Source organism: Triticum aestivum, chromosome 5A (assembly GCF_018294505.1).
Source record: "Triticum aestivum cultivar Chinese Spring chromosome 5A, IWGSC CS RefSeq v2.1, whole genome shotgun sequence".
In the NCBI taxonomy this organism is placed as follows: domain Eukaryota; kingdom Viridiplantae; phylum Streptophyta; class Magnoliopsida; order Poales; family Poaceae; genus Triticum; species Triticum aestivum.
The window spans coordinates 637,045,255-637,117,343 of NC_057806.1; the positions used below are offsets into that span (position 1 = coordinate 637,045,255).

The following is a 72,089-nucleotide window of genomic DNA, read 5'->3' on the forward strand; positions in this document are numbered from 1 at the left end:
CGGAGGTGGATCCTCAGTAGTGTATTGAAGTGGTGAGTAGTGGACTCGTGTGCGCAAAACATTTCAAGTTGGAGTATCGTAGGATAGTCTAGCCAAGAGTCAAAGCTAGCTTGCTGCAATAACTCCACCAACCCTTCTTGATACTATGCATGTATGTAGGATCTGATGTAAGTCTTGCTGAGTACCTTTGTACTCATGTTGCTATAATCTACATTTTTACAGAAGACGCTGCAACCCCTTCTGATGGGTTCTATGTAGACGTTGACATCAACGAGTAGGCTAAAGACCCAGGTGGTGAACCTGAGCTTGTGATGGACCACGTAGTATAGCTAGGCTTTCCAAGCCTCTTTTATTTTACTAGTTGTCTGTACCCAGACAATGTACTTCCGCTGTTGGTTTGTATGACTGTATGACTTGAATGTTGGGTCGTGAGACCCGTACCTTTGTGTATGTTATGTATGGCTCCCTGAGCCTTAAATAAAGTACTTGTGTCGTAGAGTCATGTTGTGATGCTTCGTTGTATTTGCACATATCGAGCATATTGTGTGTATGATTGAAATGCTTGGTATGTGTGGGATCTGACTATCTAGTTGTTTATCTTTAGTAGCCTCTCTTACCGGGAAATGTCTCCTAGTGTTACCGCTGAGCCATGGTAGCTTGCTACTGCTCTGGAACACTTAGGCTGGCCGGCATGTGTCCTTCTTCGTTCCTGTGTCTGTCCCTTCGGGGAAATGTCACGCTTTTGAGTACCGGAGTCCTGTTAGCCCACTACAGCCCGGTTTACCGGAGTCCTGCTAGCCCAGTGCTACAGCCCGGACCCACTTGCTGATGACCGACACGTTCGAAGCTGGGTCATGGATGCCTGTCCCTGTAAGTCTGTGCCACTTTGGGTTTACGACTAGTCATGTCAGCCCGGGCTCTTTATCATATGGATGCTAGCGACACTATCATATACGTGAGCCAAAAGGCGCAAACGGTCCCGGGAAAAGGTAAGACGACACCCGTGGGGATACCGTGCGTGAGGCCGCAAAGTGATATGAGGTGTTACCAGCTAGATCGATGTGACATCGAGTCGGGGTCCTGACAGAGGGCCCAGAGATACCTCTCCGACAATCAGAGTGACAAATCCTAATCTTGATCTATGCCAACTCAACAAGTACCATCGGAGACACCTGTAGAGCACCTTTATAATCACCCACTTATGTTGTGACGTTTGGTAGCACACAAAGTGTTCCTACGGTATTCAGGAGTTGCATAATCTCATAGTCATAAGAACATGTATAAGTCATGAAGAAAGTAATAGCAGTAAACAAATGATCAAGTGCTAAGCTAACAGAATGGGTTAAGTCAATCACATTATTCTCCTAATGATGTGATCCCATTTATCAAATAACAACTCATGTCTATCGTTAGGAAACTTAACCATCTTTGATCAATGAGCTAGTCAAGTAGAGGCATACTAGTGACACTATGTTTGTCTATGTATTCACACATGTATTATGTTTCCGGTTAATACAATTCTAGCATGAATAATAAACATTTATCATGAAATAAGGAAATAAATAATACCTTTATTATTGCCTCTAGGGCATATTTCCTTAACCAACAACTCGCCAATTTCTGGCGCCGTTGCCGGGGAGACATCATCAACATCTATCAGGTTCCTAATCACAAATCTCATCTCCTTGCAATTTATATTATTTGCCATTTGCCTCTCGTTTTCATCGCCCCCACTTCACAAAAATTTGTCGCCCTCTTTTTCGTTCGATTTTTCTTGTTAGATCTCTTATTTGCTTAAACTTGTCATCATGAGTGATTTTGGTATGGCAGAACAGATGATGGCCTAACTCCTAAAATTGGACGATCTGGCAATCTGGATGCTAAAACTTTTTTTTGGGGCAAGGGAATATTATGGGAAAAGAACATATCCAATAATTTTTCAATTATGTTGGAAATTTGACTCTTGATGATGCTCCTATACTTAAAAGAACTAAATCTTATGGGGAAGCTATTTAAACATTACTGCTAAAACTTGAAAATAAATTTATCCGTACCCATCCTACCTTGCAAAGATTGTTTTATGAGCTACCTATTATAAAGAATCACAAAGCTAAAAAGTTGGCTACCCTTGTTCTTATGAATGAATTTGATTACATAATACGGGAAGCTAGGGGAATTTTTGATTTTTATGGTATGAACCGTGAAAAAGTGGTGATAGATGAGATCCTTTATAATAGTGACTATATGTTGAGACACTTGCTTGGAAATAATCAATTTTTTATGAGAATCTTTAAAAGGAAATATCCGTTTTAGATATAATCCAACAAGTTTTCAATGATGTTAATCAATACTATTCTTGGATTGTTGCCGAAAATCAAAGGGGATATGATGATAAGCAACTTGAGAGTACTAAAGTTAATATGGATAATGTGTTTCAAGTTATTCTTGCAAAACCTCCTGACAAAGACACATCTAAGGAAAATAGAACAAAAGATGACAATACTTGAATCCATGCTTTATGCCTAGCTAGGGCGTAAAATGATAACGCTTGTTGGGAGGCAACCCAATGAATAAAATTTATTTTTGCCTTTTTCTTTATGTTCTTGAGTGTTTGCACAATTATGCCTCTATTATGATTGTGTTCTTTATATTTTAATTAGTGTTTGGGCCAAGCAAATCCTTTGGGATTATGTTTGGTGATAGTTGATTTGATCTTGTCGAAAAACAGAAACTTTTGTGTCCAGTAAAATAATTTTCAAAAATCACAGAAGTGACGAATGCTTTTGAATTTTTTACACAAGATTTATATACAAATTTCCTACATCATCCTAATGTTTCAGAATTTTTGGAGTTACAGAAGTATACGAAGTTATCATATTGCTACAGACTGTTCTGTTTTTTACAGATTCTGTTTTCTTTGCGTTGTGTGCTTATTTTGATGACTCTATGGGTTGTATCGGGGGTATGAGCCATAGAAAAGTTGGAATACAGTAGATATAATGCACAAATAAAATATGAATGGGTTTGCAACAGTACTTAGAGTAGTGATTTGCTTTGTTATACTAACGGATCTCACGAAGGTTTTGTTAAGTTTTGTGTGATTGAAGTTTTCAAGTTTTGGGTGAGATCACGATGAATGAAGGAATAAGGAGTAAGAAGAGCCTAAGCTTGGGGATGCCCCATGGCACCCAAAGTTATTATCCAAAGAGAAACAAGCAACTAAGCTTGGGGATGCCTTCGAGTGGCATCCCCTCTTTCTTCTAACGACCATCGGTATTTTACTTGGAACTATCTTTTTATTCGTCACATATCATGAGTTTTGCTTGGAGCGTCTTGTATTATATGAGTCTTTGCTTGTTTTGCTTTTTAGTTTGAGTCATCTATCCTTGCTGAACACACCTATTTGAGAGAGCCAAAATTATGCTATGATTTGTTAGAATTGCTCTATGTGCTTCACTTAAATTTTTTGAGCTATGAAATTGCTCTAGTACTTCGCTTATATCTTTTTGAGCACGGTGTGCTTTAATGTTTTCAAAGAAATGCTCTCATGCTTCACTTAGATTTATTTGAGAGTTAGTAATTTTTGAAGAAATTATGTCATGCTTCACTTATATTATTTTGAGAGACGAACATATTTATGCTCATGTTCTTCACTTAGATTTGTTTGAGCTATCAAAAGCAACATATGAAATTAGTCCCAAAGTGATATATTCAATAGGGATATAATAAAAACTTTGATGAAGATCATTGGGAAAAATAAACTTGATTCTTTGTAATAGCGATATGATGAGTGATATGTGAGTCATGTTGATGAGTAATTGTGCTTTAGTAAGAATATTGGTGTTAAGGTTTGTGATTCCCTATGCAAGCACGAAAGTCAATAGTTATGCAATGAAATTACATCCTACTTGTGGTGCATTATTCGGTGTTAGTTATGCATAATGCTTGCTTATGACATTTTTGTTTCTTGGTTGGATGCTTCTCAATCTTTTTGCTAGCCTTCACTTGTACTAAGTAGGAATACTACTTGTGCATCCAAAATCCTTAAAACTAGTTCGCCATATGAGTCCATTATTCCTAACTATATGCGGTATTTCCGTGCCGTTCTAAACAAATTTATATGTGCCATCTCTAATTTTCAAAATAAATTTCCTTTTTGTGTGCTTGTACCGCTCATGAAACGGTAGGGGGTGGCTGATATTTTTCCATGCTAGATGTGTTATTCTCAAGATGAGTGTTTATTCACTTGTCATTGCACGAGAGTACAGTAAAGGTATTAGGGATGCCCAGTCCCGAAATGAAAAATGAATTTACTTTATGTTGTCAAATAATAAATTCCTTGGAAAGTGTTGGTATGGACGACACCCGTGGATACGGCTAGCCATGGAATGTGAAATTATGGTGGAAAAAGGGATAAACTTTATTTTCTGTTTGGGAACCGCCTATGATATATCTAGCATGGAAAGTATTGAGAACTACTCGATCGTTTTTGTTGACAGGAAAAGCATGCCACCCAAAATGTTTTATCTCTATCTTTTTAGCTTTGAGCTCTGGCACCTCTACAAATCCCTACTTCCCTCTACGAAGGGCCTATCTATTCACCTTATGCAATTTTTATTTTTATTTGAGTCTCCATCTTCTCTTATAAAGCACCAACTAAGGGGCACTATGATCGTACTTGAGCATTGGATGTAGCTAATATGCGAGTGTGTTTCATGAATGGATCAATGATTGAGCATAATGGGCTAGGGTTAACTTGCTTTAGTATTGATATTTTGAAAGACATGGTTGCTTGTTGATATGCTTGAGTATTAAAATCTTCATGTCAAAACTAGACTATTGCTTTGAACCATTTAAAAGTCCAAATGTCCATGCTACAAAATAAAAGAATATGTGATGAACATGTTAGGCACCATTCCACAACAACAACAAAATTATTTTTATCATTTACCTACTCGAGGACGAGTAGGAATTAAGCTTGGGAATGTTGATGCGTCTCCAATGTATCTATAATTTTTGCTTGTTCCATGATGTTATATTACCATTCTTGGATGTTTTACAATCATTTTATAGCAACGTTATATTATTTTTTGGGACTAACCTATTGACAAAGTGCCTAGCGTCAGTTGCTGTTTTTTGCTTGCTTTTTAATTCACATAATATCCCTATCAAACGGAGTCCAAACGCAGCAAAAAGAATTTGGAGATTTTTTCTAGACCAGAAGACACCTATTGGGCCAATGAAGTACCAGAGGGGAGCTCCAAGGGGAGCATAACCCACCTGGGCGTCCATGGGGGCCCAAGGACACCCTGGTGGGTTGTGCCAACCTCGGCCGCCTCCCGCACCGCCTCTTCGCTCTATAAATACCCCGAAAATTCAAAAACCCTAGGGGAGTCGACGAAACACAATTCCAGCCACCGCAAGTTCCAGAACCACCAGATCCAATCTAGACACCATCACGGAGGGGTTCATCATCCTCATTTGTGCCTCTTCGATGATATGTTAGTAGTTCATTGTAGACCTAGAAGAAAACTATTGAATTTAGGTGGGACCTTCTTGAAAGAATTAAACGCAACTTTGAAGATTGGAACTCGACAAAGGTAATGAGTCAGGTATAACAATTAAGTTCGATTGTGTTAAATCTTTTATGGATACCGATGCTTTTCAAAAGTTTAGCACTAAATATGAACTTGACTCTGAGATAGTAGCTTCTTTTGTGAATCATTTGCTACTCATGTTGATCTCCCTAAGGAGAAATGGTTTAAATATCATCCCCCTATTAAATAAAAGTTTGAGGGGCCACTCATAGTTAAAGATGAAACTATCATTTATAATGTTGACCCAGTTGTGCCTACCGCTTATATTGAAAAAACACATCCCCATGTTAGAATAAAGGAACATGCTAAAGTCTCAACCGTGGTCAACAAAAGTAACATTAGAGCACCTAGACCTTCTGATCAAATTAATTTAGAATCTAGCATTTCTATGGTTAAATATCTCTTAGTCGATAATATTGATGGACATGTATGTTATTTCGTTGGTAAAGCTGCTAGAATTGCCAAACCAAATACTAAAGATAAGAACAAACCCATTGTTGGCATGTCTATTATCTTAGTTAAAATAGGAGATCATTGTTATCATGGCTTATGTGATTTGGGTGCTAGTGTGAGTGCTATCCCTTTTACCTTATATCAAGAAATTATGAATGATATTGCACCTGCTGAAATAGAAGATATAGATGTCACTATTAAACTTGCAAATATAGACACCATTGCACCACTTGGGATTGTTAGAGATGTTGAAGTCTTGTGTGGGGAAATAAAATACCCTACTGATTTCCTAGTTCTTGGTTCTCCACAAGATGATTTTTATCCCATGATATTTGGCAGACCTTTCTTTAACACTGTTAATGCTAAGATAGATTGCAACAAAGAAACTGTCAGTGTCAATTTTGGTGATGTGTCAATTTACTCATTACATTGATGAAAAATATTCACCGCGCCCTGTTATATCCATCGAAGTTAATGCATCACAATGTATTTAGTCAATTCATCCAATATAACCAAGTAGTGCCACACACTAGTGGTTTTATCAGTCTTCTCAAGTTGTTCAGCTTTAATGTTATAGATAACAAACTTCACAATTCATCATGAATAAACCATCATAAATTAGAGGTTTAATCAAAACCATATTCTCATAATAAAATGAACAACTATTGTTTAATACTTACAAGAATATCCATCGCATAATTCATAGGATAATGCACTACATAACTCCAAATCAAAATAACTATTATTTGAGTTCTAAGATAAACTAAAGACATCACTTCGACGGTCTCCGAGCAGCGATCCCATCACCATTCCCGACTTGTATCATGACTTAATTTCGTCTCTCCTTGTGAGCTTTTTGTAGTCCTTGTATCAGTTTGCAAAAACGGGAGCAACCAATCGGTATCAAATACTCATGGCATACAGAAATTTACATGTAGAATAACATTAACTTTGAATAACGATTATACCTTTACCGGAAGAACCATTCTTCTTCTCTACTTCTTGCAGTTACGCTTCTAGTGTCCCTTCTTCTTATAGTAGAAACATTCAATCTCTTTATTGGCTCCGCCCCTTGTTCCTCTTCTAAGGCTCAGTCTTACCGGCTTCAATAGATTTCTTCTTCTTGGACTTGCCTTTCTTCTTGAAATTGGCAGTCTTATTTACCATCAACATTGTTTTCTTCTTCTGCATTCCGGTTTCCACAATTTTGAGCATAGGAAACATTTTGCAATTTTCTCCATCTCATTCATGATGATAAAGCTACCGTAAGATGGGGCAGTGAAGCAAGCACAATATTTGTATCGAGTGTTGGAGGAATTCCAAATTCCAGAGAAGCCAGTCTGTCAACATAGCCAGTAAGCTTTAATATATGCTCACTCATTGAGGAACCCTCTTCCATCTTGCATTCAATCAAGGCCTTGGTTAATTCAAAACATTTAGTCCATGCCTGCTTCTTGTACAGAACTTCCACTGACTCAATTAATAAAATGAGTAGTAGATCGTTCAAAACGCTTTTGTAGTTCAGGATCCATGTAAGTTAATATGAGGCACTGGACTGAATCATAGGCATCACTACGAGCAGCATAAGCAGCAACTTCTTCAGGTGGTGCATCCTGTACAGGAGCATCACCTAGGGGCTAATCCAACATGTACTCCTTTTTAGCACTCCTGAGAACAAATCTCAAGTTCCGTATGCCAGGGGTATCACCATATGGCTCTTGTTCATCTTTTGATGTTCTGTGCTCCGCTCAGAACTTTTCTACTAGAATTTCAAGGCAACCGGGTGTTTCTGATGTGAAGTCCTACCTCACCCATTTTTCCCTAGTCATCTTGCGAGAGGAGAAAGAAAAGATGTGGTAGTGCTAATTTTCTAACTCTCTTACACCATCTGATAAGTTTGTATTGTATATTTTACAAGTCTATATTATATTTTTACAGAATTTGACGTCAAACATTTGATTTTACAGGGTGACCCCACATGTCAGGACCATGTGGCGTTGACTTGAGGATACACATTTTAGACAAGGGTAAGAACAAGTTTGGCGTTTGGACTTGAGGGTCTTTTATTGCGGGATTTTGGACATAAGATTACAAAAACAAAATTGCATTATTTATTCAGAGTACTCCCTCCGTTCACTTTTGTAAGACCGTTTAGACATTTAAGACAACGCTCAAAACAATTCAATTTCTGTTGTCTAAAACGTCTTAAAAAATGAACAGAGGGAGTAGCAAAAATTCATATTCAGATCTGTGAACGACTCACTGTTCCTGGTGTCATGTCCTTTGAAGCCATGTTGCTGCAGACGAGAGTCGTCGTCGATCTCCGATGAGCCGTGCGCCTGAAGTTGCCGAGGCACTTTCATGCCATGTATTGGAGAAATTTGACTATAGTGGGTTCTTCCTTCTTCTTTTCTTGATTTGTTTACAACCAGATGAGAACACAATGTCATCATGTTGGCTAGTATAGCACGGAAGCTAACTAGCTCACCAGGGCTTGAGCCATGGACTGTCCGCGGTGCTTAGAGTTTAGCACTACGAACTGCTCCACACACGACAAATTCTAGATGATTTGTGCACGACTAAAGAATCCAGCGGCTGTTGTTCGGCTTTGGACAAGGTTCCGCCGCTGGATGTAATCATCGTCTGCAAATCGTCCAAATATGTGTCGTCCACATAGCAGTGCTCTTAGCACTAAATATACCTCCAAGGGTTAGCCTTAAATGGTCTCATTTACAAACAAATCTAAACTATATTTGTGCTAGTGTTCTGAAATACTTCATTCGTTTCTAAATATAAGTCTTTTTAAAAATTTCAATATAAACTTCATACAGATGTATATAGACATAGTTTAAAGTATAGATTCACTCATTTTGCTTCGTACATAGTCCATATTGAAATCTCTAAAAAGATTTAGATTTAGGAACAGATGGAGTATTCTAATAAGAAACAAGGACAAATTATACATCCATCTATGTGGCCACAACACGCTTTTATCGTCAATCTATAGATTTTTTTTCTTTCAGTTTTGAATGCTTGGTTCAACATGAACTTGTGCCTAGTTCGGTCCTGCAAGGTTTGTTCTCAACCGATGATGCCAAAAAAAAAAACGCAAGCAAGCTTTGCTCCATTAAACCCTAGAAGTTCACTGGTTAACAAGTTGGAAGATATTCCCGCAAAAGGAAAAGAAAAAGGTTGGAAGTTCAAGCATTGGCAAAGACAGAAAACGGTGGTTCACCTAAACATGAACTTGCTGCCGTAATGATACATTTGTTGTGTTTCCTTACATAATTTAGTTTTCCCCCTTCATTACGTATTACCACAGAAATATGGTATGTGGCAACACACATGCCACAGAAATATGAAATAAATGAACTAAAAGATGAATGCACAAATGACGTTAGCAACGGACAAAGGTGTTCAATAAGAAAAGGTACAACTGGCATCCCCAGGATTAATTTACGTTAGCGAGGCAGTTTCCACTTGTCTATTCACCAGTCGGTTTGTACAACACACAACAATGGTGCAGCGCTTGACCTCTACAACAAGAAGAACTGTGAATAAAGGAGCTCGCGGATCTTGTAGTAGTCCTCGCACAACGGACCCTCGACCACAATCTGCTGAGAACCCGTGCTACCCTGCAATGCACAATCATGCATGTCACGGGCACACAAACGAGAATCATACATGAACTGAGGCGGCATAAATTGAAAGACAGTTTATCATGCTTGATCTATGGTAAGTTCCGGCGTAGCATTCCGTAGTTGAAAGACTGTGCCAACCAAAGTTTGGCAACCCAACAAAAAATGATTGGTTGAAATTGCTCTAAATGCATGGTAGTTATAGTTACCTTTTGGTTAGAATCGCCAATCTTGCGCACGGTGATGTACTCGCCGCACCGTAGAGCACCCCCAGCAAACTCAACCTGGAAGGAATTTCTTAGCATTAGATTTCGGTCTCAAGTACATAACCAGAGAACCCGTTTGATGCACATTCTAAAGCCAAAACCTGAAGGATAGGATGACTAAGGGATGCAATGTCATAAATTCAAAATAAAAAACAGAGACCTACCTGTAAACCTTTATTTGCTAGGAATTGCTTGAAATCAGCCAATTTCAGATCACCCACAAGAACTGACTTGTGGGCTGCTGGAGTTGATGAGGGGGGTAGCAAAGTGAGCTTCTCATCCACCTTTCCAACCCCTGAATCAACCCATGCAATTTCATGCTCACCCAACTGCAGAAAATGTTTGGTGTCAGAGCCAGTGCTTTCTTTCAACAAACTCAAAGCAAGTAAATGTGGTTGAAGACTAAGACCAGGTGGTTTTTTGGTGGTTACTGGCCAAGATTTTGCATGGAAGGCTCAGGGTTGATGAGCAAATTCAACTGGTTTAACATTAGTTATTCTTATGGCTGGTGACTAGTTGGGAAATGGAATGAATGGGCTGCCCGGTTGGAAGCAACAACACTTTTTTGGTAAATTTTTTGGTTTTTCATTTTGAACAGCAAAAGAAGTTCTACCATTTTCATTTTGTTTGCTAATTATGGAGATCTGAATGGGCATGAGTACTTTACGAGCTAAGTTATTCCAAGAGAGAACTAGAACCATTAGATTAGTGCTTTACTTATCTCAAATGTATATGATGGCATAATCTCTACATCAATATGACTTTAACATCAATAGAGAGATAAAAATAAACTAACACTAAGGGAATCAAATATAGCTCACACCTTCTTAGAAATGACATTGCTCATTAACTTCTCAGAAAGTTGTACCTGAAATTTCATAATAGCACAGAAATTACAAAATTAGCAAGTCTGTATATCATATGCATATATGATTGGTTGCAAGGTTACACTAGCCTCCCTAGCTTAAATAAATAATGGCATATAGAAAGTTCTTGTTGCTGACTAATTGTGAGCGTCGTGATGGTGCAATGACTTAGTAATTGGCAATGGCTATTATATTCACTAATATGAAGTATCATGATGGTGGGTGCATTGACTTCAGATGCAAGAAATACACCAGTATCTGAGGATGACCTTGCTTTCATGATGTCCTAAGTCGAGCTCTGCAACGAAAGAGTTTTTCAGTTAACAAACTAACCTTGTAAGCACATAAATCTGATGTTACATCAATCGTTTCTTCTATCTGAGGAGCATAAACATGCAAGTCAGAGTTTTTTGCACAATGCATTTTTAAATGTTCAGTAGCTTCTGCTGATCCGTGTACCAAAACCTGGAAAAAATTGAGAAGAGGTTTAGAATGTGCAACAGATTTCCGCATACAGAGAAAGTATTGGCCACAAGCACTGCAACTGCAGGAGGTCACTGATATCACACATGGTAAATCAAAACAAGAATAGCCAGAGTATCTACATAAAGTCTATGGTGGCACATCCACCTTCAAGTGGATAAATATGCAATGCTAGATTCACATGATCTAACTAGTTTTGGATTAAATAATGCAAGTGCTTCAGAACATGGGCTTGGAGAGAATTCAGAACTATCTTTAACCATGAAAAGGATAAAAGACATGGGCAAACAAAGAAGGGAGCAAGCAAGTCAAAACTGAAAAATCAAAGCCATGTATATTATAAGATACAATATTCCAACTAAAGACACGTACGAGTTTCAGTGGGGCCACATGAGCAATAACTGATTTTACAGAACGTCCATCGGACCGACCTTCAAAGTCCATATATGCCAATGAGCACTTTACTTGCACCTGGAAGATGGCAATATATGTAAACAGATGTGGAAGTTCAGTTTGGGTAAACATACAGCTATAACTTTGATATAGATGCAGAGACAAAAAGAAGAGACAGGAAAACTTACAGTCATCTCGTTGGAAATAACTTTTGACGGTGCTGAATCAAGAAGAAGGCGTGCTGAGCTCTCATCAAGTTTACCATCCATGCCATCTCCAGCACCCTGAAAGAAAACATGCCCTTAGTAATCTAGAGTACATGAAACTATATAAGACTATTTCCCCTTAAATATATAAAAAAAAATAGCACCCCCGAAGATGGCAAGGAAGTTTCCTGTGTTTTCCACTTGACAATTAAAGCTTCTTGAGTAGCCAAAAGGAACAGCAAGCACATAAGCGAACTTACGAGCATCATATTATTATCCATTTCATCTTGTTTCATCATATAATCATCAGGATTGATAACCTCGCCGAAGTCATCCCAGTCAGCAGTATTTTCAAAGAAAGGAAACATTGGAGCGATGCTGGTCACCGGAGAGACAAATCCATCAATTAGAATATCCACATTCCCGCCAACATGTGAGCCAGCTGATGGAAGCAGAAAATAAAGAAGCGCAGTTAGCTGCATACTCCCTCCGTCCAGAAATAACTGTCGTTCAAACTGATGTATCTAGCACTGAAATACGTCTAGATACATGCGTTTGAGCAACAGTAATTTCTGACCGGAGGTAGTACGACATATTACATTGGAATCAGATAGTAAAAGACTTTAAACACAGGATAAGTTTGGGGAAAACAGATAGAAGTGAAACAACAGATGTGTCACCATCAATTTGATTTTTCAGTATAGTAAACAAGAATGGAACAGAGATATTAAACTAAATCAAGTCAACATGCAAGATAAGGAGAAAAGGAACAGAAGTAGAACAGTCATAAAAAAAGTCACAGACAGTCTTTAGGAGAATTAGAACTGGTTATCAGGAGACACATAATATTTAAAACAGCCAATGTAAGTGCCGCAAAAATGTGTGGCCATCTTATACCATTGGATGATTTACGAGACGAGCTTGCATCAACAACCATGGGGTCAGAAGCCTTTGCATTTGATTCATGAGAAGCCTTTAGCTCCTTCTCCTTGCTGATGCTAGCCTTTAGCACTTCTTCCTTTTTTATCCGTTCTTGTTCCTCTTCATAAGCTTTCAGCTCATCACCAACTAAAGGAACTCGCTTGCTCATAGTGACTTTTACGGCTTTGGGGGGTGGATCCACTTGAAGCATGCGAGCAAGTGTCCCAAACTGGAAGGGGAATATTTTGTAATCAGATGTCTGTAAATACATGCATACAATGCGAGAATTCTGTACTGAACGAAGATGTTTCTCATCACTCTTTGCACTCAAATCTATGGGACATGAGACATGACACAGCTATAATGGTAAATTTTATGGAAATGGAGCTTTATACTTTCCACCAGTAATAAAAAGGTAAATTCAGCAATTATTAATTCACAAAAACACCTTCAGGCTTCGGCTCACGCTCTTTACCTATCGAAAGTTCCATTAAGTGTTCACAAGGCATCTAGTCATTTATATCTTCAAAGCTCCACAGTTCTTATAGCAATTTATTTAAGGTGGCAAGCCACTGAAAACATGTGAAGAGTGAAGAGAAGTGTGACCCATTTGAAGAGGCTGCACACATGGACGTACCTGACCCTTCTCAGTAAAAAGCACTAGATTTTTAGCTTCATTTGCCATCTCAACAAAAATGTCATGAGAAAAGCCAACCTCCAAACTTGACATGGATGCTAGAACCACCTGCAAAATGTTTGTTAAGTTCAAGATTCCAAAAGTATGGCAGACATATATATTGTTACTCCAACCTTTGGAGCATCTCCCAGTTTCTCTAGCTCTTCTTTGTTAATTATCAGTGAGACATGTCTGCGACAGCGGAAGGAGAATAGTTATTATTACCAATCAAACAAAAGAATTGTGTGTACAACTGTGCATAACCTAAGAAAGCTCTTTTGATGATTCTTAAACACAAAGTTCAATAGACGTAAAACATCTTAAAACTGAAGTGCAGCACAGTTAAGATGGCTGCGATAATAGTATTCTAAGAACAGAACAACCCAAAAGTGACAACAAATAAATGTGACTCTGCTAGGAGCAAGAGAGGGGAAGCATGTTCATGACATGGCAATCGTTATACCTTAATAAGAAGGCATTATCTCTAGTGTGTTCAAAAGACTTTGAGATAGAATCACTCATCCATTCAAGAAAACTCTTGACAAAATCAACAGTACTAGTAGAAACATTTGTCAGAAAGTAGATAGGATAGACCAAATGTCGTTGAGCCCAGTACTGCAACGTATCAAGATAAAAGTTTAGCACATCGTTAACATAACAGGGAAAAGGAGAAATAATAATACAATCAAGATGTCACCTGCTCCATTATTAAAAGAAGTTCTAGCACTCTACCAGCTGTATCAGCAGGCAGTAATACGCTACCACCACTTGATAGAACTTTCACCATTGAATCTGTATAAAAAAGTTGACACTTCAACCAAGAGGTTTTGACATACAATGCAAGTAAAATAACAATTTTAAGTTGTTCATCGTATCTGAACATGGCACTTCACTATGAATTAAAAGTAAAAAAAAAATATAATCCCAAATGTTGCAAATTCGGAAAATAAAATAATGTGTATCAGTGCATCTTCTTAATTTCTATGTGTAACTATAATAACAATTTGCACTTCATCATATCTAATGCAAGAGAATACTTATTGGTAGCTAGTCCAGGGATATTACCAATGAAATCTTGATCCTGCTGCCTTTTGTAGACCTGATTGTTCAAGGCATTGTAAGCATCAGTAATCAAAACAGCTGGCCGTATAAAAGATCCAAGGGTAGTACCATTCAAATGCCTGCAAAGAGCACATTAGTGTGTGTTTTAAGCAAAAGAGTGCCTAATCTGTACAGGACAGACACAATAAAGGATCTAACCTCTCTTTTCGGTGGTTAAAGTCAACAGCATAGACGACATCCTCTCCATCTTTTGTTATCTTCCATACTGTACCCCCCAAAAGATGGCCCGACACATGTGGCGCAATAACTATTCCTTCACCTTTATCTGCTGAGAAACGGTTATTGAGGGCATACAACTGAGCATACTAAAGTGGTGTACATCAACACGGTCTCACTGACCGTTAAGAAGGTGATTCTGTGAATATTTCAGTCTCACAACATTCTGGAATGCGGCATCAATATCATCCAAAGAAAACAAGTCAAAATCTGCAACTTGCTGCAAGAGAAAATAAAAATGGTAAGAGTCCTTGATAAACGATGAAGAGCGATAAGTGAAAATGCAGTCTGCAGCAAGGAGGATATTGACAACTGAATATGCATACGTAGTTACAAATTACAACAATGGACTGAGGAAGCTTACCCATCGAGATAGAAAATAATCATACATGGTTAAAAGGCCAAGTCTAAACACAGGTTCTGTTGCATATACTGGTGCAGATAATCCAAGATGTTTTATAGCATAGGGCAAAGCTCCTAGATGCATCATGTCAGGATGAGACAGAAGAACAGCATCTATTGTTGGCGCAACCCTGAAAGATACAAAACATGCCTATCTTCATAAGCAAAAGTATCAAATACGTTTGGACTAAACTAATCGTGTCAATGCTGTATATGCAGAAAAACAAAGTGACCCTTTACTCAATAGCATTGTATGGGGCTTTCAGGAAGAAACAAGTCAAAATCTGCGTAAAAATTCGAGCAACAGAAGCAATCTAACAACAACATTTTGCCATCTGTGGGCATATAAATTTAAAAGCCTAAAAGGAAAAATTGCATTTGACTGTGAATCTGTAGAAACAGTTGCATGTAGGTTCGTGTCACCAGCCCAGGGAAACGAACAAGACAGATTTCTCCGCTAATTTTTCCTTTTAGGTAAACAGCCTGAGAGTACAGGCACGAGGTTTGTCTATTGATGCTACTAATTAGCACAAGCTAAAGATGGGGATGCCTCGGCCTAGTTGGCCCAATTCGTCGAGCAGGTGGCGTGCGCCCGGCGAGGCAACCAAGCACGCCCACCAGCACACACGCGCGGCGGCGCGGAGGCAGCCAAATCGAAGGGGAAGCAAGCTCGCGGCGGGGACGGGGTGGTTGAGGGAGGTGGGGGTACCTACCTGGCGAGGGGCTGGAGGAGGGCGGGGTCGCAGTGGTCGGTCCAGCCGCAGTCGAGGAGGAAGCGGAAGCCGTCGACGGCGAGCAGATAGCAAAGGGGGCCTTCCCCGTACGCCCCGCTCAGCGGCATCACCTGCACGGACGTCCCCATCCCTTCGTCGTCGGTGGGCGGCGGCGGCGGCGACGGCGAGTGGAGCCGGAGGTTCGAGCGGGTTTGAGGTTGAAGGAAGCTGCTGGGCCGGGCTGGTATGAAAGTGAAACTTGGCCCGGGCTAGGCGATACGGGCCATATGGCTCGATTAGTTTGCTGCCTCTCAACTTGTACAGCTTCCAAATATTAGGTACTCCCCCGTTTCATAATTTTTTTGTCGTGATTTTAGTTAAATTTAAACTAAAACCACAACAAGGGAGTATATTAGTTTTTAAAAATTTCAATCATGTATTATTGGAACCATCATGAAAAGTATTTTCATGTTTTTATTCATTTTGTATTACTAGCAAAAGGGTCCGTGAGTTGCAACGGGAGAAACAAAGCCACGTCGCTACTGAGCCATCCGTGTTGCTACTTGCCCTCTTCGTCACAGTAAATCAGCGAGCCACCTATTCACGAAGACGGAGAACATGATCAATCTCAAGGTGATGAGCTTGGTAATCACCTTCTAGCATTCCACTTCGCGGCCTCCGCCTGCACAGACTTAATTTCACGGATTTGCGATGATGCGAACGCCATCCCCGTCTCATCTACACTTAGCATATGCAATGTCGAAAGGGCTCAAGCCTGGCAATGGAGACAAATTAAATAACTATGTGCTTATAAATATGAAAATATGGTGATATTCCTGGTATAGTTATTACTCACCTAGCAAAAGAACCCATATCTTCATCTTTCATTGTAATTCTCTCTCACTCTCACAGTATTCCCTCCAACAACAAGCAATTAACTGAAGTGGCAGCATGGAGCATCCAACTGCTAGTACCTCTGCTCAAAAATCTTTACATCAGAAGCATTTTATGTACATTGCAACAGAAGAAGAAAAATATTTCCATGTTCCTAGCTCACTGAAATCAAATAATATTATCATCTAAAACAATGCCTTAATATATTGAATAATGCATGAAAATGCATTATATAAACAATAGTCTGAAATTTGATTTTGTGAAAAAAAAGGAAAAAGGTATTGCCTACACCCCAGCTAGTAGGTTGTCAATAAAGCTTGGACTCCACAAACTGTTCGGGTTCGATCAATCTCAGTCTGATATCTTATTTTTTGTAGGGTAACCTCAGTTTGATATCTCAAATAAACTGTATGCAATTCTAATCATGCAAACGTGAGTCTAATGGTCATCAGGATGGTATCCTCCTCAAGTTACCGAGTAACTCAACATTTTCCTAGGGGCGAGCGAGCAACTACTTAGTAAGCGACATAGGATACATTTCAGCTCCAAACTTGCATGGAAGAATCTCCGGCATGCTTCGAGATGGTTAAACTACAGAGATGCCTCTTATAACCCGAATGGTCACCTGCATGTAGTCTCGTGTATTTGCTCAACCTTATGGAATGATGGAGCATGAACCACCGCTTAATGGCGTGTCGCTCCAACACAAAATCTTGGAGAGTGGGTGAAATTGGCAGAGCTACCATAAAAAAGCTAGGCGGGCTAGAGACTACAGACTGTGCTATCAATCTGAAAATAAATGCATTGTTGTGGGATGGGCTTCATACAAAACATTGTTTTGCTTCAGTGCCTGGGCGTGCCATGGCCCATCCGGCCTTGCCGTAGCTCCGCCGCGGTGAGTGGTTGACTTCTCAATTTTGAAACACATGAAGGAGGGCATAAAAACATCAATTTTTTCAATAGTACTAACCTACATAAAATGCAATTTTGGGAGTTAGGATTATATCGAGGTATTGTTTGGATTTGTAACAGAAATATCATACCTTACAAGGAGCTTCCTGGCTCACCAACCATCATGTCGAAGGTCTCCAGAACCTCAGATAAGTTTTACGGTCGTCCTTTCTAGTGGTCTTTGTTCGTTCAGTGGCTTGGCCAAAAATCACAAGATGAAGATTTACATGGCCAATGCAAGAAATATTTCTACTTTTACATGATAAAAATAACACAGGCTCTTAACGTAACAAGCATCACTTAAGACGACAACAATAGGTCCATCTTTTTTATTTTAGTGATGCATCATATTTGTGTTCCCTCTTATCCTCTTTCTCACCCTCGTCGGTGGTGGCTTCAGTGTTCACACAAACCAAAACATGTTTGAATGTTGTTAATCCTAAGGCGTCTCTCCTTCCTCTCTCTCTCTCTCTCTCTCTCTCTCTCTCTCTCTCTCTCTCTCTCTCTCTCTCTCTCTCTCTCTCTCTCTCTTGCGATGAGAAATCTGTTGTTTTCCTCTGGGATGTTTTTCAGAGGTATGCATGTGTAGTTAACGATGTTTCTTTTCCCTATATGGTTTTAGTGGGTGTTTATTTGCAATCCGGATCGCCGCTGGTACGAAAGAAAAACGGATTGTGTGCTATAGATTATAAGTTTGCTTCGAAAATAAAATAATATTTTAAAAATATTTAACATGTAAAAATAACATCATATTCATATTCTACACATTTTTCTAATCAAATTTCATATATAGCATGTTCAAATCAGAGTTACGGTTTAAAAGGTACGAATAATTTAAAAATATATTTGTTTAACCTAAATATCTTTCAAAAAATATTTATCGGATAAAAATAACATCATATTCCTATTCTAAATATTTTTCTAATCAAATTTCATATATAACATGTTAAAATTGGAGTTACGGTTTAAAAGATATGGATAATTTAGATAAGCATCTGTTTGACTTAAATATGATCCGTGGATGAATTATCTATTAGCTCAGGGGTGTTTCCAAAAACATGTAAAATAATTGTTCGGGCTATGACTTAAGTGAGGACTGCGGGTTGAATACAGAAAATAGCAGGGGCTTTTTTGCAAAATGTCGTGATGGGTGTGCGGGCAGAAGTTGTCCGTGTTTTATTATTAGGTAAAGAAATATTTGATTCTTGAACATGGAAATGCTTTCAAAAGGCATTACTTTAAGCACTTGGTGGGTGCCATCGAATATCGAGCGCAATGCTGTCAAAATACATCTAACTTGTCCGGTCGACGTGCATCATTCAGGAGTGCATGCTACTGAGTGCAGTTTATCTAGTAAATTAACCACCACACACAATTAATCACTAAGTAGATGGACAGAAGAACATCGGTTCGTACAGGTGCTTGTAACAGAGATTCCATAAACTGTTAACCACATAGCTACTGCACTGCAACTAATTACCATATGGGTGAGCAGAGTAGAGATAGATTCTAAAAATTGTTGCTGACATCTGAATTCGCATGTCCTAACAACGCAATGTAATATATGGTTGCTCAGGGCCGCATGTATGGTTGTCTCTGATTCCTGAGCAGGGATATGTCGTTTGTTTAATACCATCCATGTCGGCACAATGGTTGTCGTTGCGGCAGCCAACATCGAGATCGTTGTAGGGCTCTTCCCCCTCCCAATCACTATATGCCACGCTGTAAAAGATTCCCACTGCTGCCATCATCCATGGATGTTCAGATGAGAAACAAATGAAGACGCAATACATGGATTTGAGACAGAGGGTTGAAGGGCATGCACAATAGTAATCGAGGGCACATGATTGGTTCATGGAGGCGGTGAGCCAGCGACAGAGACGGGCCGCAGAGGCGCCGATGGGAGGAGGATCTACGGTCTCAGGGCACTCCTCTAGGGTGCCATATGGAAGGGTTGAAGGGCACGCACAATAGTAATGGAGGGCACATGATTGGTTCACGAAGGCAGCGAGCTGGCGACAGAGACCCGGCCGCAGAGGCGCCTGCATGGAGGAGGATGCACGGTCTCGGGGGGCTCCTCCAGGCTGCCACATGGAAGGGATCCCCATCATCGCGTCCCCAGCCGTCCACGGCGCCGTCGTCCTAGGCGTTGTGTGAGGGGATGACCATCGCGTTGTGCTCCATCCCCGCGAGCCGAGCCAAGCAAGAGTTGGGCGAGGTGCAGAGATGCTACACGAGCGACGTCTAGGGTTATCGCGTGGAGAATTTGGACGCTGCATGTTTGGATGGAAAACAGTGATCCCCTCTTCGCTCCGAGTTGTAGGCGAATCAATTTTTTTAGACGTTGATTAATCAGTTTTGGTGAGAAGCTTATGTGTGCATGAGTGGGCTGGAAGATCTCATAAAAAACTTGTTTTTTCCTACAAAGCGTCTTTTTAAATCTCAGCCGTCAATTTTGAAGGTTGCATAAAACTAACGGATATAAAAACATGACGGATGGAGAACTATGAAAGCCTTCATCTTTTAATATTAGATATAGATATAAATATTGTAGGTGTTAATATTGTGTTCTAGAATGGCTTTTAGGGAAACTGATGGACCTTATACTCTGAAACGGAGGTAATATTACATAAAGACTTAACCAAAAAATTACCTAAACTGGTAAGTTTCCATCTACATCTATCACTCTCACTGAGAAGCACATCCTTAATCAATTCTTCCACTCTATTTCATCAACTATCAAGTAAAACAATTAATAACATGTCTTTCCTTCCCCACAAGAAAAGCTCTTCTCCTCCCGTCGGCGCCGCCACCGGTCCACCCCATCTCCGATGGCCTCTAGGCCATGGAGATGTGGAGGATCTCAGCCCCCCGCCAGCGGGAAGGCCCCCGTTCTTGTTCTTGTTACATTCAGCATCTTGGTTGGGGTTGTGTGGCGGGGACGATGTCCCTTAGTAGGAATAATATCTCCCATGTTCTATCCCCATCCTGATGGTGCGTTTAGCATCATCAGGGAGCATGTGGAGGTTTGTCTTCGTCGGATCTCGCGGGATTCGGTCGGTGCTAGTGTTTGGTGGATCTGTTTGGATGTGGTCTTCGTTTGTCTTAGTTTGGGTGTTTACAGGTTTGATCCTTCCGATCTACGACTTTCTTCATCGGCGATGGTTGCTATTCTGATGCGTTGGTCCTATGGGGTCTTAGCACGATGACTTCCTGACTGTATACTACAACAAGGTTTGTCTGGCTCCGCTAGGGAGGGGGGATGACGGTGGCGCACCTTCGGCTAGCTTCAGTTCTTGTAGTCGTCGCTAGATAGTCCACGGACATGGTTGTAATGTTCATTACCTCTCTTGCTATTTGTACTGCTATGTTTGAAGATGAATAGATTGGAAATTTCTCAAAAAAAAACTATCAAGTAAAACACCTCTCAAAATCATCCTAAACTTAACACTCTTCCAACCATAATTTAAATTTTGGCAACTTCTTTTAACATTATGTAATCTAGGAAACCTATCATGTAAAGGTTTTCCCCTTGTCCATTCATCCTCATATTTACCGACAATCATACGTCACTGATTTATTTTCTTCGATTTGTATGTCTTATTTCCTACCCATAATATGTAAGACATTGTTTATCACAATGGCCTTTTTGATTTTCCACTTACTCAACCAAAAATGCATCAGTGTGTCCTTCCACTATACATAATACCATGTGACACATGTTGTGGCAGCTAGAGTATCGACACATAGGGTTAGCTTCAAAATTCATGTTTTCATCCTTTCCTCATGAAATAGCTTGAGGCCCACTCCCCTTTGACATCAATGCTTAATTTCGGAATCCAACCCGCTTGTCTATTTGATCACCACAAAATCATCGCTTTCTTTCTCACTCAAACTTATGAAGAAGAGTGTGGTGAAAACAACCTGAGGCTTGTTTGTTTGTTTCTATAAAATCAAGGATTTTCTCATGAATGTCATAGAATTTAGGTCTAAATTAAAAAGTATGGGAACCATGATGACTTGAGTGAGTTTGCCCGAAAAATGATGGCTTGACTGTGATATGCAAGGACTAATACATAGATATGGTATATTTAGAAGAATAAAATGCAAAATATATAAAAGGATAATATATCATCTTGTTCGCACGGTTACTGATTTCCTCGGGGGCGAATTATGACGCGTTTGAGCGAGAGGATGTCGTGTCATGCGTCGTTCGTCAGGGGTATCCACACGCGAACACAAGCAGTTCTAGTTGTTGGCCACCGCTGCTACCTAAGAGAGGTGTGCAGCCGGGAGTTGCACCGAGAGGTTACAGTCATGGACGCCGAATTTTTGGAAAAAAAAACAATGGTGTTGCATCTATCATTTTTAAGAAGTTGCTCCCCACTACAAAGCATTCTCTCAACATGCAGATTGTCCACATCAGCATTGCCATATCACTACTTCAGTTACAATAATCTCACCATGACAACTACTTCTCCCTCACTATTTCTCTCTTTCACCAGCCGATTGTGGCCCACTACATGCATGCTCACAGGCCATTAGTATTATTTTAACCAAGTAACATCACTTATACTCTACTTAAGTTCGGTGAACCAATTAGCAACGCATACGTAAATAACATCGCATTGAATCGTTGTTGATAGTCTTTAAGTTCCGCCACTAGCGGCCGTGTTCTCCCGATCAGAATTACAGCAACAAGTGCACCTGAAACTGATTGAGGCATTCACCCATCTGTTTCCATCGTTTGGTTTCCCTTCCGCTTCATCTTTTCAGTTTCCTACGTGAAGTACCCTTCCTTGCACTTCCGCCATGGCATACTACAAGTATCCTCTCGCCTCCTGCACCAACAGCCTTATTCGATCTACCCTCGTCGCCCCATCTCTGCCGACCACTTCAGACCATGTTCGTGGACTGCGCCAAACTGTGCGGTCTCTGCACATGTTCCGGCACAACAGCAGCCTACGCATCGATGGTGCCGGGCCAGCCGAGGAGATCCGCACACCATGCCGTCACACGCGCTGATGGAGTACCCCGCATTCTTCGTAGGCTCAGTGGCGGCTGGTGAGACTTGTGTTGCATGCACTGGTGACGCCAGATGGTTGTTGAAGTCCCCATCGACTGCGGCCTCAAAGGCTTGAATGGCCTGGACCATGGAGTACCCTCTTATGATATGAGGATCTGCTGCCCACTCCGGAGGAAGGTGTTGACCCTACCAGTATTCCGGTCAAGATGCACTGATGCAGGTATATATCATAACGAGATGAACTCTAGGCTACTTTGCAGAGAATATTTTGACATTTGTTGTTCCCATCTTTCATTCCATTTCATATTTTCTTATGGGCAATGATAAAGGTAGTAAGCAACTGCACCTCAAATGCCGTTGCTGCAAGGTGGACATCAGAAGTTCTGCACTAGGTCCATGTCAACGTCGATGGCTCCATCATGCTCTGTTCTAAATATCTTTTTTTTAGCACTGTTCTAAATATCTTGACCTAATAATAAAACACCAGTCACGACATTTTTGCAAAAAAGCCCTTGCTATTTTCTGTATTCAACCCACAGTCTTCACTTAAATCACAACCCGAACAGTTATTTTACATGTTTTCGAAAACACCCCTGAGCTAATAAATAATTCACCCGTGAATCATATTTAAGTCAAACAAATGCTTATCTAAATTATCCATATATTTTAAACCGTAACTCCTATTTTAACATGTTATATATGAAATTTGATTAGAAAAATATTTAGAATAGGAATATGATGTTATTTTTATCCGTTAAATATTTTTTGAAAGATATTTAGGTTAAACAAATACATTTTTCAATTATTCGTACCTTTTAAACCGTAACTCCGATTTGAACATGTCTTTACCTAATAATAAAACACGGACGGCTTCTGCCGCACACCCGTCACGACATTTTTGCGAAAAAGCCCTTGCTATTTTCTGTATTCAACCCGCAGTCCTCACTTAAGTCACAGCCCGAACAGTTATTTTACATGTTTTTGAAAATACCCCTGAGCTAATAGATAATTCATCAACAGTTCATATTTAAGTCAAACAAATCCTTATCTAAATTATCCATATCTTTTAAACCGTAACTCCTATTTTAACATGTTATATATGAAATTTGATTAGAAAAATATTTAGAATAGGAATATGATGTTATTTTTATCCGTTAAATATTTTTTGAAAGATATTTAGGTTAAACAAATACATTTTTCAATTATTCGTACCTTTTAAACCGTAACTCCGATTTGAACATGTTATATATGAAATTTGATTAGAAAAATGTGTAGAATATGAATATGATGTTATTTTTACATGTTAAATATTTTTTAAATGTTATTTTATTTTTGGAGCAAACTTATAATCTATAGGACACATTCCGTTTTTCTTTCGTACCAGCGGCGATCCCGATTGCAAATAAATACCCACTAAAACCATATAGGGAAAAGAAAACATCGTTAACTACACATGCATACCTCTGAAAAACGTCCTAGAGAAAAACAACAGATTTCTCATCGCAAGAGAGAGGGAGAGAGAGAGAGCGAGCGCACAAATATGATGCCTCGCTAAAATAAAAAAGATGGACCTATTGTTGTCGTCAAAAGCCTATGTTATTTTTTCTCCCGTTGCAACGCACAGGCTCTTTTGCTAGTTATATATGAAATTTGATTAGAAAAATGTGTAGAATATGAATATGATGTGATTTACACACCCGTTACGACATTTTTGCAAAAAATCCTCTGCTATTTTCTGTATTCAACCCGTGGTCCTCACTTAAATCACAGCCAGAATAGTTATTTTACATGTTTTTGAAAACACCCTGAGCTAATAGATAATTCATATGTGGATCATATTTAAGTCAAACAAATGCTTATCTAAATTATCCATATCTTTTAAACCGTAACTCCTATTTTAACATGTTATATATGAAATTTGATTAGAAAAATATTTAGAATAGGAATATGATGTTACTTTTATCCGTTAAATATTTTTAAATATTTTTTGAAAGATATTTAGGTTAAACAAATACATTTTTAAATTATTCATACCTTTTAAACCGTAACTGAGATTTGAACATGTCTTTACCTAATAATAAAACACGGACAGCTTCTGCCCGCACACCCGTCATGACATTTTTGCAAAAAAGCCCCTGCTATTTTCTGTATTCAACCCGCGGTCCTCACTTAAGTCACAGCCCGAACAGTTATTTTACATGTTTTTGAAAACACCCATGAGCTAATAGATAATTCATCCGCGGATCATATTTAAGTCAAACAAATGGTTATCTAAATTATTCATATCTTTTAAACCATAACTCCTAGTTTAACATGTTATATATGAAATTTGACTAGAAAAATATTTAGAATAGGAATATGATGTTATTTTTATCCGATAAATATTTTTTGAAAGATATTTAGGTTAAACAAATACATTTTTAAATTATTCGTACCTTTTAAACCATAACTCCGATTTGAACATGTTATATATGAAATTTGATTAGAAAAATGTGTAGAATATGAATATGATGTTATTTTTACATGTTAAATATTTTTAAAATATTATTTTATTTTCGAAGCAAACTTATAATCTATAGCACACATTCCATTTTCTTTCATACCAGAGGCGATCCGGATTGCAAATAAACACCCACTAAAACCATATAGGGAAAAGAAAACATCGTTAACTACACATGCATACCTCTGAAAAATGTCCCAGAGAAAAATAATAGATTTCGAGATTGAGAGAGAGAGAGAGAGAGAGGGAGGGAGGGGGAGGGAGCGAGGGGGAGGGAGGGAGGGAGCGAGGGGGGAGGGATGGAGAGGGAGAGAGAGAGAGAGAGGGAGGGAGGGAGGGGGAGGGAGGGAGGGGGAGGGAGGGAGGGAGCGAGGGAGAGAGAGAGGGGGGGAGGGATGGAGAGGGAGGGAGGGAGGGAGCGAGAGGGAGGGAGGGAGCGAGAGAGAGAGAGAGAGGGGGGGAGGGATGGAGAGGGAGGGAGGGAGGGAGGGAGGGAGGGAGAGAGAGAGAGAGAGAGAGAGAGAGAGAGAGAGAGAGAGAGAGAGAGAGAGAGAGAGAGAGAGAGAGAGAGAGAGAGAGAGAGAGAGAGAGAGAGAGAGAGCGAGAGAGAGAGCGAGAGCGAGAGCGAGAGCGAGAGCGAGAGCGAGAGAGAGAGAGAGAGAGAGAGAGGGAGGGAGGGAGGGAGGGAGGGAGGGAGGGAGGGAGAGAGGGGAGGGAGGGAGGGAGAGGGAGGGAGGGAGGGAGCGAGAGGGAGGGAGGGAGCGAGAGAGAGCGAGAGGGGGGGAGGGATGGAGAGGGAGGGGGAGAGGGGGGAGGGATGGAGAGGGAGGGGGAGAGGGAGGGGGAGAGGGAGGGGAGAGGGAGGGAGAGAGAGAGGCCTTAGGATTAACAATATTCAAACATGTTTTGGTTTGTGTGAACATTGAAGCCACCGCCGACGAGGGTGAGAGAGAGGATAAGAGGCAACACAAATATGATGCCTCGCTAAAATGAAAAATATGGATCTATTGTTGTCGTCTTGAGTGATGGTTGTTACGTTAAGAGCCTGTGTTATTTTTTCTCCCGTTGCAACGCACGGGCTTTTTTGATAGTTTTTAATAAAATACATACGATGCCCCTTATCCTATGCACTGCCTGCTCACCACAAGTTCACATCTGTAGTATCACAATTACTATGATAAATTGATCTATGCATGCATCATACTATTATTATTATTATTGTGTTGCTGGTGTTGTAGATCCGCACACTCGCTTTGATCTATAGTTGGATAGGGACTCGCTTAGATTGCATCTTTGATCTGCATTAACAAATTTGGAGGAGGGGCTCACTGTCGGTTGAATCATTTGTAACAACTTAGTTCCATGGGATTCAGTACCGCCGCGTGTCTTGCATGCCGGTTGGATGCTGCCTTTGTCAAACCTTTGGATCTGCGATCGTGTGCTATTGTACTTATTTTTTCATCTACTTAATTCGGTCTATTTGCCAGTAATAATTCACGATCATGTATGGGGTACCGGGCCATTTCTTGCTTTTGTTTGCAGAAATTCTGAAGTATCCATAGGAGCTCGGTGCATCGATAATTTGTTATCATAAGATAGAGAAAAGAAGTGTTACAACAGAGTTACTAATGACTGAATAACCGGATGGAGTTTATTGGTTTTATTTGACGATGTTACATTAGAGCAAACAAGATGTTTGTGCTAAATCCTTATTAACGTGGAGCCATATAATGCGGATCAACACGTCCCCCAGACTGTAACTATCGAGTCAACTAAAACTCTCATGCTATCCCGCAACAACGCATGGGAAATTATCTAGTTTCATTAATGAAGAAGAACACATTACAAAGCCTGGACTAATCAAACAAACACACAACATCACCATAATAGCACCACAACAACACCACACCGTCAAAGACCGCTAGTAGAAAACGGGCCTTTAGTCCCGGTTCTAGAGGGCCTTTAGTCTCGGTTCTCGAACCGGGACTAAAGGCTCTCCACGCGGCCGCTATCTGGAGCTCCACCTTTAGTTCCGGTTGATAACATCAACCGGGACTAAAGGAAATTCTACTATATTTTCCTGATTTTCAAATTTCTTAATTATTTTACAATTTACCCCTCATCACTGCTTAATTTAATCTATAATCTCTATTCTCTAATCACCCCTCATCATTCCAAATCATCTAACTTCCTGACCGGTCACCCATCCTGTCACTACTCCAGCCTGAGCACGCTTAACCTCCGAGTTCTATTCCCCCTAGTTTCCAATTCTGCAATTGTTGTTTTCCTGACAATAGTAAGATATCAATCCTATTAACCATCGGGAGTTTAGCTTGAGCATGAAGTCACATGTTTCACTGTTTAAGTTTGAAACTATTATTCTAAAAAACTATAATTATTTAGTAACCCTAATATTACTTAAATAAGTAGTTTGACCATAGTTTGACCACAGTTTGACCAGATTTGACCAAAATTCAAAAAACTAAAATAATTATTTAGTAACACTAACATTCTTGAATAATTATTTAGTAATACTAATACTTCTTGAATAAGTAGTTTGACCACAGTTTGACTAGATTCAACCAAAATTCAAAAAAACTAAAATTTGAGCATAACTTTTTTTCTTTTAGAATTTGAGAATTCTAAAAATTTGCAAAACGGCCTACATCGATCAAATTTGGATGTAGATTTTCGTGCTGAACATTTTGATATATAATTTTTTCCTGGCATCGTATGCAAAAATTATAGCCGTTTTATTTTTTCATAACACTTTTTTGCAAAACATGTCAAAATTTAAGTTCTTTAATTTTTCCTAACTAGTAGATTTAGTAATATAACTACATCTCGAAGGATTTTATTTTTTTGAAGTTTTTATCATTTTCTTTTTTTTCAAAACTGAAATGGCGATATAAGGGGTAGAGTTTGAGACACGAACCCCTTTAGTCCCAGTTTGAGACACGAACCGGGACTAAAGAGCATCGTGCCCTTTAGTCCCGGTTCATGTCTCAAACCAGGACTAAAGGTCTAATCTTGATCTCATTTGAACCGGGACTAATGCCTTTAGCCGCTCGAACCGGGACTAATGCTCACATTAGTCCCGGTTCGTAATGCAACCGGGACTAATGTGTATATTGAGCTGTGACTAAAGCCCTGTTTTCTACTAGTGGACTAGGAAATCGGCTTCACTGATCACGAAGGCTCGACAAGGGGAAGGAGGTCTTTGGCTTCCATCATCATCTAACCAAGTAAGACGGATGCCTTGAGCTTCGTCTAGATGCCATAAGACAACACCCCTCCAAGAAAGGGAGGGGTTTCATATGGGAGCAAGGTAATCCATGATGGGTGACACTCGCTAACTCGGCTTCAAATGAAACGTTGGCCCGCCCACCACATGATCGAGAATTCGGATCGCGTCTGCCGAACACCTTAACACCAACCATAGCCTATCACCGGTCCCTCCATCCAGTAGCTGATACATCTCAAATGTATCTATATTTTTTTAAGTACTCATGCTATATTTACATCATTTATATAAACTACATCTTTTATGATTGTGAACTCTCAATGTGTATTTTCTTGATAATTTTTTTAAGCCGGACATGAAAGACATTGTAATGAATTATGATTGTCAACATGCATCCACTGATGCACCACAAGAAAACGTGTTCAATTAATTTCACAGCACACAATGCACTGAGCTAGTCTAAATTATGAGTGAATATCATAAAACTACCACTTTTCGCGTTATAGTTTCAAAAAACTACCGAAAATTTGTTTGTGACTGATACCTACCACTTTTGACGTTGGCTGTCTTAAAAAACCCAAATCGCCGAGTGCTTTGCAATTGATCACGATTATGATAGTTGGGGCCCGCTCCTAAACAAATCGTTTGTTGACTGTTTAGTTTGACCGTTAACTGACATGTGGGACCCACATGTCAGCTTCTTTTTTCTTCTTCTCTTTCCTTCTCTCCTCTCCCCCCGTACTCTCTTTCTCTCTCTGTCTTATCTTCAACCCCGTCGGCGACCATGTCCCCTTCCCTCGCGCGCCCACCCCACCGGCGACCCGCTCCTTCCCCTCGCGCCCCCACCGCGCCGGCGACCCGCTCCCTCCCCTCGCACGCCCACCCCGCCGGACCCGCTCCCCTTCCCTCGCGCGCACACCTCATCGGCGACCCGCTCCCCTCCCCTCGCATGCCCACCTCGCCGGCGTCCATGGAGTCCCTGAGGCCGCGAGCTCCTGGACACGGCGGTCCAGACAGCCACCCAAGGAGCCCTGGCAGCGGCAGCCACCTCCGCCGCCATCCACATCGCCGGACCCCTGCGCGTGGCCTGTGGATGGAGAGCCGGTGACCTCGGCCGCATGTGCGGCTCCTCCGAGCTCCTCCCTCACCCTGCTTTCTCCAACGCAGTTGCCCCCGATGACGACCATGGACGCGACGCCGGAGCAGAAGGGGTTCACCGGCGGGGTGGGGGCTGCTGGATGCGGCCACCCGCAGCACAAACAAGAGTTGGCCGTCCAGATGCTCCTGCCGCGGCCGCCTGCATCACGGACAGGAGCTGGCCGACGAGATGCTCCCGCCGTGGCTGCCCACAGCCGCGGCTGCAACAGCGACGAGCACGGCAGGAGGAGCCCGATCTAGAAGACGGCCATGGCAGGGGCCTGATTGCTTTTTTGAAATATTTGCAGGGACCAAATTGCATTTAAAAAATATTTACAGATACTGTCATGTGGGTCCCACATGTCAGTTAATGGTCAAACTAAACGGTCAAACAAATGGTTTGTTTAGGAGTGGGCCCCAACTGTCATAACCGCGATCAATTGCAAAGCACACGGCGATTTGGGTTTTTTGAGACAGCCGAGGCCAAAAGTTGTAGGCATCAGTCACAAATAAATTTTCGGTAGTTTTTTGGAACCATAACGCGAAAAGTGATAGTTTTATGCTATTTACTCCTAAATTATTCATCTTTGTAACGTATCAGGTGCTCGACAACGTCGTCGATGTACCGTTCCTGCCGCTCCTGATCGGCGAGAACCTCCTGCAGCTTCTTGGCGTTGCTCGCGAGCACCTTCCCCTCGTCGTCCACCATGACGCGCCGCACCGCCGCGGCGACGCCGTCCCTGTCGAACGAGCCGTCGGTCTCGTCCCTCGCCACCTCCACGCCGACGCCCTTCTCCGCCATGGTCCGCGCGACGAGCGGCTGGTCGACGACGAACGGGAGCATCACCAGCGGGTGCCCAAACGCGAAGCTCTCCACGGTGGAGCCCCAACCGCAGTGCGTCAGGAAAGCGGCCACCGCGCCATGCGCGAGCGCCTTCACCTGCGGCACCCACCCAGTCTCGACCATGCCGCGGCCACGCGTCCTTTCCTCGAACCCGTCCGGCAGCACTCCGCGGTCGTCCGCACCGGTGCGGGAGTCGGATGTGCCGCCGGGCGACCGGAGAGCCCACAGGAAGCGCACGCCGGCGAGCTCAAGCCCGAGCGCGAGCTCGTGCAGGTTCTTTAGCGTCACTGGCGCCTCACTCCCGAGCGCTACGTAGATGACAGACTTTGGGGGCTGGTCGTCGAGCCAGCGCAGCACATCCGGGCGGACACCGCCGTCGTCGCCGCCGAGGTCGGGAGAAGGCAGCAGGACCCCCGCGGGGATGGAAGGCTTCTGGAAGAGGTCGGTGAGGAGGGCGAGCATCCCGGGCTCGACCTCGTCGCAGCTGCGGTAGATGGCGAGGCGACAACGCTCGTTGATCTGCCACATGCGATGTATGTCGGGAACGCCGGACGCGTTGGGCCGGAAAGTGCCGGCGAGCCACCCGGCCTCGTGCCGACGGTATGCCACGGTGGAAGGGAAGGGATACCACGCGGGCGCAACGGTGAAGTCCTCCAACGCCGTGCGCGGGTGCGCCGTGTTCGCCCCCCGTGATCCCATAAAGGCGGCCAGGCCGGCGAGGACGATCTCGAATACTGCGCAGGGCACCTGCACTTGTCGTCGGTACACCGGAAGAAGACGGGAAATCAATCGATCAATAGAGAAAAGGTGATTCATGCATGCATTTCAGTTCGGGGGGGGGGGGGGGGGGGGGGGGGGGGGGAAGGTGGCAGTAACTAGACCTTGTGCTCGTCGGCGATGGGCGGGACCCAGTGGTGGCAGAAGTCATGGACGATCCAGTCGGGCCTCCGGCCAGCGGCGACGGCGTCCGCGAGGAACGCGGCGAGAGGGGCCGCGAGCCCGTCCATGGCCATCTTAAGGAGTCCGTCCTCCCCGGGCGGCACGTCGGCGGTGGACTCGGCGCCCTCCGGCAGCCCGTCGACGCGCGGCAGCGGCAGCGGCACGAAGCGGAGGCGACCTGACAGGTGCGGCGGCACGGGCGGGAGCCTGGCGAGGTTCCGCGGCGTGGAGACGAAGGCGACAGCGTGGCCGCGGGCGGCGAGGCGCCTGGAGAGGTCGAGGAACGGGAGCATGTGCCCGAACGCCAGCCACGGGAACATCACCACCTCCAGCTGCCCGCCGGCTTCCTCCATATGGACGTGAGCTGAGCTGAGCCGATCGGCAATGGAGGCTGGAGAAGAAGCAAATTAATCAAGGTGGTTGACTCTCTTCTGGTGGAGCAGCCTGAGAATGGTGATATGCGACGATCGATCCGACCGCGTGTGTATATATAATTCTACTCCGCAGAGGCGAGCTGGCGCTTCTCGTGGCGTGGCTGATATTTTAAGCTTTGAGATTGGTACGGATGTAAGCATCATTTGTGATTTGCTACCGCTAACGACCAATTGAAAGTGAGGATAATGGTCTAGCCGAATATATATACTTGGGATAATGACAACTTAGCCAAATCAGGATCATGACCTGGCCGATCAAAGTCAGAAGAGTAGAATGTATAGTTTATCTTGGGATAATGTGATTAAGGAGCCAGAAGTCATCGCCGACACAAAACTTTCAGAGAACGTGGTAGCAATTTCTCACTCAAACATCCCTTTCTGGACTTGCATCGATTGATTACTATGCATTTTGGTAACGTCTCAGGTGCTCCACAAGATGGTCAATGTGTACCGCTACCTGTCGCGCCCTGTCTTCGAGAACCTCTCACACATGAACATGAATTGAACGAACACTACAACATGGTACTTGTACTAAAGTTAGTATAAAGTTGAGTCATCTATTTTGGAACGGAGGGAGTAGAAATTTGGAGGCACTAAAAATACGCCTTTAAAAGGTCGCCCCCAAATATGTAACGAGGTGACTGAAGAAAACACTAGAGTCAATCACGAAGGCAAAGGTCTAACATAGGCATTATGCAAAAACGCCTCCGATGCTCAGGCCTTTGAGGGCGATTTCGACGTCTCCATGCTCAAATCGAGGCATTTTCAGAAATGCCGACAAACCGCTGTGCACCGGCTGCTTAAAAAGTAGGATCCGGCTTGCCTGCTCCTTTCACATGCTCCCATCCGTGCTTCCACTTCATCCTACGACTGTCCTTTTCTCTTTTCTCTTTCTAATCTAATCATTCCCCCCCTGATTTTAAGAGATGGGGCCGGAGCACGTTGGGAGAGTAGGCAAGTCTTGTTCGCTTAAAAAAGGCCTATCGACTATGCTGGATCTACAAAACAGGACCTCTAACTCTTGTTCCATTAGCGGTATGGGACTAAAATGTTTCAAGTCTGACCAACCTCCCGTGAGCAAAAGCTAAATCTGAGATAATTAACATGTATTGCATGATTCGAACACAGCCCTGGCTGTGTATAACTTTGCACTCATACCACTACAATAAGCAAAGCATTTAGATTAAGTTACAAACCAACCATTTGTTAATCCAGACGAGCAGGCCTTCCGATCAAAAATCATCACGCAACTCATCTCCGATATGCCAATAATCTCGTCAACAACGGATTGAACGACGACGGCCAAGAACGAAATACTCATGCGGCTTTGAACACTGAAGGTCCCGTAACAGCAGCACTGCCACCCGCATCAGCCGCAATATGTGGCCAGTTTGCCGCCGCCGGACCTGCCGCGCTGCATCAATCTAAGAGCATTTTCCTAAGACGCCTGTCGGTGTCAAAACCGGCGGATCTCGGGTAGGGGGTTCCGAACTGTGCGTCTAGGCCGGATGATAACAGGAGGCAGGGGACACGATGTTTTAGCCAGATTCGGGTCCTCTTGATGAAGGTAAAACCCTACGTCCTGCTTGATTAATATTGATGATATGGGTAGTACAAGAGTAGATCTACCACGAGATCAGAGAGGCTAAACCCTAGAAGCTAGCCTATGGTATGATTGTTGTTCGTCCTATGGACTAAAACCCTCCGGTTTATATAGACACTAGAGAGGGCTATGGTTACACAGAGTCGGTTACAATGGTAGGAGATCTACATATCCATATCACCAAGCTTGCCTTCCACGCCAAGGAAAGTCCCTTCCGGACACGGGACGAAGTGTTCAATCTTGTATCTTCATAATCCAGGAGTCCGGCCGAACGCCTCCGGCCAGCGGCGACGGCGTCCGTGAGGAACGCGGCGAGAGGGGCCGCGAGCCCGTCCATGGCCATCTTAAGGAACCCGTCCTCCCCGGGCGGCACGTCGGCGGTGGACTCGGCGCCCTCCGGCAGCCTGTCGACGCGCGGCAGCGGCAGCGGCACGAAGCGGAGGCGACCTGACAGGTGCGGCGGCACGGGCGGGAGCCTGGCGAGGTTCCGCGGCGTGGAGACGAAGGCGACGGCGTGGCCGCGGGCGGCGAGGCGCCTGGAGAGGTCGAGGAACGGGAGCATGTGCCCGAATGCCAGCCACGGGAACATCACCACCTCCAGCTGCCCGCCGGCTTCCTCCATATGGACGTGAGCTGAGCTGAGCCGATCGGCAATGGAGGCTGGAGAAGAAGCAAATTAATCAAGGTGGTTGACTCTCTTCTGATGGAGCAGCCTGAGAATGGTGATATGCGACGATCGATCCGACCGCGTGTGTATATATAATTCTACTCCGCAGAGGCGAGCTGGCGCTTCTCGTGGCGTGGCTGATATTTTAAGCTTTGAGATTGGTACGGATGTAAGCATCATTTGTGATTTGCTACCGCTAACGACCAATTGAAAGTGAGGATAATGGCCTGGCCGAATATATATACTTGGGATAATGACAACTTAGCCAAATCAGGATCATGACCTGGCCGATCAAAGTCAGAAGAGTAGAATGTATAGTTTATCTTGGGATAATGTGATTAAGGAGCCAGAAGTCATCGCCGACACAAAACTTTCAGAGAACGTGGTAGCAATTTCTCACTCAAACATCCCTTTCTGGACTTGCATCGATTGATTACTATGCATTTTGGTAACGTCTCAGGTGCTCCACAAGATGGTCAATGTGTACCGCTACCTGTCGCGCCCTGTCTTCGAGAACCTCTCACGCATGAACATGAATTGAACGAACACTACAACATGGTACTTGTACTAAAGTTAGTATAAAGTTGAGTCATCTATTTTGGAACGGAGGGAGTAGAAATTTGGAGGCACTAAAAAAACGCCTTTAAAAGGTCGCCCCCAAATATGTAACGAGGTGACTGAAGAAAACACTAGAGTCAATCACGAAGGCAAAGGTCTAACATAGGCATTATGCAAAAACGCCTCCGATGCTCAGGCCTTTGAGGGCGATTTCGACGTCTCCATGCTCAAATCGAGGCATTTTCAGAAATGCCGACAAACCGCTGTGCACCGGCTGCTTAAAAAGTAGGATCCGGCTTGCCTGCTCCCTTCACATGCTCCCATCCGTGCTTCCACTTCATCCTACGGCTGTCCTTTTCTCTTTTCTCTTTCTAATCTAATCATTTCCCCCCTGATTTTAAGAGATGGGGCCGGAGCACGTTGGGAGAGTAGGCAAGTCTCGTTCGCTTAAAAAAGGCCTATCGACTATGCTGGATCTACAAAACAGGACCTCTAACTCTTGTTCCATTAGCGGTATGGGACTAAAATGTTTCAAGTCTGACCAACCTCCCGTGAGCAAAAGCTAAATCTAAAATAATTAACATGTATTGCATGATTCGAACACAGCCCTGGCTGTGTATAACTTTGCACTCATACCACTACAATAAGCAAAGCATTTAGATTAAGTTACAAACCAACCATTTGTTAATCCAGACGAGCAGGCCTTCCGATCAAAAATCATCACGCAACTCATCTCCGATATGCCAATAATCTCGTCAGCAGCGGATTGAACGACGACGGCCAAGAACGAAATACTCATGCGGCTTTGAACCCTGAAGGTCTCGTAACAGCAGCACTGCTACCCGCATCAGACGCAATATGTGGCCAGTTTGCCGCCGCCGGACCTGCCGCGCTGCATCAATCTAAGAGCATTTTCCTAAGACGCCTGTCGGTGTCAAAACCGGCGGATCTCGGGTAGGGGGTTCCGAACTGTGCGTCTAGGCCGGATGATCACAGGAGGCAGGGGACACGATGTTTTAGTCAGGTTCGGGCCCTCTTGATGGAGGTAAAACCCTAAGTTCTGCTTGATTAATATTGATGATATGGGTAGTACAAGAGTAGATCTACCACGAGATCAGAGAGGCTAAACCCTAGATCTAGCCTATGGTATGATTGTTGTTCGTCCTATGGACTAAAACCCTCCGGTTTATATAGACACCAGAGAGGGTTAGGGTTACACAGAGTCGGTTACAATGGTAGGAGATCTACATATCCATATCGCCAAGCTTGCCTTCCACGCCAAGGAAAGTCCCTTTCAGACATGGGACGAAGTGTTCAATCTTGTATCTTCATAGTCCAGGAGTCCGGCCGAACGCCTCCGGCCAGCGGCGACGGCGTCCGCGAGGAACGCGGTGAGAGGGGCCGCGAGCCCGTCCATGGCCATCTTAAGGAGCCCGTCCTCCCCGGGCGGCACGTCGGCGGTGGACTCGGCGCCCTCCGACAGCCCGTCGATGCGCGGCAGCGGCAGCGGCACGAAGCGGAGGCGACCTGACAGGTGCGGCGGCACGGGCGGGAGCCTGGCGAGGTTCCGCGGCGTGAAGACGAAGGCGACGGCATGGCCGCGGGCGGCGAGGCGCCTGGAGAGGTCGAGGAACGGAAGCATGTGCCCGAATGCCAGCCACGGGAACATCACCACCTCCAGCTGCCCGCCGGCTTCCTCCATATGGACGTGAGCTGAGGTGAACCGATCGGCAATGGAGGCTGGAGAAGAAGCAAATTAATCAAGGTGGTTGACTCTCTTCTGGTGGAGCAGCCTGAGAATGGTGATATGCGACGATCGATCCGACTGCGTGTGTATATATAATTCTACTCCGCAGAGGCGAGCTGGCGCTTCTCGTGGCGTGGATGATATTTTAAGCTTTGAGATTGGTATGGATGTAAGCATCATTCGTGATTTGCTACCGCTAACGACCAATTGAAAGTGAGGATAATGGCCTGGCCGAATATATATACTTGGGATAATGACAACTTAGCCAAATCAGGATCATGACCTGGCCGATCAAAGTCAGAAGAGTAGAATGTATAGTTTATCTTGGGATAATGTGATTAAGGAGCCAGAAGTCATCGCCGACACAAAACTTTCAGAGAACGTGGTAGCAATTTCTCACTCAAACATCCCTTTCTGGACTTGCATCGATTGATTACTATGCATTTTGGTAACGTCTCAGGTGCTCCACAAGATGGTCAATGTGTACCGCTACCTGTCGCGCCCTTTCTTCGAGAACCTCTCACGCATGAACATGAATTGAACGAACACTATAACATGGTACTTGTACTAAAGTTAGTATAGAGTTGAGTCATATATTTTGGAACGGAGGGAGTAGAAATTTGGAGGCACTAAAAATACGCCTTTAAAAGGTCGCCCCCAAATATGTAACGAGGTGACTGAAGAAAACACTAGAGTCAATCACGAAGGCAAAGGTCTAACATAGGCATTATGCAAAAACGCCTCCGATGCTCGGGCCTTTGAGGGCGATTTCGACGTCTCCATGCTCAAATCGAGGCATTTTCAGAAATGCCGACAAACCGCTGTGCACCGGCTGCTTAAAAAGTAGGATCCGGCTTGCCTGCTCCCTTCACATGCTCCCATCCGTGCTTCCACTTCATCCTATGGCTGTCCTTTTCTCTTTTCTCTTTCTAATCTAATCATTCCGCCCCCTGATTTTAAGAGATGGGGCCGGAGCACGTTGGGAGAGTAGGCAAGTCTCGTTCGCTTAAAAAAGGCCTATCGACTATGCTGGATCTACAAAACAGGACCTCTAACTCTTGTTCCATTAGCGGTATGGGACTAAAATGTTTCAAGTCTGACCAACCTTCTGTGAGCAAAAGCTAAATCTGAGATAATTAACATGTATTGCATGATTCGAACACAGCCCTGGCTGTGTATAACTTTGCACTCATACAACTACAATAAGTAAAGCATTTAGATTAAGTTACAAACCAACCATTTGTTAATCCAGACGAGCAGGCCTTCCGATCAAAAATCATCACGCAACTCATCTCCGATATGCCAATAATCTCGTCAGCAGCGGATTGAACGACGACGGCCAAGAACGAAATACTCATGCGGCTTTGAACACTGAAGGTCCCGTAACAGCAGCACTGCCACCCGCATCAGCCGCAATATGTGGCCAGTTTGCCGCTGCCGGACCTGCCGCGCTGCATCGATCTGAGAGTATTTTCCTAAGACGCCTGTCGGTGTCAAAACCGGCAGATCTCGGGTAGGGAGTTTCGAACTGTGCGTCTAGGCCGGATGATAACAGGAGGCAGGGGACACGATGTTTTAGCCAGGTTCGGGCCCTCTTGATGGAGGTAAAACCCTACGTTCTGCTTGATTAATATTGATCATATGGGTAGTACAAGAGTAGATCTACCACGAGATCAGAGAGGCTAAACCCTAAAAGCTAGCCTATGGTATGATTGTTGTTCGTCCTATGGACTAAAACCCTCCGGTTTATATAGACACCAGAGAGGGCTAGGGTTACACAGAGTCGGTTACAATGGTAAGAGATCTACATATCCATTTCGCCAAGCTTGCCTTCCACACCAAGGAAAGTCCCTTCCGTACACGGGACGAAGTGTTCAATCTTGTATCTTCATAGTCCAGGAGTCCGGCCAAACGCCTCCGGCCAGCGGCGACGGCGTCCGCGAGGAACGCGGCGAGAGGGGCCGCGAGCCCGTCCATGGCCATCTTAAGGAGCCCGTCCTCCCCGGGCGGCACGTCGGCGGTGGACTCGGCGCCCTCCGGCAGCCCGTCGACGCGCGGCAGCGGCAGCTGCACGAAGCGGAGGCGACCTGACAGGTGCGGCGGCGCGGGTGGGAGCCTGGCGAGGTTCCGCGGCGTGGAGACGAAGGCGACGGTGTGGCCGCGGGCGGCGAGGCGCCTGGAGAGGTCGAGGAATGGGAGCATGTGCCCGAACGCCAGCCACGGGAACATCACCACCTCCAGCTGCCCGCCGGCTTCCTCCATATGGACGTGAGCTGAGCTGAGCTGATCGGCAATGGAGGCTGGAGAAGAAGCAAATTAATCAAGGTGGTTGACTCTCTTCTGGTGGAGCAGCCTGAGAATGGTGATATGCGACGATCGATCCGACCGCGTGTGTATATATAATTCTACTCCGCAGAGGCGAGCTGGCGCTTCTCGTGGCGTGGCTGATATTTTAAGCTTTGAGATTGGTACGGATGTAAGCATCATTTGTGATTTGCTACCGCTAACGACCAATTGAAAGTGAGGATAATGGCCTGGCCGAATATATATACTTGGGATAATGACAACTTAGCCAAATCAGGATCATGACCTGGCCGATCAAAGTCAGAAGAGTAGAATGTATAGTTTATCTTGGGATAATGTGATTAAGGAGCCAGAAGTCATCGCCGACACAAAACTTTCAGAGAACGTGGTAGCAATTTCTCACTCAAACATCCCTTTCTGGACTTGCATCGATTGATTACTATGCATTTTGGTAACGTCTCAGGTGCTCCACAAGATGGTCAATGTGTACCGCTACCTGTCGTGCCCTGTCTTCGAGAACCTCTCACGCATGAACATGAATTGAACGAACACTACAACATGGTACTTGTACTAAAGTTAGTATAGAGTTGAGTCATATATTTTGGAACGGAGGGAGTAGAAATTTGGAGGCACTAAAAATACGCCTTTAAAAGGTCGCCGCCAAATATGTAACGAGGTGATTGAAGAAAACACTAGAGTCAATCACGAAGGCAAAGGTCTAACATAGGCATTATGCAAAAACGCCTCCGATGCTCAGGCCTTTGAGGGCGATTTCGACGTCTCCATGCTCAAATCGAGGCATTTTCAGAAATGCCGACAAACCGCTGTGCACCGGCTGCTTAAAAAGTAGGATCCGGCTTGCCTGCTCCCTTCACATGCTCCCATCCGTGCTTCCACTTCATCCTACGGCTGTCCTTTTCTCTTTTCTCTTTCTAATCTAATCATTTCCCCCCTGATTTTAAGAGATGGGGCCGGAGCACGTTGGGAGAGTAGGCAAGTCTCGTTCGCTTAAAAAAGGCCTATCGACTATGCTGGATCTACAAAACAGGACCTCTAACTTTTGTTCCATTAGCGGTATGGGACTAAAATGTTTCAAGTCTGACCAACCTCCCGTGAGCAAAAGCTAAATCTGAGATAATTAACATGTATTGCATGATTCGAACACATCCCTGGCTGTGTATAACTTTGCACTCATACCACTACAATAAGTAAAGCATTTAGATTAAGTTACAAACCAACCATTTGTTAATCCAGACGAGCAGGCCTTCCGATCAAAAATCATCACGCAACTCATCTCCGATATGCCAATAATCTCGTCAGCAGCGGATTGAACGACGACGGCCAAGAACGAAATACTCATGCGGCTTTGAACACTGAAGGTCCCGTAACAGCAGCACTGCCACCCGCATCAGCCGCAATATGTGGCCAGTTTGCCGCTGCCGGACCTGCCGCGCTGCATCGATCTAAGAGCATTTTCCTAAGACGCCTGTCGGTGTCAAAACCGGCAGATCTCGGGTAGGGGGTTTCGAACTGTGCGTCTAGGCCGGATGATAACAGGAGGCAGGGGACACGATGTTTTAGCCAGGTTCGGGCCCTCTTGATGGAGGTAAAACCCTACGTTCTGCTTGATTAATATTGATCATATGGGTAGTACAAGAGTAGATCTACCACGAGATCAGAGAGGCTAAACCCTAAAAGCTAGCCTATGGTATGATTGTTGTTCGTCCTATGGACTAAAACCCTCCGGTTTATATAGACACCAGAGAGGGCTAGGGTTACACAGAGTCGGTTACAATGGTAAGAGATCTACATATCCATTTCGCCAAGCTTGCCTTCCACACCAAGGAAAGTCTCTTCCGTACACGGGACGAAGTGTTCAATCTTGTATCTTCATAGTCCAGGAGTCCGGCCGAACGCCTCCGGCCAGCGGCGACGGCGTCCGCGAGGAACGCGGCGAGAGGGCCGCGAGCCCGTCCATGGCCATCTTAAGGAGCCCGTCCTCCCCGGGCGGCACGTCGGCGGTGGACTCGGCGCCCTCCGGCAGCCCGTCGACGCGCGGCAGCGGCAGCTGCACGAAGCGGAGGCGACCTGACAGGTGCGGCGGCACGGGTGGGAGCCTGGCGAGGTTCCGCGGCGTGAAGACGAAGGCGACGGTGTGGCCGCGGGCGGCGAGGCGCCTGGAGAGGTCGAGGAACGGGAGCATGTGCCCGAACGCCAGCCACGGGAACATCACCACCTCCAGCTGCCCGCCGGCTTCCTCCATATGGACGTGAGCTGAGCTGAGCCGATCGGCAATGGAGGCTGGAGAAGAAGCAAATTAATCAAGGTGGTTGACTCTCTTCTGGTGGAGCAGCCTGAGAATGGTGATATGCGACGATCGATCCGACTGCGTGTGTATATATAATTCTACTCCGCAGAGGCGAGCTGGCGCTTCTCGTGGCGTGGATGATATTTTAAGCTTTGAGATTGGTATGGATGTAAGCATCATTCGTGATTTGCTACCGCTAACGACCAATTGAAAGTGAGGATAATGGCCTGGCCGAATATATATACTTGGGATAATGACAACTTAGCCAAATCAGGATCATGACCTGGCCGATCAAAGTCAGAAGAGTAGAATGTATAGTTTATCTTGGGATAATGTGATTAAGGAGCCAGAAGTCATCGCCGACACAAAACTTTCAGAGAACGTGGTAGCAATTTCTCACTCAAACATCCCTTTCTGGACTTGCATCGATTGATTACTATGCATTTTGGTAACGTCTCAGGTGCTCCACAAGATGGTCAATGTGTACCGCTACCTGTCGCGCCCTTTCTTCGAGAACCTCTCACGCATGAACATGAATTGAACGAACACTATAACATGGTACTTGTACTAAAGTTAGTATAGAGTTGAGTCATATATTTTGGAACGGAGGGAGTAGAAATTTGGAGGCACTAAAAATACGCCTTTAAAAGGTCGCCCCCAAATATGTAACGAGGTGACTGAAGAAAACACTAGAGTCAATCACGAAGGCAAAGGTCTAACATAGGCATTATGCAAAAACGCCTCCGATGCTCAGGCCTTTGAGGGCGATTTCGACGTCTCCATGCTCAAATCGAGGCATTTTCAGAAATGCCGACAAACCGCTGTGCACCGGCTGCTTAAAAAGTAGGATCCGGCTTGCCTGCTCCCTTCACATGCTCCCATCCGTGCTTTCACTTCATCCTACGGCTGTCCTTTTCTCTTTTCTCTTTCTAATCTAATCATTTCCCCCCGATTTTAAGAGATGGGGCCGGAGCACATTGGGAGAGTAGGCAAGTCTCGTTCGCTTAAAAAAGGCCTATCGACTATGCTGGATCTACAAAACAGGACCTCTAACTCTTGTTCCATTAGCGGTATGGGACTAAAATGTTTCAAGTCTGACCAACCTCCCGTGAGCAAAAGCTAAATCTGAGATAATTAACATGTATTGCATGATTCGAACACAGCCCTGGCTGTGTATAACTTTGCACTCATACCACTACAATAAGCAAAGCATTTAGATTAAGTTACAAACCAACCATTTGTTAATCCAGACGAGCAGGCCTTCCGATCAAAAATCATCACGCAACTCATCTCCGATATGCCAATAATCTCGTCAGCAGCGGATTGAACGACGACGGCCAAGAACGAAATACTCATGCGGCTTTGAACACTAAAGGTCTCGTAACAGCAGCACTGCCACCCGCATCAGCCGCAATATGTGGCCAGTTTGCCGCCGCCGGACCTGCCGCGCTGCATCAATCTAAGAGCATTTTCCTAAGACGCCTGTCGGTGTCAAAACCGGCGGATCTCGGGTAGGGGGTTCCGAACTGTGCGTCTAGGCCGGATGATAACAGGAGGCAGGGGACACGATGTTTTAGCCAGGTTCGGGCCCTCTTGATGGAGGTAAAAACCTACATTCTGCTTGATTAATATTGATGATATGGGTAGTACAAGAGTAGATCTACCACGAGATCAGAGAGGCTAAACCCTAAAAGCTAGCCTATGGTATGATTGTTGTTCGTCCTATGGACTAAAACCCTCCGGTTTATATAGACACCAGAGAGGGCTAGGGTTACACAGAGTCGGTTACAATGGTAGGAGATCTACATATCCATATCGCCAAGCTTGCCTTCCACGCCAAGGAAAGTCCCTTCCGGACACGGGACGAAGTGTTCAATCTTGTATGTTCATAGTCCAGGAGTCCGGCCGAAGGTATAGTCCGGTCATCCGGACACCCCCTAATTCAGGACTCCCTCAGTAGCCCCCGAACCAGGCTTCACTAACGACGAGTCCGACGCGCAAATTGTCTTCGGCATTGCAAGGCGGGTTCTTCTCCAAATTCCGTGTACCTGTTGAACAGTGGCCGGTTTCTTGTAAATGTAGTGCTCCTTGGCTTCTACGCCCAATAATGGCCGTTTTCCATGTGTCAAACGAATACGAAAAGTCAGAGTGTTTTTTATATTTACACCCCTAGCCGCGTATGAGCTGCCTATTTAAGGGGACAAGGATTTAGATCCAAACCACACCTTCTCACTTCCGCGAGTATTCATCAGAGCGTATCTGACAAAGGTCCATTCCATCATGGCCGGCCGCCACAGCTCCTCCTCTCGCCCTTCCAGCCCTCAGCCTGGAGATTGGAAGAGGTGCTCCATCCTGCACAGCGAGCTAGTGACGCTCCAGACCAAGGGATTTCTCCCCCGGCCTATATGGTCCCGGTTCGAGCCGGACTTGCCACCTATAATGGCGGAGAGCAAGCGGAGAGCGCCCCCAATCCCTCCAAAGGAGAGCGGGTATGCCTTGCCCCTTACTTAATAAGAGGGCTCGGATTTCCAATTCATCCGTTTCTCCGGGGGCTTCTGAAGTTCTATGGCCTCCAGCTGCACAACCTCACGCCTGCCTCCATATTGCATATCGCGGGCTTCATAGCCCTTTGCGAGCTGTTCTTGGGCTGCGAGGCTCATTTCGCGCTGTGGAAAAGGCTATTCTGCGTTGTGCCCCGCTCTAAGGAGGGGTCAATATATCAAGTGGGCGGAGCCGAAGTGTGGCGCATCGCCGGGACCGGATATCTATCCGGAACCCCAAAGAAGGCGTCCGAAGACTGGCCTTCGGAATGGTTTTATATAGAGGACGTCCCGCTACCGGATCCTGTCCGGATCGGCCTCCCTGAGTTCGACAGTGCTCCCCTAAAGAAGCGCCTAAGCTGGCGTCCACGGAGCCCTCTGAGGGAAAGTGACATGGACGTTATTTACCTGATGGGCCGGATAAGATTGTTAGCTCATTCTGGACTGACCATGATCGGGGTCATGGCCGCATGCATCATGCGAGGGGTGCAGCCGCTTCAGTATAGAGGCCGCCCCATGTGGGACTTCAACGGGGAGGACGACGCCACCTGCTACGGCCGTAAGGGGCCGGATTCGGCTGCGGCTCTAATAAAGACCTTGTTCGCTTTGTACAAGGGAGAAGAGGAGGAATTTCTCCGTGTCAACCCACGGGGTGGATTTTCTATGTACAATCCCCCAAGTTGGGTAAGTGGACACTTTTACTTGCCCATCCGTTTTATATTCCCATTGTTAAATTTTCAGTCTAACGACTTCAACGCGGGAACTGCGCCAGGCTGTTAAAGAAATAAACAACCCTCCTCCACAACCCGAGGATCCGGGACAGTCCCTCGACCCGGGCTCTCAAGAGGATCCGGACTTATCTTTGGAGCTGATTGATGGAGTGTTTCATCAATTGAGCAAGGACAACGCCTTGCTGGCCATTACGGCCGATTATCCAGGGCTACTCCTAGCCTCACAAGTAACTGAGACCGGAGTCCCATCACTTTGAAAAGGGATCTGTCCTCGCGTGTTTTCGATTGCCATATGACAACTGTGTTTTGCAAGGGAGGTCCTTGAGACGGGAGGCCGAGCCTGCGGCGACTAGCCAACGAGGGGCGGCAAGGCCCCGCGAGTTGAAAAGAAGTGCGGTCCGGACTAAGGCACCGGCGCAAAGGTATAGTGCACCGCCTTATTCCCAGGTGTTATTCCTTTGAGGCATATTAACGCTCGTGCTCTCTTCAGGACAAAGAGACCTCGCCGGACTATATCCAGAGAGGCTGCCAATCGCGCCTCCACCAGTCAGGCTCCAAAGCCTGGTCCAGAAGCGGAGGCGAACACGAGGCGCACACCGGACGCTCCTCCGACGGAGGATGCGGACAGGCTGTCTGCCACCAATTCCGAGGTGGAGAGTGCCATGAACCACAGGCGTCGCCGGACAGTTCTTCGCGACGCTTGTTTCTCCCAAGAGGCATTGGATGCCTTTAATTCGGGAGACGCGTACCTCCGTGCCGCTCAAAATGGTCTAGCCAGAGCCACAAAGCAGTATGTGAAAGACATATGGGTAAGAAAATTTTGGTAATTATATATATATATATATATACCAGTAACCCCCGAGACTTGAAACAGTTAGAATAACTGTTTTAAGGATCATTTGTTATGCAGGTTCTTACAAAAAAGAATACCCTACTGTCCCAGGAGCTGGAAGAGTGCAAAGCCCAACTTGAGGCCGCACTAGCCGCGGCAGGGGAGCCCAAGGAGAACCCTCTGGTAACATACGCTTCGAAAGATAAGTATTTTGCGAAGTGCGGCGTGGGTGCAAATCTGACAAATGAAATTGCAGATGGCACCAGATTAAATCCGGAAGTGCAACAACTCTGACGCCAGCTAAAGGCTGGTGAGAGCGTGCTGACAAAGGTGAGGCGGGAGAAGAACGATCTCCAAGATGCCAACACCAAGCTGGGCATTGAACTGAAGGACGTTCGTGCCCAGCTGTTGGACACTGTGAAGGAGAATCAATGGCTTCAACGCAGCATATATAGTAAGTGCTTAAATGAACTTTGAAAAAAGAGTTCGACGAGGAAGTCGACTAACAAAGTAATGTCTGTAGGTATGCTGACAGGTCGTCCTGTAGAGGAAATGCCCGGTTCTACGGATGACCTTCTTCCCGAGCTCTCACAACTGCATGAGCGAGTTCGGTAGGTGATTCAAGGCGTCGCCCAGGCCTTGTGGGCATCCGTCTCCATGCCCGAAGGCCTTGGAGAGCTTGTAGAGAAGCTGAAGGGAGCGCAACGACGCTTCCGATTGTGAAAGATGTCGGCATGCCGTCAAGGCGCCAGGGAGGCCTGGGCCATGGTGAAGACGTGGTACACAAAGGCTGACCCAAACCACATGGCCGAGGTCGGACCCGTAGGGCCCGATGGGAAGGAGATCCATGTGAGCTTAGTATACGTCCAAGTAGAATTGGCCGCAAAGTATTCCCAACAGGACTGTAAACTAGACAGCCTGTTAGATGGTATTGAAGAGGAATACAATCATTCAGATTGACTATGTAATTTTCATTGACATGTGTAATGCCTTCTAGCCGGATTGTAGATCGTTTGTCATGGCCGACCTTTTCGCTTCAACCTCGGGACCTGATGGTCCGGAGTGTGTCCGAATACCCTTGCGGTTATATAAGAACTGGGGTATGCATGGAGACCAGGTGTAGGGGTCATTAGTGCTTGAACAGACAAGTGCCCAACTAGTTATGTTATATTACATGGTTAGTAAGAAACATCTTCCACGGAGAATAGTTCCGTTAGGGGTTCCTTTCCCTGGGAGGCATGCCCTAAAGTGCATGTCCATTCTGCGAAAAGAGACGCAGGAAAAACATCTGGGGGCGTATAGATAAATAAGTGAAAGAAAAGATCATCTTTAGTTCACCGGCCGAATATTCCCTTAAAAACACTAGCTTTCAGCTTCACCCAGTCTGAGGTACACATCCGGCTGACCCAGCAGTAACAATTGCAGAGGTGCTCCCTTTACCACCTAGCCGAACAATCGTGAGCGTATGGGTAAGCACAGGAGCCAGGCAACCCAGCTTGGCCAAAACTTAAGTCATATCGATGCATATAATGGCGAATAAAAGGTACATGCGGAAGTATGACACATGTGTTGGGCATGAAGCCCGTATAAATAAGCTTCTGTGTAAAGAAGCCCCCAGGTTTAATGAGCGCGGATAGCGCATCACTTTATGAGCCTTTAAAGGCTATAAGAGAGAGGAGAAGGAGAGAAATGTAAGACAGAAAGTATATAAAAAATGGACAGAGGAAGGAGACGAACACAAAGTCTGGTGCTAGGCATAGAATCTTCGTAGACGGGCTGCGTTCCATGGGTTCGGCTCGAGTCGGTTATCCGATGCATCTCGCAGGCGGTACACTCCACCAGTTAGGACTTGGTCGATTATGAAGGGACCTTCCCACTTAGGCTTGAGTTTGTCCTTTTTCTTGCCCGGCGGGCGTAGAACTAATTCGCCAATGTTGTAATTTGTGGCCCGTACTTCTCTGCTTTGGTATCTTCGAGCTTGCTATTGATAAAATGTGGATCGGGCTTTTGCCACGTCTTGCTCTTCCTCCAAGGCGTCCAAACTGTCCTGTCGATCGAGCTCGGCTTCTCTTTCTTCGTACATGCGCACTCGAGGTGAGTCATGAATTATGTCGCAGGGCAAAACTGCCTCTGCGCCGTACACCATGAATAATGATGTGTATCCGGTGGTGTGATTTGGCATGGTCCGCAGCCCCCAGAGTACGGAGTCGAGCTCCTCTACCCAGTATGGAGTCAAAAATTGTTAATTGCCTATTCACCCCCCTCTAGTCAACCATATCGATCCTTTCAATTGGTATCAGAGCGTCGTCTCTTTATTAAGGACTTTACCATCCAAAGAGTATGGTTGATACCGTAGACGGTGTGGAGGAACACTCCGGTGTGAATCCAACCTCGTCTATGGGCGATGGGGGAACCTCGGTCTCTCGTGAGGAGTTCAATGTGGCCTTGGAGACATTGAAAACCTCCATGACGACCGAAGTTGAAAGCATGTTTACTAAATTTCTTGAGGGGCTTAAACTATCCACCGCACCGTTGAAAGTGGGTGACCCCGCCGACAAGGTGACAGATGCTATCCCCGACAAGGGGGAAGCTAGTAGTGAAAAGGCTCATTCTTCTAGTGGTAAGAATGGCACCGGCATCTTTGCCCATGTGGAACCACCACTTGTTTATGGTGGACCGGTTCCTTCCACTCATTTGAATCATGTCGGTCCTCCCCCTAAGATTGTGAAAAATGAGGACTTTGATTCTTGGGTTTACCGCTTTAAACGTCATTTAAATCATGTGAACACTAACCTTTGGAGAATCATTGAAGAAGGTTTCTATCCGCATGATCCAAGCAACTTCACTCCTCGAGAAGCCGCGGACAATCAATTCAATGAGAATGCTCTCTTCATCATTCAAGATGCAATTCCACCCGAAGACCTACCTCATCTTCGTCCCTTCGCCTTGGCCAAAGATGCATGGCATTGTGTTGTCTCTCTCTACCGGGGAAGCGCAAGCATTCAATGCTCCAACTATGAAGTGGTGCAAGATGAGGCCGATGAGTTTGCAATGAAAGAAGATGAAGAACCTCGTGAGCTTTATTGGAGAGTAACAAAAGTCGTGGTCTCACTACGAGATCCCGGGAGCAAGGACACGGATGACAATTGGATCAAGCGCAAATTCCTCAAGGCAATGATGCCCTATCACAAGGCCATGTCCTCCATCATTCGTCAAAGACCGGACTTCCACACTTTGACCTCAAACGAAGTGTTGGATGAGTTTGTGGCCATGAACATTTTGGACAAAACCGCCGACAATTTTGGAGCAAAGAAGTCTAACCTTGCATTGAAGGCCAAGCTCACCGTTGAAGAAGAAGAAGAGGAAGAAGAGGAGAGCAACCCCAAAGATACGAAGTATGCGTATCATGAACACATGGCACTTGCTTCAAGGCAATTTTGGAGCAAGAAAAACTCGAGGCCAAACTTTAGCAAAAACAACTCAAGTGGCACGAAGAGCAAGCAACATGTAAGGACTTGCTACAATTGTGGCGACATGAGTCATTTTGTTGCGGAGTGCCCGTATGAGAAGAGGGAAGACAATGGTGGCAAGCTCATCCGAAAGGACAAGGCCAAGTCGTTCCCCAACAAGAGCAACTTCACCAACAAGACTCCTCCCAAGGCATTGGTGGTACAAGAAGAGTACAATGAGGATGATGACGATGATGAAAGTGATGAGTCGGTTGCCATGGCCTCCGTTGCCATTGCGACGACTCCACGGGTGTCTCTCTTCGACTCACCCAATGAGAGTATCACCGCCAAGTGCCTCATGGCTAAAGCCACCAACAAGGTAACCTCCAACATCAAAACTACCATCATTAATCATCCTTCTTCGATGGATAGCATTAATGAACTTGAGGAGCTAATGTGGAGGCTAATGAGTTTGAGGCCTTTATGGGCAAACTCAAGGGAAAAATCCAAGAAGCACTTTGTTGCTCTCTTGGAACAACTTGGTGAAGCCAATGACATGATCGAGGCTCACAAAAACACCATCACTAAGATGGAAGGCATAGTCATGACTATGCCGATGAGATTTCGGATCTTTCCAATGCTCTTGAGGAAGAGCGTGGTCTTCGTTTGGATCTTGAGGAGTCACACAACGTTGATCACGCTAAGTTAAAGAAAGATTATGATCATGTCCTCATTGTTTCTCATGTGCTAAACTCCGATAAGGCCGAACTTGAGGTTGATTTTGCTAGACTCAAAGAGGAGTTTGATCTACTTGACAAGGCTCACAAGGTCTTGAAGGGTGCTCATGCTAGCCTCAAAGAGTCGCATGATCAACTTCAAGTAAAGCTAACCAAGGAAAAAGCCACTTTCCCTCATATGATGTTAATATATAATGCAAATGCTACTAACCCGTGTTGTGAGCATGTGCATCTCGTTGAGGAGAACGCTAAGCTAAAGGGGCAACTTGAGAGAGGTCTTGCGACTTGCATACAAGGCAAGAAGAACCTCAACGATCTCTTGATCAACCAAAAGGGAGTTGTGGCCAAGGAAGGGGTTGGGTACGTTCCCGACTCCAAGAACAAGAAGAAGAATGACAAGACCAAACGACCTCCTCCTCTCATGCAAACCTTTGTGAAGGAGGGAGAGAGTGCCTCCGAGGATAAGAAGAAGAACATTGCAAAGGGCGGCAATGTCAAGAAGGGCAATGCCACCCCTCCCATCAAAGCCGGTGATTTTAATCCTTCTTATGTGTTATGCCGTGCTAGTGATGGGCATGTTTATGCCAAATTTGTTGGTTCTCTTCATGAATACATTGAATGGTCTATTTGGGTTCCAAAGACCCTTGTTCCTAACATCAAAGGACCCATTACAAAATGGGTACCTAAAACCAAGCATTGATCTCTTGTAGGTGTTTGCTTCCGGTGGGGGATCATGGTTGCTCGATAGCGGAGCTACAAATCATATGACCGGAAGCAAGGACTTGGTGGTGGACGTGCACAAGGTTCCATCTATGCCCACCAATGTCGAGTGGGGTGACAACTCATCTTCTAAGGTATTGGGGCTTGGCAAGGTGGTCATCTCTCATGATCTCATGATCGAGAAGGTCATGCTTGTTGAGTCCCTTGCATACAATTTACTTTCCGTTCGTCAACTTGCAATCATGGGATTTGCCACTTTCTTTGATATCGATACCGTGGCCCTCTTGTGGAGCAAGACTCTTAAAGTAGCCTTTGTTGGGCATGTCGAGAACGGTCTATATGTGATTAACTTTTCGGAGCGACCCACTAAGACCGCTACGTGCCTAATGGCTAAAGTTGATGTGGGATGGCTTTGGCATCGGCGGTTAGCCCACGTCAATATGAGATCTTTGCAAAGTCTCCTCAAGGGGGACCATGTCCATGGACTAACGAATGTTAGTTTTGCTAAAGATCGTGCTTGCAGTGCGTGTATCGAAGGAAAGCTACATGAGAAGGCTCACCCTCCCACGACTATCATTTATTCAAAGAGGCCTTTGGAGCTCCTTCACATGGATCTCTTTGGGCCTCCATCCATCGATAGTCTTGGAGGTAGGAAGTATTGCTTGGTGATTGTGGATGACTACTCAAGGTACACGTGGGTGTATTTCTTCAAGAGGAAGAGAGAGACCCAACAAACCGTCATTGACTTTGCAAATGAAGCACAACGTCAATACAATGCAAAGATCTTGACAATAAGAAGTGACAACGGCACTGAGTTCAAGAACTACACCTTGGATGAGTTTCTTAGTGATGAGGGGATCAAGCATCAATATTCCGCACCTTACACCCCTCAACAAAACGGTGTTGCGGAGAGGAAAAACCAGACTTTGATGGATGCGGCAAGGACCATGATGGCGGAGTTCAAGTCTCCGTACAAATTTTGGGCCGAAGCCATCAACACCGCGTGTCATGCATCCAATCGGCTCTACCTCCGCAAGGGCTTGAACAAGACTCCATATGAGATACTCACCGGTAACAAGCCCAACCTCAAGTATTTCCGGGTGTTCAGGTGTAAGTGTTTTATTCTCAAGAAAGGTGTTTGGTTGTCTAAATTTGAGGCTAGAGCTTATGAGGGCATATTTGTTGGTTATGCTACAAACTCTCATGCTTACCATGTCCTCAATAAATCCACGGGACTTATTGAGGAGACGTGTAACGTGGAGTTTGATGAGAATAATGGCTCCCAAGTGGAGCAAAGTGGCACTTGTGATGTAGGTGATGAAATTCCTCCCCAAGCCATAAGAAGAATGGGTGTTGGCTTTATGCTACCCATTGAGGAACCCCTTGTGGCCGAAGGAGAAGGACAAAGCTCCACTCAAGCGGAGCCATCACCAACCCAAGGCCCACACGCTTCCGAAGAACAACATGAAGGCCCTTATCCTCAAGAACATGACCAAGGGCAAGATCACGCTCAAGACGGTGTTGACACATCAAGTGATGCCCAAGGTCAAGTTCTCTCCTCCGAGCGAGTTCAAGAACAAGAACAAGCTCAAGACAACGCTCAAGATGATCAAGTGACCACTCCTCGTCTCACCCCCGAGGAGGAATTAGAGTGTCGTGCCGACAAGGTTTCTTCCAAGCTCTCCACCAAGGATCATCTCATGACGAATGTGCTTGGAAGCTTATGAAAGGGGGTAAGCACTCATAGACAATTAGCAAATTATTGTGAGCATCACGCGTTTGTCTCTTGTGTGGAACCCCACAAGGTCTATGAGGCGCTAGAAGATCCAGATTGTCTCAATGCCATGCATGAAGAACTCAACAACTTCGAGTGCAACAAAGTGTGGAGATTGGTGCCAAGACCGAAGGGGAACCACAATGTCATCGGAACCAAGTGGATATTTAAGAACAAGAAAGATGCCCATGGGATTATCATTCGCAACAAGGCTCATTTGGTAGCACAAGGCTACTCCCAAGTCGAGGGTATCGACTACGGTGAAACCTTTTCTCCCGTTGCTCGTCTTGAATCTATTCGCATGTTGATTGCCTATGCTTCTCATCATAACTTTAAGTTACAACAAATGGATGTGAAGAGTGCTTTTCTTAATGGTCCCATTAATGAATTGGTTTATGTCAAGCAACCCCCCGGGTTCGAGGATCCCTACTTTCCCGATCATGTGTATCAACTCGGTAAGGCACTCTATGGCCTTAAACAAGCCCCACGTGCGTGGTATGACCACCTTACCGAGTTGTTACAATACCGTGGTTTCGAAGTTGGCCTAATCGACCCCACTCTTTTTACTAAGAAGGTCAAAGGGGAGTTGTTTGTGTGCCAATTATATGTTGATGATATTATCTTTGGTTCCCCTAACAAAGCTTTCAATGAGGAATTTGCCGCTCTCATGACCTCAAAGTTCGAGATGTCTTCCATGGGAGAGTTGAAGTTCTTTCTAGGGTTCGAAGTGAAGCAAAGAAGAGAAGGAACCTTCATGAATCAAGCCAAATATACTCAAGACATGCTCAAAATATTCAAGCTAAGTGATGTCAAGCCGGCTTCCACTCCCATGCCCACCAAGTGCCAACTCGACATAGATCCCAATGGTAAAGCAGTGGATCAAAAGGTATATCGCTCCATGATAGGTTCCTTGCTTTACCTTTGTGCATCTAGACCGGATATCATGTTGAGTGTGGGAATTTGTGCATGTTTTCAAGCCGCACCTAAGGAAAGTCACTATGTGGCGGTCAAACGAATCTTTCGATATTTGGCTCATACCCCAAACTTTGGCCTATGGTACCCAAGAGGAGCAAACTTCAAGCTTGTAGGGTATTCGGATTCCGATTGGGCGGGAGACAAAGTGGATAGGAAGTCCACTTCCGAAGGGTGCCAATTTCTTGGTTGCTCTTTTGTAAGTTGGTCTTCCAAAAAGCAAAGTTGTGTGTCTCTCTCGTCCACCGAAGCGGAGTATGTGGCGGCCGGTAGTTGTTGTGCACAACTCTTATGGATGAGGCAAACTTTAAAGGATTACGGTGTCATTTGTGACAAAGTGCCTCTTTGGTGTGACAGTGAAAGTGCCATCAAGATCTCTCTCAACCCGGTGCAACACTTCAAGACGAAGCATATTGAGATTCGGTATCACTTCATCCGGGATCACATTAGGCGAGGAGAGATCGAGCTCAACTATGTCAACACTCATGATAACCTTGCAGATATCTTCACGAAGCCCTTGGATGAAGCAAGATCTCGTGAGTTAAGGCATGAGCTAAATATCATTGATTCGAGCAATGTTGCTTGAACCCTTGCACACCCCACCATACTCAACGTGTTGTCCTGTTTAGATGTAGGCATAGACATATGGGGAGTGATGTTCTCTCAATGAACTCTCACTCCCCCCATTATGCATAAATCGATCAAGTCTTTCACATTAGCCATGTTTGATGGTACTTGTGCTTCAAAGACGAGTTTTGGTCATGGACCCAAGGATAATTCTTCGCGGTGCCATACCAATTGACTCAAACATAGGTGGCTAATGAAGGAAATATGCCCTAGAGGCAATAATAAAGTTATTATTTATTTCCTTATTTCATGATAAATGTTTATTATTCATGCTAGAATTGTATTAACCGGAAACATAATACATGTGTGAATACATAGACAAACAGAGTGTCACTAGTATGCCTCTACTTGACTAGCTCGTTAATCAAAGATGGTTATGTTTCCTAACCATAGACAAAGAGTTGTTATTTGATTAACGGGATCACATCATTAGGAGAATGATGTGATTGACTTGACCCATTCCGTTAGCTTAGCACTCGATCGTTTAGTATGTTGCTATTGCTTTCTTCATGACTTATACATGTTCCTATGACTATGAGATTATGCAACTCCCGTTTACCGGAGGAACACTTTGTGTGCTACCAAACATCACAATGTAACTGGGTGATTATAAAGGAGCTCTACAGGTGTCTCCAAAGGTACATGTTGGGTTGGCGTATTTCGAGATTAGGATTTGTCACTCCGATTATCGGAGAGGTATCTTTGGGCCCTCTCGGTAATGCACATGACATAAGCCTTGCAAGCATTGCAACTAATGAGTTAGTTGCGAGATGATGTATTACAGAACGAGTAAAGAGACTTGCCGGTAACGAGATTGAACTAGGTATTGAGATACCGACGATCGAATCTCGGGCAAGTAACATACCGATGACAAAGGGAACAACGTATGTTGTTATGCGGTCTGACCGATAAAGATCTTCATAGAATATGTAGGAGCCAATATGAGCATCCAGGTTCCGCTATTGGTTATTGACCGGAGATGTGTCTCGGTCATGTCTACATTGTTCTCGAACTCGTAGGGTCCGCACGCTTAAGGTTTCGATGACAATTATATTATGAGTTTATGAGTTTTGATGTACCGAAGGAGTTCGGAGTCCCGAATGAGATTGGGGATATGACGAGGAGTCTCGAAATGGTCGAGACGTAAATATCGATATATTGGACGACTATATTCGGACATCGGAAAGGTTCCGAGTGGTTCGGGTATTTTTCGGAGTACCGGGGAGTTACGGGAATACGGGGGAAGAAGTATATGGGCCTTATTGGGCTTTAGGGGAGGGGGAAAGGCAGGCCGCGCGCCCCCCAAGGCCTAGTCCGAATTGGACTAGGGGGAGGGGCTGCTCCCCCTCCTTCCTTCTCTTCCCTCTTCCCCTTCCTTGTCTCCTACTCCTACTACATGGAAGGACTCCTAGTTGGACTAGGAAAGGGGGAATCCTACTCCCGGTGGGAGTAGGACTCCCCTAGGGTGCGCCATAGAGAGGGCCGGCCCTCCCCTCCTCCACTCCTTTATATACGGGGGCAGGGGGCACCCCATAGACACACAAGTTGATCCACGTGATCGTTTTCTTAGCCGTGTGCGGTGCCCCCTTCCACCATAATCCTCAATAAAATTGTAGCGGTGCTTAGGCGAAGCCCTGCGACGGTAGAACATCAAGATCGTCACCACACCGTCGTGCTGACGGAACTCTTCCCCGACACTTTGCTGGATCGGAGTCCGGGGATCGTCATCAAGCTGAACGTGTGCTAAAACTCGAAGGTGCCGTAGTTTCGGTGCTTGATCGGTCGGGCCGTGAAGACGTACGACTACATCAACCGCATTGTACTAACGCTTCCGCTGTCGGTCTACAAGGGTACGTAGATGACACTCTCCCCTCTCGTTGCTATGCATCACCATGATCTTGCGTGTGCTTAGGAAATTTTTGAAATTACTACGTTCCCCAACAGTGGCATCCGAGCCTAGGTTTTATGCGTTGATGTAATATGCACGAGTAGAACACAAGTGAGTTGTGGGTGATATAAGTCATACTGCTTACCAGCATGTCACACTTTGGTTCGGCGGTATTGTTGGATGAAGCGGCCCAGACCGACATTACGCGTACGCCTACACGAGACTGGTTCTACCGACGTGCTTTGCACACAGGTGGCTGGCGGGTGTCAGTTTCTCCAACTTTAGTTGAACCGAGTGTGGCTATGCCCGGTCCTTGTGAAGGTTAAAACAAGACCAACTTGACAAACTATCGTTGTGGTTTTTGATGCATAGGTAAGAACGGTTCTTGCTAAGCCCGTAGCAGCCAGTAAAACTTGCAACAACAAAGTAGAGGACGTCTAACTTGTTTTTGCAGGGCATGTTGTGATGTGATATGGTCAAGACGTGATGAGATATAAGTTGTTGTATGAGATGATCATGTTTTTTGAAGTTATCAGCAACTGGCAAAATCCTTATGGTTGTCTCTCTATTGCATAAGATGCAAACGTCCAATAATTGCTTTACTTTATCGCTATGCGGTAGCAATAGTTGCAAGAGCAATTGTTGGCGAGACGACCACGTGACGACACATTGATATAGATCAAGATGATGGAGATCATGGTGTCATGTCGGTGACGATATAGATCATGACAGTACTTTGGAGATGGAGATCAAAGAAGCAAGATGATGATGGCCATATCATATCACATATTTTGATTGCATATGATGTTTATCTTTTATACATCTTATTTTTGCTTAGTTTGACGGTAGCATTTTAAGATGATCTCTCACTAATTATCAAGAAGTGTTATCCCTAAGTATGCACCATTGCGAAAGTTCTTCATGCTGAGACACCACGTGATGATCGGGTGTGATAGGCTCTACGTTCAAATACAACGGGTGCAAAACAGTTGCACACGCGGAATACTCAGGTTATACTTGACGAGCCAAGCATATACAGATATGGCCTCGGAACACGGAGACCGAAAGGTCGAGCGTGAATCATATAGTAGATATGATCAACATAGTGATGTTCACCAATGAAACTGCTCCATCTCACGTGATGATCGGACATGCTTTAGTTGATTTGGATCACGTGATCACTTAGAGGATTAGAGGGATGTCTATCTAAGTGGGAGTTCTTAAGTAATATGATTAATTGAACTTAAATATATCATGAACTTAGTCCTGGTAGTATTTTGCAAATTATGTTGTAGATCAATAGCTCACGTTGTTGCTTCCCTGTGTTTATTTTGATATGTTCCTAGAGAAAATTGTGTTGAAAGATGTTAGTAGCAATGATGCGGATTGGATCCGTGATCTGAGGTTTATCCTCATTGCTGCATGGAAGAATTATGTCCTTGATGCACCGCTAGGTGACAGACCTATTGCAGGAGCAGATGCAGACGTTATGAACGTTTGGCTAGCTCAATATGATGACTACTTGATAGTTTAGTGCACCATGCTTAATGGCTTAGAATCGGGACTTCAAAGACGTTTTGAACGTCATGGACCATATGAGATGTTCCAGGAGTTGAAGTTAATATTTCAAGCAAATACCCGAGTTGAGAGATATGAAGTCTCCAACAAGTTCTATAGCTAAAAGATGGAGGAGAATCGCTCAACTAGTGAGCATGTGCTTAGATTGTCTGGGTACTACAATCGCTTGAATCAAGTGGGAGTTAATCTTCCAGATAAAATAGTGATTGACAGAATTCTCTAGTCACCATCACGAAGTTAGTAGAACTTCGTGATGAACTATAATATGCAAGGGATAACGAAAGTAATTCCCAAGCTCTTCATGATGTTGAAATCGACGAAGGTAGAAATCAAGAAAAACATCAAGTGTTGATGGTTAACAAGACCACTAGTTTCAAGAAAAGGGCAAAGGGAAGAAGGGGAACTTCAAGAAGAACGGCAAGCAAGTTGTTGCTCAAGTGAAGAAGCCCAAGTCTGGTCCTAAGCCTGAGACTAAGTGCTTCTACTGCAAAGGGACTGGTCACTGGAAGCGGAACTACCCCAAGTGATTGGCGGATAAGAAGGATGGCAAAGTGAACATAAGTATATTTGATATACATGTTATTGATGTGTACTTTACTAGTGTTTATAGCGACCCCTCAGTATTTGATACTAGTTCAGTTGCTAAGATTAGTAACTCGAAACGGGAGTTACAGAATAAACAGAGACTAGTTAAGGGTGAAGTGACGATGTGTGTTGGAAGTGGTTCCAAGATTGATATGATCATCATCGCACACTCCCTATAATTTCGGGATTAGTGTTGAACCTAAATAAGTGTTATTTGGTGTTTGCGTTGAGCATGAATATGATTTGATCATGTTTATTGTAATACGGTTATTCATTTAAGCAAGAGAATAAATTGTTGTTCTGTTTACATGAATAAAACCTTATATGGTTACGCACCCAATGAAAATAGTTCGTTGGATCTCGATCGTAGTGATACACATAATCATAATATTGAAACCAAAAGATGTAAAGTTAATAATGATAGTGCAACTTATTTGTGGCACTGCCGTTTAGGTCATATTGGTGTAAAGCGCATGAAGAAACTCCATGTTGATGGGCTTTTGGAATCACTTGATTATGAATCAGTTGATGCTTGCGAACCATGCCTCATGGGCAAGATGACTAAGACTCTGTTCTTCGGAACAATGGAGCGAGCAACAGATTTGTTGGAAATCATACATACTGATGTATGTGGTCCAATGAATATTGAGGCTCGCGACATGTATCATTATTTTCTGTTCTTCACAGATGATTTGAGCAGATATGAGTATATCTACTTGATAAAACATAAGTCCGAAACATTTGAAAAGTTCAAAGAATTTCAGAGTGAAGTGAAAAATCATCGTAACAAGAAAATAAAGTTTCTACGATCTGATCGTAGAGAAGAGTATTTGAGTTACGAGTTTGGCCTTCAGTTAAAAAGAATGTGAAATAGTTTCACTACTCACGCCACCTGGAACATCACAATGTAATGGTGTGTCCGAACGTCATAACCGTACTTTATTAGATATGGTGCGATCTATGATGTCTCTTACCGGTCTTCCACTATCGTTTTGGGGTTATGCATTAGAGACAGCTGCATTCACGTTAAATAGGGCACCATCTAAATCCGTTGAAATGACACCGTATGAACTATGGTTTGGCAAGAAACCTAAGTTGTCATTTCTTAAAGTTTGAGGTTGCAATGCTTATGTGAAAAAGTTTCAACCTGATAAGCTCAAATCCAAATCGGAGAAGTGCGTCTTCATAGGATACCCAAAAGAAAATGTTGGGTACACCTTCTATCACAGATCCGAAGGCAAGATATTCGTTGCTTTGAATGGATCCTTTCTAGAGAAGGAATTTCTCTCGAAAGAAGTGAGTGGGAGGAAAGTAGAACTTGATGAGGTAACTGTACCTGCTCCCTTATTGGAAAGTAGTTCATCACAGAAATCTGTTCCTGTGACTACTAGACCGATTAGTGAGGAAGCTAATGATGATGATCATGTAACTTTAGATCAAGTTACTACCGAACCTCGTAGGTAAAACCAGAGTGAGATCCGCACCAGAGTGGTACGGTAATCCAGTTCTGGAGGTCATGTTACTTGACCATGACGAGCCTACGAACTATGAGGAAGCGATGATGAGCCCAGATTCCGCGAAATGGCTTGAGGCCATGAAATCTAAGATGAGATCCATGTATGAAAACAAAGTATGGACTTTGATTGACTTGCCCAATGATCGGCGAGCCATTGAGATTAAATGGATCTTCAAGAGGAAGACGGGCGCTGGTAGTAGTGCTACTATCTACAAAGCTAGAATTGTCGCAAAAAGGTTTTCGACAAGTTTAAGATGTTGACTACGATGAGAGTTTCTCACTCGTATCTACAAAGCTATAATAAGTATATGTGGATGACATATTATTGATCGGAAATAATGTAGAATTATTCTGCAAAGCATAAAGGAGTGTTTGAAAGAAGTTTTTCAAAGAAAGACCTCGGCGAAGCTGCTTACATATTAAGCATCAAGATCTATAGAGATAGATCAAGACGCTTGATAAGTTTTTTCAATGAATACATACCTTGACAATATTTTGAAGTAGTTCAAAATGGAACAGTCAAAGAAAAGAGTTCTTGGCTGTGTTACAAGGTGTGAAATTGAGTAAGACTCAAAGCCCGACCACGGCAGAAGATAGAAAGAGAATGAAAGTCATTCCATATGCCTCAGCCATAGGTTCTATAAAGTATGCCATGCCGTGTACCAGATCTATTGTATACCCTACACTGTGTTAAGTAAGGGAGTACAATAGTGATCTAGGAGTAGATCACTGGACAGCGGTCAAAATTATCCTTAGTGGAATAAGGATATGTTTCTCGATTATGGAGATGACAAAAAGGTTCGTCGTAAAAGGGTTACATCGATACAAGTTTTGGCACTGATCCGGATGACTCTTAGTCTCAATCTGGATGCATATTGAAAGTGGGAGCAATTAGCTAGAGTAGCTCCGTGCAGAGCATTGTTGACATAGAAATTTGCAAAATACATACAGATCTGAATATGGCAGACCCGTTGACTAAACTGCTCTCACAGGCAAAACATGATCACACCTTAGTACTCTTTGGGTGTTAATCACATAGCGATGTGAACTAGATTATTGACACTAGTAAACCCTTTGAGTGTTGGTCACATAATGTAAACTATTGGTGTTAAATCACATGGCAATGTGAACTAGATTATTGACTCTAGTGCAAGTGGGAGACTGAAGGAAATATGCCCTAGAGGCAATAATAAAGTTATTATTTATTTCCTTATTTCATGATAAATGTTTATTATTCATGCTAGAATTGTATTAACCGGAAACATAATACATGTGTGAATACATAGACAAACAGAGTGTCACTAGTATGCCTCTACTTGACTAGCTCGTTAATCAAAGATGGTTATGTTTCCTAACCATAGACAAAGAGTTGTTATTTGATTAACGGGATCACATCATTAGGAGAATGATGTGATTGACTTGACCCATTCCGTTAGCTTAGCACTCGATCGTTTAGTATGTTGCTATTGCTTTCTTCATGACTTATACATGTTCCTATGACTATGAGATTACGCAACTCCTATTTACCAGAGGAACACTTTGTGTGCTACCAAACGTCACAACGTAACTGGGTGATTATAAAGGAGCTCTACAGGTGTCTCCAAAGGTACATGTTGGGTTGGCGTATTTCGAGATTAGGATTTGTCACTCCGATTGTCAGAGAGGTATCTCTGGGCCCTCTCGGTAATGCACATGACATAAGCCTTGCAAGCATTGCAACTAATGAGTTAGTTGCGAGATGATGTATTACGGAACGAGTAAAGAGACTTGCCGGTAACGATATTGAACTAGGTATTGAGATACCGACGATCGAATCTCGGGCAAGTAACATACCGGTGACAAAGGGAACAACGTATGTTGTTATGCGGTCTGACCGATAAAGATCTTCGTAGAATATGTAGGAGCCAATATGAGCATCCAGGTTCCGTTATTGGTCATTGACCGGAGACGTGTCTCGGTCATGTCTACATTGTTCTCGAACCCGTAGGGTCCGCACGCTTAAGGTTTCGATGACAGTTATATTATGAGTTTATGAGTTTTGATGTACCAAAGGAGTTCGGAGTCCCGGATGAGATCGGGGACATGACGAGGAGTCTTGAAATGGTCGAGACATAAAGATCGATATATTGGACGACTATATTCGGACATCTGAAAGGTTCCGAGTGGTTCGGGTATTTTTCGGAGTACCAGGGAGTTACGGGAATATGGGAGAAGAAGTATATGTGCCTTATTGGGCTTTAGGGGAGAGGGAGAGGCAGGCCGCGCGCCCCCCCAAGGCCTAGTCCGAATTGGACTAGGGGGAGGGGCTGCGCCCCCTCCTTCCTTCTCTTCCCTCTTCCCCTTCCTTGTCTCCTACTCCTACTACATGGAAGGACTCCTAGTTGGACTAGGAAAGGGGGAATCCTACTCCCGGTGGGAGTAGGACTCCCCTAGGGCGCACCATAGAGAGGGCCGGCCCTCCCCTCCTCCACTCCTTTATATACGGGGGCAGGGGCACCCCATAGACACACAAGTTGATCCACATGATCGTTTTCTTAGCCATGTGCGGTGCCCCCTTCCACCATAATCCTCAATAAAATTGTAGCGGTGCTTAGGCGAAGCCCTGCGACGGTAGAACATCAAGATCGTCACCACGCCGTTGTGCTGACGGAACTCTTCCCCGACACTTTGCTGGATCGGAGTCTGGGGATCGTCATCGAGCTGAATGTGTGCTAAAACTCGGAGGTGCCGTAGTTTCGGTGCTTGATCGGTCGGGCCGTGAAGACGTACGACTACATCAACCGCGTTGTGCTAACGCTTCCGCTATCGGTCTACAAGGGTACATAGATCACACTCTCCCCTCTCGTTGCTATGCTCACCATGATCTTGCGTGTGCGTAGGAAATTTTTGAAATTACTACGTTCCCCAACAGCTACGGCCACCGCCCTCTCTTTGGAGAGGTGGTGTCTCGTGGTTGTTTCATTTTTTGTGTGCCTTTCTGGCTTTGTGTGTTGCGTGGTCTTGTGGTGTCGTGTTGGCTCGGAGTGTTTGTGCAAAGACCCATTTTTTCGTGTGCTCGAAACGTGCATCTTCTTGAGCTCACGGTACTACCGCGGCTGGCCGCGGTACTACCGCTTTAGGAGGCCTGGTACTACTGCGCCACAGCACGGTACTACCGCTCAGGTGTGGTACTTCAGAAGTACCGTGCCGGGCGGTACTACCGCGTTGGGGCACGGTACTACCGCGCCGTCGAGGGAGTGTGGGGGTTATGACTCGGGCATGGGAGTTCCAACTCCCCATACCCATTCATTTGTCTCTCTCCCCATGTCTCTCTCTCGCTTAAGAACGGCGCCAGAGGCCCTCGCCGGATCTCCGTCTCCAGCCACTCTCCTCGGATTCCGGCCGGTGGGATCGTTCCCCACCACTTCCTCTTGCCATGGACCAAGGTTTTTCCCCAAATCCCTCTTTTTCTTGGCTGTTCTCTTGCTTCTAGGTTTTTGGGGAGAAACTTGTTGTTCTTGAGATTTTAGGCCAAACCTATGCAAGAGTACGATGTAGGAGAGTCGTGATGCGTAGGAATCATACTTGATATGCTGTCTTGTGGTAGCTTTGTCCAACCGTAGTACCGCCGTGGTTTCGTGGGCTTTTCTCAGATTTGAACCTATTCAAATCTGACGCGGTGCGGTACTACCGTGTCTGATGTGCGGTACTATCGCTCTTGCGGTACTACCGCCCGTCAGGTGCAGTACTACCATGCTAGCTCGTGTGGTACTACCGCTCAACAGACGCGGTACTACCGCGCTAGCCAAGGCGCTAAGGTCGTACTACCGCTCCTAGACCCGGTACTACCGTGACCTTGCACGGTACTACCGCGTCTAAGAGCGGTACTACTATCTTAGCTTCGCAGCACTTGGCAGTACTACCGTAGGGATCAAATCTCTCTCTAGGCATTTATCATGTGTGCTTTCTACTTGTTTCTCTTGCTTTGTTGTGGTCTTTGCATTAATCCCTCTTGGCTGTTGTGGGTGTTTTGCGTTTTTGTGTCTCAGGTGGTGGCTCTCGCCGTTCCAATCCCAGTCGTGACACTGGCTCCAAGCGTCTGCGCAACCCCCAAGATGAAGCCCAGAGGGCTCCAATGCCCCCAAGCGCAATGTCAAGACCACTGCCAGCAAGCAAAAGGAACCTGCTAAGGGCATGGACGAGATTTCTGTCTCTGAGTATGTCTAACGCCGGAGGATCAATCCCTATGTGACTCCTCGGGCTGTGCTCAGAGGCACTGAGATGTTCTGGAACAAGCAACAGGTTCTCATCTATCTGGATGTGATCAAGAGCAAGCGGAATACCTTCGTGGAGGTCAAGTGGATAGACATGCATCACATGCGGAAGGACAAGTTTCGTGACTATTTTGGAGAGGCTCTGGACTTGGTGGAGCAGTTTGCTATTGAGCCGGTGATCTCTTTTCACCATGACTATGACCCTGAGCTCATCTGTCAGTTCTTTGCCTCAGTGTACTTTCATCCCGGGGAGGAGCGGAGGATGACCTGAATGACCAATGGCCGTAAGCTATCTGCTACATGGAAAGAGTTCATGGATCTGCTGCACATTCCTGATGACGGACTTCACACCCCCGTTGGTGTTCGCCCCCATGCCAACTCTGAGTATGCCAACAAGAACCTGCTTCAGCCTTTCCTTGTTGAGAAGGTACTCCCCAATGGCAAGTCAACTTGGGTGTTAAACTCCTTTCTGGATATCATGCATCGCATCTTCCGCAACACTCTGTTCCCACGCATTGGCGACAAGGACAAGGTCCATGCATATCTAGTGGACATGTTGCTCATGTGCGCAGAGGCACATTCTTCTCAGACTTAGCCACTTGATGTCTCACACATCATGTGGTGTGAGCTTCGATTTGCGGTGTTCACTCGCAAGGTACCTATCTATGGACCATACCTGTTTCTGCTGCTCTCCACCACTTGGGAGAAGATGTACCCGGGTGATGAGTTCCTTGCTCCAGACTGGATTCGACATGAGTCCATCAGCCTCTGCGTCAAGCCCAACTGGGCCAACACCACTACCTGTGCTGAGGCCTCTTCTGCTAGGAGGGCTATTGGTGAGGAGGCGGCTGCTGCTGAGAATGTTGCTGAGGACCGTGCTGCTAGGTCCACCACTCCTTCCTTTGAGCCGTCATGGGCCAAGAAGCTAAAGGACAAGATGAAGACTCTCTTCTGCATGCAGGCAAAGGGATGGTACAGGGCTCACGTGGCATACAAGGAGAGTCGCCGCCGTGACAAGAAGGTTATGAGGCTCTTTGGAGAGGATGTGTCTAGCTTGTCTGAGGACGTCATCACACCTGAGGCTGCCTGGATGTCAAAGCAGGGATACAAGTGGACCAGTTCAGAGGATGACTTCGAGGAGACTATCCCCGCCGTTGAGTCTGACGAGGAGCACGAGGAGCAGTGGGACGACTTCTCTGCCTGAGCCACCAAATGTGTGTAGGTGTCATCTCTGCCTTTTTGGCGTCTCGATGCCAAAGGGGGAGAGAGTGTAGGGATTTGCATTGTGTCGTGCTTGGTGCGTTTATTTGCTTTGTCTTTTGGACCTCGTTTGTGCTTGTTTGCTCTTGTTTGGTTTGTGCTTTCGAGACCTTTCCACATATGGTGTAAGACATATGCACTTTATCTATCGTAGTTAACTTATGTGTGTGTTATCTTGTCTAGTGATAGATATGCCTTGTCTCCATAATATAGGGGGAGCTTTGATCCTAGTATTCGTGTGCCGTGCAGTCCAAAGCACTCATCTAGGTGGCACACATCTAGGGGGAGCCCGTCTATATTCTAGAGAGGAGGGGTTTGCATTTACTTAATTTTATTTTCCTTGTGCAAATCCCGTATTGTCATCAATCCACCAAAAAGGGGGAGATTGTAAGGGCATATTTATCCCTAAGTGTTTTGGTGATTGATGACAACGCATTTGCGGACTAATCGTGTGCCTTGAGTATTCCAGACACTTCATTGCTAGGCACAAGACGATTGGGTGCCCCTCAAAGAATGATGAAGACGACGTCTTTTCTACATTTCTTTTTGGTGGATTTGAGTCGTAGGAAAGCCGTACTATTAAGAGGGGGTCTGCGTTGGAAAGGTTTGGGTGGAATCATCATGTACACGTCTCCTTCTTGTCCCCTCCTTTTTCCTTGGAGCTTCCTCCGTTTTCTTGCCTCCCTTGTCTGGCTGCTGTGGTTGGTCATGGTAGTACTGCTCCCAGGAAAATGGTAGTACCGTAGGCATCCGCGGTAGTACCGTAGGCATCCGCGGTAGTACCGTGCGGTGGCACGGTAGTACCGCAGGTGCCCGTGGTAGTACCGCTCCCCTGGAGCCGCACTACCGCTGCCCACCAGGCTAGTGCCGCCCCTTTGCGGTAGTAGGGTCGGATGTAATTTTTTACATCCCACCTACCGCGGTAGTACCGCTTTCGCCGAGCGGTAGTACCGCGCTATATAGTCAGGTAGTAGTACCACCCCTCGGCAGTACTACTGTGTCGGGTTTTTGCTACTTCCGTTTCTTTGCGGAAGTAGGCACGGAAGTTCCCTTCCCCCTGGCTGGGGTGTTTGCCTTGCGGTAGTACCGCATGGGGGGTGCGGTAGTACCGCGCGTGCGGAAGTACCGCGTATGCAGAAGTACCGCCCGCAGCTCCTGCGCGTCTGTTTATCTTTTCTGTTGCTGGGGTTGCAGCAGTACCGTGGGTCAGTACGGTAGTACCGCACAGCCGTGCGGTAATACAGCTTGGTTGCAAGTAGTAGTACCGCGCGCCCTTGCGGTAGTACTGCTGGCCAGGCACGATAGTACCGCTGGCCGCGGGCTGGTTGGTGGGTAACGGTTGGATCCTTTTCCCACACTATATAAGGGGTCCCCTTCTTCCCCGTTGACTTATCTCTTCCACCCCCAAGCTCCATTATTTCTCTAAGCTCCATTTTCGCCCAATCTCCCTCACTAGCCGACCAAACTTGTTGATTTGCTTGGGAGTGGTTGAGAAGGCCTCGATCTACACTTCCACCAAGAGATATTTGATTCCCCCCCACTAATCCCTTGCAGATCTTGTTACTCTTGGATGTTTGAGCATCCTAGACGGTTGAGGTCACCGCGAAGCTATAGTCCATTGTGGTGAAGCTTCGTGGTGTCGTTGGGAGCCTCCAATTGAGTTGTGGAGATTGCCCCAACCTAGTTTGTAAAGGCTCGGTCACCGCCTCCAAGGGCACCAATAGTGGAATCACGGCATCTTGCATTATGTGAGGGCGTGAGGAGAATACGGTGGCCCTAGTGGCTTCTTGGGGAGCATTGTGCCTCCACACCGCTCCAACAGAGACGTACTTCCTCTCAAAGGGAAGAAACTTCGGCAACACATCCTCGTCTCCACCGTCTCCATTCTTGGTTATCTCGTGCCTTTACTTGTGCAAGCTTATTTGTTTCATATATCTTGCTTGCTTGCGTTCCTATCCTTGTTGCATCATATAGGTTGCTCACCTAGTTGCATATCTAGACAACCTACTTTGATGCAAAGTTTAAATTGTTAAAAAAGCTAAAAATTGTTAGTTGCCTATTCACCCCCCCTCTAGTCAACCATATCGATCCTTTCATCTGGTTTTCCAGACATGTCTGAATCATGCGCTGATATGTTGCGCCGGCGTTTTTGAGCCCGAAGGGCATTGTGTTGAAGCAGAATGGGTCGTATGGTGTGATGAATGCCGTTGCGGCTTGGTCTGACTCTGCCATCTTTATTTGATGGTAGCCGGAGTATGCGTCGAGGAAACACAACGAATCGTGTCCCGCGGTAGCGTCGATAATTTGATCGATGCGGGGAAGTGGGAAGGTATCTTTTGGGCAAGCCTTGTTAAGGTCTTTGAAATCAACGCACAGACGCCAGATTTTGTCCTTCTTTGGTACCATCACCAGGTTTGCTAGTCAGTCCAGATGTTTTATATCTTTGATGAATCCGGCCTCTAATAGCTTGGCTAGTTCCTCTCCCATGGCCTATCTCTTAGGTTCGGAAAAACGCCGAAGAGCCTGTTTGACTGGCTTGAATCCTTTTAGGATATTTAAGCTGTGTTCGGCCAGCCTGCGTGGGATTCCTGGCATGTCTGAAGGGTGCCAGGCGAAAATGTCCCAGTTCTCTCGTAGGAACTCTCGCGGTGCGGCGTCTACATCAGGGTTTAACTGTGCCCCGATGGAAGCTGTTTTATTGGGGTCCGTTGGATGGACCTGGAATTTGACTATTTCGTCCGCCGGTTTAATGGAGGTGGACTTGGATCTTTTATCGAGTAGCACACCGTCCCTATTTACCGTGGAGCGCAGCGCAGTCAGTTCCTCAGCCGCTAGGGCTTCGGATAGCGCCTCGAGCGCCAGTGCGGCTGTCTTGTTTTCGGCGCAGAGTGCTATGTCCGGATCACTAACGAGAGTGATGATTCCGTTAGGCCCGGGCATCTTGAACTTCATGTACCCGTAATGGGGTATTGCTTGGAAGACTCTAAACGCTTCCCGCCCTAGCAGAGCGTGATATCCGCTACTGAATGGGGCCACCTGGAATGTGACCTCTTCGGACCTGTAATTATCCGGCGTGTCGAACACCACATCTAGTGTGATTTTTCCTGTACAGCGCGCTTCCTGACTGGGGATTATTCCTCTAAAGGTTGTGCTGCTTCGCTCAATGCGGCTCCAGTCTATTTCCATTTTTTGAAGGGTTTCCTAATAAATGAGGTTCAATCCGCTGTCGCCATTCATGAGTACCTTGGTAAGACGAAAGTCGTCCACTATTGGACTGAGGACCAATGCGGCTGGTGCACGGGCTATTCGGAATTTAGGTTCATCACTGGCGTTAAAAGTAATAGCCATGTCACTCCATGGGTTTATTGTTGCTACTTGGTAGACTTCGGCAAGGCCACAGAGTGTTCTTTTTCGTATATTATTTGATGCGAAAGTCTCGAAGACTATTAATACCGTACTGGTTTCTCTGGGGTGGCTTTTTGTGGCTTCTGGAATTAGAAGATCTTCGCCAATTTTTGCCACCTGCCGGAGTATCCAACATGCTCTAAGGCTGTGAGTTGGTGTGGCGCCCTCTGCACTGTAGATTTTACAGGGTCCATTAAGCCACCCTTCCAGTACGGTTCTGTGCCCTGTAGAGGGCTTTTGCTTTCTGGTATTGAACCCGGGTGTCTGGCGATGATGCACCCTTTTGTTTCGGACTAGGTTTGTATTCAGGGCCGAATTGTCCCAAAATTTTATTTCGGTTTTTCAGGCGCTTTCCATCGCATAGTACTTTCGTACTATGGATGCCAAGTCAGCGAAGCGTGTAATATCACGACGACTTATGGCGTTGAGGATTCCCTTGTCCGTGCAATTATTGCAGAAGAATAAAATTACGTCTTCCTCGCGGCAGTCCTTTATCCTGTTCATAACCAGGAGGAATCTGGCCCAGTAATGATATACTGTTTCTTCGGGCTCTTGCCTAATTTGGGATAGATCGCTTATGTACGGGTGGGTGGGCGGAATCAAATCCCAAACCTCACCCAATCTGAGACCCAGGGGCCAACGAGTTTCCGAACTCGGAAGTTTGGATTCTTGGATGCTGTCCAATGAATCTAGCCCGTCACCTGACTTTTAAGTTCAGGTCTTGAGTGATGTCCTCCCCTCCGCGGGTATCCGACTTGGAGGGATCGGGAATCCGGACATATCTAGTCCTTAAGATAGATGAAGGGTCGCCGCACTGTCCCTCTACCACGACAACGTGATGGGTGACCTGGGGGGAGTTAATATCTCTCAGATCGGGTTTAGATCCAATCTGGTCGTAATCCGTAGCGACTCCCAGGGCGGCGAAGCGATCCAAGAGCTCGTTTAGGGAAGAGAGCTCCATTGGATCTAGCTGCTCGGCGAATTCCGGGCTGGCGTGAAGATTGCTTTCGATGACCCGAGAGGTCATCATCGGCGCAGCAGCCGAACGGGTGGTCATAAGGAAACCACCTAGCCTGAGAGTCTGCCCGACAACCAAAGCTCCCTTAGCAACGGTGCCGTCTTTAAAGACGGGATGAGGCATCCTTCCTGATGGTGACGGCACAAAGGAACTCTCAATGAAAGCACCAATGTCGGTGTCAAAACCGGCGGATCTCGGGTAGGGGGTCCCGAATTGTGCGTCTAGGCCGGATGGTAACAGGAGGCAGGGGACACGATGTTTTACCCAGGTTCGGGCCCTCTTGATGGAGGTAAAACCCTACGTCCTGCTTGATTAATATTGATGATATGGGTAGTACAAGAGTAGATCTACCACGAGATCAGAGAGGCTAAACCCTAGAAGCTAGCCTATGGTATGATTGTTGTTCGTCCTATGGACTAAAACCCTCCGGTTTATATAGACACCGGAGAGGGCTAAGGCTACACAGAGTCGGTTACTATGGTAGGAGATCTACATATCCATATCACCAAGCTTGCCTTCCACGCTAAGGGAAGTCCCTTCCGGACACGGGACGAAGTCTTCAATCTTGTATCTTCATAGTCCAGGAGTCCGGCCGAAGGTATAGTTCGGCCATCCGGACACCCCTTAATTCAGGACTCCCTCAACGCGTCCAATGGTGCATCAATCCAGGGCGCTTTCCTAAAATGCTTTCAAAGCTGCCTCAATCAAAGGCGCTTTTCTAGGATGCCTTCAAAGCTGCATTGATCGAGGCATTTTGCTAAAACGCCACCTCTGAGCACGATTCTGAGGCATTTACAAAGCGCCCTTACAAAAGTGCCTTCGATTAACAACCGTGGTGCAGTGGAAGGCGCGGCAATTTTACCAATTATATCGTCGAACTCACAAATTATGATTTACAACATCAAAAAATGTTCGCGGATTAAAAAAATATCATGAATTTCAATAAATGTTCAAGGATTATACAAAAGTGTTTCAAATTTCAAAACAATTGTGGATTCGAAAAATGTTTGTGATTTTTGATAAATGGTCACGGATTTCAAAAAAATATTTATGAATTTGAAACATGCTCACAAATTTCAAAACAAGTTCATGAATTTCTAAAATGTTTTAAATTTCTAAAAATATTCATGGATTGAAAATATGTTCTTGAATCCAAAAAATATTCATGATTATGGGAAACACTAGAAAAAGAAACATTGAAAACATAGAACCACTGAGTGGGCCATCCCGTTTTCACGCACATGGATGCTCGTTTGCACACTATCGACCAACTTTTTGTATGTTAGAAAAGTGTTTGTTTACAAGATAATAGTGGAGAAAAAAATAAATCGATGGAGTGATGGGGGAGAGGATGGAAAGAAACCAGTCAAAAAAAAGGGACTAAAACGGTGAGACGAAAATATCATGGACACAGTCATACCAACTACTCTATTAGGAGTAGAGATTGGCAATGCATTTGTACTTACGATCGGTAGCTATTTTTGAGAATCAGCGGCGCAAAATTTCGTAAGCATGCTGGGAGCCATAGTTTAACGGCGAACCAAATGTTAGGCCTTTGGAGAATCTCAAACGATTTTATTCATAACATTCGGTACATTACACTAAGGAATCAGGACATACGCGGCACACTACCCGTCTCACACGTACACGCCACGCGGCACACCACTCGTCTCACACGTACACGCCACGCGGCACTCCACGTCTCCACCTTGACACGTATACACACCGTGGAGCCGTCGGCGCCGTCATTACTTGCCGTCGGCTGCCTCCTCGGCCGCGGCCTTGTCGCGTTCTTCCTGGACCCTGGCGGCGATCATGGCGGCCTCGTGGTCCGCGGCCTCGAGCAGGAAGCTGCCGCCCTCGTCGTCCACGGCGACCTGGAGCGGCTGGCAGCCGAGGCCGTCGGCGACGGCGAGCATGATGCGGCGCATCTCGCCGCGGAACTCGGCGCGGTCGACGGCGCCGCTGTGGTCGGCGTCGAACTGCTCGAAGACGGCGTCGTAGAAGGCGGCCACCTCGGAGGGGAGCGGGGCCGGCTCGGCGGAGCCGAAGCCCGCGCCGTCGAGGAGGCGGAAGGACTCGAGCGCGCGGCGGAGCTCGGCGCGGGAGAGCACGCCGTCGCCGTTGGCGTCGAGCGCGGCGAAGCGCGCGTCCACGCTGCGCGCGAAGGCCGCCTCGTCCGCCACGAAGGACCGCACCGTCGACCCGTCCAGGACCACCACGCTCATCTCGTCGTCGGTCGAACGCCGGCCCCTCGCTCTCGCTCTCGCTCGCCGCGGCAGCTCTGGTCGTGGCTTGTTGAGGATCTGCTGGAGGGTGGAGTGGAGTGGAGTGGAATGGAGACTTCCGACAGCGGATTTGATTTTTGTGTTGAGTTTGGCCTCTGGGAGCCACGTTTATCTGCTTGATGTGGTCGTCGGGTCATGCTTTGGGATATTTTCGCTTCTCCGTGTGCGTGCTGAGAGCACGTGTAGTGTAGTCAATGGTCAGTAGGTACTCAGTAGTCATTGTCACTCTTCAGCCTGGAATTTTTCTTGCCTCGCAAATGGCTTAGCCATGTGATCGCCGCACACCGTAACGACGCAGAGAGTGCCTTATCCATTGCAGGCTTCAAACAAGGACTCCCTGCATGATCTATCGGAAAGGTTTACCGCTGGAATAAAGTACCCAAAATATCATAAAGAATATTCCTAGACCACTGAACGACCATCGTCGCCGTCGAAACGTGCTGAAGACACACTTTGTCACCGCTCCCCTACTAGGACCAATTTGACATTATGGATGAAGGTCAGGAAATCTTCGAACACGTGTCTCTAAAGATCAGCGCCACAGGAACGTAGTCGTGGCCACTAAACCCTTGAAGATCCACTATGCCATACCTGCGGCCGACTCTTGACACCGGATCTGCTCAGCACAAGAAGCTAACTTCATCGCCCCGAGTCCCTGATAGGAAGTCATGAATCTGCATTGAAGCGCCCCCATCCCCAAGCACCCTCGACGTGAGAACCCAACAGAAACTATAGCAAAGGCACCATATGTGGTCGATTGCCATAATAATCACTGGTATGACGATCAACAATCAAAAAGTAGCTCTCA

At 45.4% G+C, this 72,089-nt stretch overlaps 3 protein-coding genes across 3 annotated transcripts; all 3 read right to left on the minus strand.

The window, feature by feature from the left end:
- Nucleotides 1-9,257: 9,257 nt before the first annotated feature.
- LOC123105511 (cleavage and polyadenylation specificity factor subunit 2) lies at nt 9,258-16,254 on the minus strand. The gene is made up of 18 exons (XM_044527590.1): nt 15,953-16,254; nt 15,202-15,370; nt 14,961-15,057; nt 14,760-14,886; nt 14,565-14,680; nt 14,197-14,291; nt 13,963-14,114; nt 13,634-13,691; nt 13,461-13,568; nt 12,800-13,052; nt 12,163-12,344; nt 11,885-11,980; nt 11,676-11,774; nt 11,154-11,285; nt 10,778-10,822; nt 10,119-10,283; nt 9,898-9,972; nt 9,258-9,685 (listed from the first exon to the last, which is right to left on the minus strand). Exons 1-18 carry the CDS (start codon nt 16,099-16,101, stop codon nt 9,587-9,589), a joined length of 2,217 nt encoding a protein of 738 aa, XP_044383525.1. The 5' UTR covers nt 16,102-16,254; the 3' UTR covers nt 9,258-9,586.
- Nucleotides 16,255-30,019: 13,765 nt separating this feature from the next.
- LOC123108109 (putative UDP-rhamnose:rhamnosyltransferase 1) lies at nt 30,020-31,934 on the minus strand. The gene is made up of 2 exons (XM_044529962.1): nt 31,430-31,934; nt 30,020-31,295 (listed from the first exon to the last, which is right to left on the minus strand). Exons 1-2 carry the CDS (start codon nt 31,838-31,840, stop codon nt 30,282-30,284), a joined length of 1,425 nt encoding a protein of 474 aa, XP_044385897.1. The 5' UTR covers nt 31,841-31,934; the 3' UTR covers nt 30,020-30,281.
- Nucleotides 31,935-70,547: 38,613 nt separating this feature from the next.
- Nucleotides 70,548-71,525, minus strand: LOC123108110 (uncharacterized). Its single transcript, XM_044529963.1, has one exon. The coding sequence runs from the start codon at nt 71,219-71,221 to the stop codon at nt 70,742-70,744; it is 480 nt and encodes a 159-aa protein (XP_044385898.1). The 5' UTR covers nt 71,222-71,525; the 3' UTR covers nt 70,548-70,741.
- Nucleotides 71,526-72,089: the final 564 nt, after the last annotated feature.

Coding starts and splice junctions, on each gene's coding strand:
- LOC123105511 (XM_044527590.1), bottom strand. CDS start 16,101: ATGGGGACGTCCGTGCAGGTGATGCCGCTGAGCGGGGCGTACGGGGAA. Junction 15,371..15,952: donor CTCCTCCAGCCCCTCGCCAG/GTAGGTACCCCC, acceptor TGTATCTTTCAG/GGTTGCGCCAACAATAGATG. Junction 14,115..14,196: donor TTCTTTTAATAATGGAGCAG/GTGACATCTTGA, acceptor GATACGTTGCAG/TACTGGGCTCAACGACATTT.
- LOC123108109 (XM_044529962.1), bottom strand. CDS start 31,840: ATGGAGGAAGCCGGCGGGCAGCTGGAGGTGGTGATGTTCCCGTGGCTG. Junction 31,296..31,429: donor CCATCGCCGACGAGCACAAG/GTCTAGTTACTG, acceptor CGACAAGTGCAG/GTGCCCTGCGCAGTATTCGA.
- LOC123108110 (XM_044529963.1), bottom strand. CDS start 71,221: ATGAGCGTGGTGGTCCTGGACGGGTCGACGGTGCGGTCCTTCGTGGCG.